This window comes from Arachis hypogaea, chromosome 8 (genome assembly GCF_003086295.3).
Source record: "Arachis hypogaea cultivar Tifrunner chromosome 8, arahy.Tifrunner.gnm2.J5K5, whole genome shotgun sequence".
NCBI lineage: Eukaryota > Viridiplantae > Streptophyta > Magnoliopsida > Fabales > Fabaceae > Arachis > Arachis hypogaea.
Genome location: NC_092043.1, coordinates 42,032,630 through 42,104,718, shown reverse-complemented (window position 1 = coordinate 42,104,718; position 72,089 = coordinate 42,032,630). Strand labels below are relative to the sequence as shown.

The window sequence follows — 72,089 nt, the reverse complement described above, 5'->3', positions numbered from 1 at the left end:
ACCCATCGTAACATTGGCGCCGTTGCCGGGGACCCGAGAGATCAACCAGTGATGGCAGACAGATTCCCTGAGGAAGGACATGTGTAGACAGATTCTGAACAAGAGAATCAGGAAACTGGAAACAATAACCCAGATATTGCCCTCCATCAGGGAATCAGCGACCGTCACAGGGAAGGCACCTCTGGAGTAAAAAATCCAAAGGTAAATTCCTCAGAAGGCCGCGAATCAGAAAAGGATGAACCATCCCATGCAACCGAACTCATGGGATTGGTCCACGTCCACCAAAACCGTTTGGAGCAGTTGGAACAGGAACGGGAGCGACAAAGGGAGATTGAGAAGAACCTAAAAGAGGAGACGGAACGACGGAAAGAGTTAGAAAGAAAACTCTTGAAGTTGGAATCCTCCCTCAAAGGTCGGAACTCCCGCGACGAGCGTGAAGAAACACCCTTAGGAGGGGAGGATCCCTTCAGCGAGGATATAATGAGGGGAAAAGTTCCGAGGAACTTCAAAAGCCCGGACATGGACTCCTATGATGGAACCACGGATCCGAAGCATCACCTAAGCAACTTCAAAAGTCGGATGTACCTGGCTGATGCTTCTGACGCAACACGCTGCAAAGCCTTCCCGACCACTCTGTCAAAGGCAACAATGAAGTGGTTCGAGGGCCTCCCTCCAAGGTCAATCACCAGCTTTGAAGACCTGTCAAGGAAGTTCTTGATGAGGTTCTCTATCCAGAAAGACAAAGTGAAACATGCACCAAGCCTCCTAGGAGTAAAACAGGAGGTCGGAGAGTCTCTACGAGCCTATATGGAAAGGTTCAACAAAGCATGTTTGGAGATTCAAGACCTGCCCACCGAGGCAGTAATAATGGGGTTGGTCAATGGGCTTAGAGAAGGTCCCTTCTCACAGTCCATATCCAAAAGACACCCCATCTCCTTGAGTGATGTGCAGGAAAGAGCTGAAAAGTACATCAACATGGAGGAAAATGCCAAGCTGAGAGACCTAAGTTGGCGACCCGGGCACCCTCCCTCAATAAAAGAGAGGGAGAGGGAGACCAAGAAGAAGGAAGAACTCGGTCTCGACAGACCAAGGAAGTACCACTCTTATACTCCTCTAAAAGTTTCAATAGTGGATGTGTACAGAGAAATTTCAACACTGAAAGGCTGCCATCCCCCAGACCCATCAAAAATAAAAAGGGGGAAGCCGCAGCGATTACTGTGAGTACCATAAAATATATGGTCACTCCACGAACGATTGTTACGACCTTAAAAATGTGATAGAAAAGCTGGCTAGAGAAGGTCGGCTTGACAGATATCTCATAGAAAGGTCGGACAATCATGGAAAGAGGAAGCGAGATGATATCGACAGAAGAGACCCACCACCGCCGACTCCTGAGAGACATATCCATATGATCTCAGGGGGGTTCGCTGGAGGGGGACTCAGAAAATTCTCTCGCAAAAGACACCTCAAAAGAGTCTACCAGGTTGGGGAAGAGTCACCCGACCTCCCTACCATTTCATTCACAAAAGAAGATGGGTAAGGAATAATCCCTGGACACGATGATCCAGTAGTAATAACTATGATCCTGGCAAATGCCCATCTCCACAGAACCCTAGTGGACCAAGGAAGCTCGGCGGACATCCTTTTTAAGCCCGCTTTTGACAAGCTAGGGTTGGATGAGAAAGAATTAAGAGCCTACCCCGACACCCTATACGGATTGGGGGACACGCCAATAAAACCACTGGGATTTTTGCCCCTCCACACCACTTTTGGAAAAGGGGAAAAATCAAAGACTCTGAGCATAGACTTCATAGTCATTGATGTCGGGTCAGCATATAAGGCTTTAATCGGCAGAGCTACCCTTAATCGACTCGGAGCAGTGGTATCCACTCCCCACCTCTGCATAAAATTCCCGACCTCAGCGGGAATAGCAACGGTAAGGGGAGATCAGAAATTGGCAAGGAAATGCTACAATGAAAGCCTAAATCTGAGGGGAAAGGGCAGAGAAGTTCACACAATAGAGCTCGGAGGTGCAAGGGCCAGAGAAGAGCTGCGACCACAACCGGGAGGAAAGACGGAGGAGATACAGGTCGGCAAAGAGGAAGGAAAAAATACCCACATAGGAGCCAACCTAGGGGAAACCCTAAAACAAGGGTTGACCAAGCTCCTAAGAGATAACTCCGATCTCTTTGCCTGGAAGGCCTTCGACATGCCCGGGATAAATCCCGAGCTCATGTCACACAAGCTCTCGGTCTACCCGGGATCCCGACCTATTCAACAGAGAAGACGCAAGCTCGGCCCTGAATGAGCTCTCGTAGTGGAAGAACAGGTACAGGCACTTTTAGAAGCTGGCTTCATCAGAGAAGTCAAGTACCCAACATGGCTAGCTAATGTAGTGCTAGTTAAGAAACAAAATGGTAAATGGAGAATGTGCGTTGACTATACTGACCTAAATAAGGCATGTCCCAAGGACCCTTATCCACTGCCAAGCATTGATACCCTAGTAGACTCTAGCTCGGGGTATCAATACTTATCATTCATGGATGCCTATTCGGGATATAATCAAATCCCAATGTATGAGCCAGACCAAGAGAAGACATCATTCATCACACCCAGAGCTAATTTCTGCTACGTGGTCATGCCATTCGGATTGAAGAATGCGGGAGCCACATATCAAAGGTTGATGAATAAAGTGTTTTCTTCTCACCTCGGGGATCTAATGGAAGTATATGTCGACGACATGCTGGTAAAGACCAAGAAAGAAGTCGACCTCTTGTCCGACCTTTCACAAGTCTTTGACACCATAAGGCTGCACGGGATGAGACTAAATCCCGCAAAGTGCGCCTTCGCAGTGGAGGCAGGAAAATTTCTAGGATTTATGCTAACACAAAGAGGGATCGAAGCCAATCCCGATAAGTGTAGAGCCATCCTAGAGATGAAAAGCCCGACTTGTTTGAGGGAAGTCCAGCAGCTGAATGGCCGACTTGCAGCCCTCTCCAGATTTTTGGCAGGATCGGCACTAAAATCCCTTCCTCTGTTCTCCTTATTGAGAAAGGGATGTCAGTTTGAATGGACTCCTGAATGCGAGGAGGCGTTCCAGGAGTTCAAAAAGTTTTTAAGCCAACCTCCTATTCTGACTCGACCAGTATCTGGAAAAGACCTCGTCCTGTACTTAGCTGTAGCGGACAAAGCTGTTTCATCAGCCCTGATAAGAGAAGACGAGGTCGGACAACATCCAGTTTATTTCATCAGTAAAGTCCTACAGGGCCCTGAGCTGAGGTACCACAAACTAGAGAAGTTCACCTACTCCTTAATAATAGCCTCGTGAAGGCTACGACCTTACTTTCAGGCCCACACAATAAGAGTCTGTACGAACCAACCCATGAAGCAAATCCTCCAAAAGACGGATGTTGCAGGGAGAATGGTTCAATGGGCAATAGAGCTCTCCGATTTCGACTTAAGATATGAAACTCGGACAGCGATTAAAGCCCAATGCCTCGCCGACTTCGTTGCAGAATACGCAGGGGATCAGGAGGAAAAACCAACTACATGGGAACTCTATGTAGACGGATCCTCCAATAAAACAGGAAGCGGCACAGGCATAATATTGGTAGATGAAAGAGGAACCCAGATAGAGGTTTCCCTAAAATTTGAATTTCCAGCTTCAAATAATCATGCAGAATATGAAGCCTTGATTGTTGGATTAAAGTTGGCAGAAGAAGTCGGTGCTACAAAGGTGATGATATACAGCGACTCACAGGTGGTGACCTCCCAGATAAGTGGAGAGTATCAGGCAAATGACCCGAATATGAAGAGGTACTTGGAGAAAACTCTGGAGCACCTTGGGCGCTTTGCAGAAACCGAGGTCAAACACATAACTCGGGATCTAAATAGCAGAGCGGACACTGACAAACCCCATTTTGAAGGTTTTTTCTTGTGCTAATTTCAAGGGTTTTGTCAATGATTCCACACACTTTCTGTATGAAAATACAAGGATTTGCATTCCTTTCCTAGTTTTGCACCATGGAAGAAAACATACTTATTTTGCACTAAAATAGATACATTTCTAATCCTCTCTCGATGCCATTCGATGTCGTGACCCGTGTGTTAAGTGGTTCCAGAATACAGGGCAGGAGTGGACCGGAAGAGAGAAGGAAGATGGGAGCAAAGAAAGGGAGCAAGAGAATCAAGCCTTGGAAATCTCAGCATGGGCGCGTGCGCGCACTTGACGCGTCCGCGTGGATAGAATAACTAGAAGCCGAAGCCGAAAGTCAAGCCACGAGTCGGCTTGCGTAGCGGCTAAGCCATGATCCTATTGGGCGCGCACGCGTACGTCTCGCCTCCGCGTACACTCCAAAAATGCATCTATGGCGCGCGCGCGTACCTTGCGCGTACGCGCCGATGTTCGAATGTGATTTTTTTAGAAGTCACGTGACTCAGGCGTGGAGTTGGTTGGAGATCCTAATTTTTGGGGAGTGTATTGGCGGGAAAAGTTTAAGAGGACCAGGGGGGCAAGGGTCAAAGACACTTAGTTCATTTTCTAGTTTTTAGATATTTTTGGGAGAGAGAGTTTCAATCTTGTGGGAAGAGAGAGAGGACTCAAGTTCTTACTAGGGTTCTTCTTCATCAAAATTCTGAATTTTCACCAACTCTTTGGTGAGATCCACTGCAATTTTCACTTCACTTTGTTCAAGTAATAGGTTTCTTCTCCAATTTCAAGTTGTAGTTGTAATTGCTAAATTTCCTTGGATCTAGGATTCAACTTTATGATTTTGGATTTCATTAATACTTTGAGATTTTGATCCTCATTGTTGCTCTTTGACAATTGTTGTTAATCCCTTGTATTACAATACCTTTAATTCTACTTTTCCTCTCATTTTACTATGACTTTCTTTCTTGCTCATCACATGTTTGATAAAATGTCAACACTAGTTATGGAGTAGAAATTCCTCACTTGGCATAGGGTTGGATCATTAGAAGAAGTTGAATAGTTGTGTCAATTGTTGATTTGGAATTAGGGATTGCTAATTGACTTGGAGTGCACTAAAGCTAGATTCCCATGAGGTGAAGCTAGGACTTGTGACTCAAGTTGATTATCTTCATTTGACTTTCCTCTACACCTAGGGGATGACTAAATGAGGCATGGCCTAATTGCTATCTTCATTGAAAGAACTATAAGGATATGTATTCAATTGCAAACTCTAAGCCAAGTCCTTTAATGATTGATTGCTTGTTCCCTACTACGTTGCTAAAACTTTCAAAGAACCTTAACAAATCTCTCTACTCAATAAGATGCACATTTTGGCAATTCCAAGGGAAGACGACTCGGGACTAATACTCTCGATTATAGATTGTAGATTTGTTTGATGATGGATTTTGCGTCGGTTTAGACTATACTACGATTGATTACTTGATAATTTCTATACCGGCAAAAAATTCATTCGTCAAACACCCTATCCAAGTTAGCAAGTACCAAACCAGGAGGGAACAACAGAAGCCTGATCCAAGAAACCCTCCAGGAACCCTCAGTAGTAAAAACAGAAGACAAACAAGAAGTACTTGAGATAGTCGGTTTAAACCTCGGATGGATGAATCCCTTGGTCGAATACATGAAATTCGACATCCTCCCTAAAGAGGAGAAAGAGGCAAAAAAGATCCGAAGGGAAGCACAACACTACACCTTGGTGAAAAATATTCTCTACAGAAGGGGGATATCAACACCACCATTAAAATGTGTACCGACCTCGAGAACTGCCGAGGTATTAGAGGAAGTACATAGTGGGATCTGCGGAAACCATCTCGGAGCAAGGTCACTAGCCAGGAAAGTAATCCGAGCTGGATTCTACTGGCCAACCTTGCAGAAAGATGCCACAAAATTTGTGAAAAAGTGTCAACCATGTCAGATGCACGCAAATTTCCACGTGGCTCCACCAGAAGAGCTCATCAGTATCACTTCTCCATGGCCCTTTGCAAAATGGGGATTGGATTTGTTAGGTCCTTTTCCCCAAGCGCCAGGACAAGTCAGATACCTGATCGTAGGAATAGATTACTTCACAAAGTGGATAGAAGCAGAACCATTGGCCACCATCACTGCTCAAAGAAGTCGGAGGTTTCTCTACAGAAATATCATCACAAGATATGGGATACCTTATTCCATTACTACAGATAATGGAACCCAGTTCACCGACTCTACCTTTAAAAGCCTAGCAGCCAGTATGAAAATCAAGCACCAGTTCACCTCGGTGGAACACCCGCAAGCCAATGGACAAGCCGAGGCAGCCAACAAAATCATACTGGCAGGGCTAAAGAAAAGGTTACAAGATGCAAAATGAGCCTGGGCAGAAGAGCTCCCACAAGTGCTATGGGCTTACAGGACGACCCCCCAATCCGCCACGGGAGAAACACCCTTCCGACTAGTTTATGGCATAGAAGCCATGATACCAATAGAAGTCAACGAACAAAGCCCAAGAGTGATTCTCCATGATGAGATCGGAAACACACAGGGGCACAAAGAAGAGCTCGACCTACTTCCCGAAGTCCAAGAAGAAGCCCAGATAAGAGAAGCGGCGTTGAAGCAAAGGATGACTACAAGATACAACAAAAAAGTCATTCGAAGAGCATTCACCCCAAGTGACTTGGTCTTGATCAGAAACGACATTGGAGTCAACAAATCAGGGGAAGGAAAGCTCGCCGCAAATTGGAAGGGACCATACAAAGTCAATGAGGTCTTAGGAAAAGGTTATTATAAAGTAGCCGACCTAAATGGCGCCGAGTTACCGAGGTCGTGGCATGCTTGTAATATGAAAAGGTACTACAGTTAAAAGCAAACTCTACTCCCTGATGTACTCTTTTCCCAACTTCACGATTTTTTCCCAAAATCAAAGGGTTTTTTCTGGAGGTGGGTTTTTAACGAGGCATCATAGTAGGGGCTAAGGGAAATAGATTGTCAAAAACCCTTAGTAGCAATAAAGTACCTTCCCCAATTAATAAAGATCTTTTGCATCTTACAAAAGTCTCTTATAAATTCCTTTTCTGTTTTCTCTTTCTCTCTACGAAACGCGCTGATTTAAGCTCGACAAAACGTAAAAATCCCAGGAACCGACCTAGATGGTCGTCAGGATAAAACGACGAGGTACAAGTCGGTGTAAAGAGGTTATATAAGTTGATCGTAAAAAATTCGGAAACAATCCGACTCATAAGTCGGAATGAAAACCCGAGTAGAGAATCTCGGAAACACTTCGAATGAAGAACCGAGTAGGAGAAAAACGCATCGCAAAAATAACCTAAGTCATAAGAACTCAATAAAATAAAGTTGAGTATAGGAAATAACAAAAAGAGATTGAAAAAACCTAGGAAAAAGTTTAAAGGCTGTCCAAAAGTCCTTAAACAAAAAGGCTCAGAAAAACAGACAAGCCAAAGGGAAAGGTTTTCAGAAAAAGATCAAGGGAACTTTGAAAAATCAAAATCAGGAAAGCATACACGCATAAGGTAACTTAAACGCTTATCCAAAAAAGGGTATTTATTTTGTTAATTTAAAACCCATATTAAAGGGGTATTTTTAAATATTTTGTTTACGGCCTTGAAAGGCCAAAATAAATTGTTCAACAAATACCACCAACCAAAAGCAAATAAAAGAGTTTAAAAATGGGGGACCCACAGGCCGGGCCCCCAAATAGCCCACAAATCATTTTTTAGGAAGAGGAGTAGACAGATCACCACCACCGGAGTCAGGAGGAGCGCCACCAGGACCGCGAAGAGGGGCATCCATAGGAGATGAAGAGGAAATAGGAGGAACTGCTGAAGAACTCGGAACATCCTTTCCACGAGGAGGAGACTCGATGATCCTCTGCCCTCGAGTATTCAACTCCGATTCAGAAACGATCACAGGGACAGGGGGATCAACTATGGCTCCATCAATAACAACTTTGTCAGGATGTAAAGGAGAAAGATCCAAGTCGGGAGCAATAACTCTGACTTGCTCCAGGAAGATCCTCCAAGACTCTTCGGCGCCATCAGCAATAGAGTCCTCCAACTCGTCATATGCCTTCCGAGAATTCAGCAGATCATTCTTCACAGACACAAGGTCATTAAATAAACTTTGATAGCTGGCCTGCGCTGTTTTCCTCAAATCCATCTCCATGTTGCATTGGGCTTGTAAAACCTTCCCCTTCTCCCGGAGGACATCTCTCTCCTCCCTCAACTTGGCGACTTCTTCCTTCAACTCCCTCTCATGATCTTGGTATGAGCGAAGCCTTCCTTCCAGCTCCTCGACCCTCGAGGTCATCCCTAAAGAGCTGAGAGGAGCCTTCTCAAAAATATCCAAAAGTTTGCTGCAAACCCCCGCCGCCTTGAGACTCTCCTCAACCATAGTGGTAAGGTGGCTCTGAACAGACACATCATCCATGCTTATACGAGCATGGGGGTAGATGTTCTTTCGGACGAATGCAAGAGCATCCGCCTTAACCTCACCAGAAGAGCCAGACTCTAAGGTCTTGCGCTTCTTCTTTTCTGGCTCAGGGGAGGGTCAGACGACGGGGGGCGGTTGAGAGGAAGCCGAAGAAGAAATCACAATGGGCTTGGAGAGAGTCCCAACGTTCCGAGGAGGAGGAGGAGGAGAGATAACCCTGGTACCACCAGTCCTGGTGCGAGACTTTGCTTTGGCCTCTTGGACTCTCTGGTAAGATTCCTGAGCATTCGTCTTCGCCATTTCTGAAAAATAAAGCAATAGCTAATGAATTAAACAAGTCAGAAAGTTCAGTTAACAAATCAGAAATCTAACAAACAAATGAAAGCTACCTAGCTGTGCTTGGATAAAGGTCGGAGACCCTTGGAGAAACTTTTTTGTGTCCAAATATGGGGCCCTCCCCCACACTTCTCGGAGGAACCCCACAATAGCGGCCTCTACTTCATCCAGGTCATCCAGACCATATTTCTCACAAGGGGAGGCCTCCAGCCAGTATAAAGGAAAGCGAGGAAAAGAATTATCATCCAGGAAAAAGGGGTGGTGACCCTCTACAACTTGCACTTTGAAAAAATAATTTTTTAAGTGGTGGAAGGATTCGTCAAAAAGGGTGAAGATTCTCCGGCCTTGTATGGCTCGGAAGGAAACCCATTGTTGTTTATTGTTTAGCCCACTGAAGGGCTTGGTCATATGGAAAAGATGGAAAAAGATTTTCAGAGAGGTCGGGAACTCCAAAGCATGGCTAATAAATTGATAAATTTTTAAAAACCCTAAGAGTTGGGGTGAAGCTGGGTAGGGACAACCTGGCAGTGTTGTAAAACAGACATCTCAAAATCTGAAAAAGGTAGAAAAATGCCCAAACGGGTGATCATGCATTCATACATAAAGAAGAAATGAGGGGCCGTTCCGTTGGCCCTCCCATGGCAAACTCGGTCCTCTGGACTTGGGATAAGCAATTCATACTTAGACTCGTCCTCGTCCAAGGTACAGAGCTGGTGGTGAGTACGAAGATGAGTAATGAACTCAACATCAACCAACGGCTCCTCCCCTAGAACAGTAACATCAACCCAATCTACGGAGGCCATTTTCTTTTCTTAAAGAAGATGAGAAAACCTACAAAGGGAAAAAGAAAAGAAAAAATAAAAAACGTGGTCTCTAGAGGGGAGAAAGAGGAACCAAGCAGAAGTCTACGAACCTACTTATCTACAAAATAAAGGCATACGAAAAATATGAAAAGAAACTGACCTTTATCTGAAGATGAAGGTTGCAGGAAGTAAAAGCTTCGAGACGCAGAAGTGTGGCACGAACAAATGAAGAACGAACAGAAAAATTAGAAAAATCGCAGAAAGAAAATAATGAAAGAGAGGGAAAAGTATTTATAAATACTCTAGGGGCATAATGGTAAAAACGGGGCAGTTATTAATAAGAGTGCACCGTTACCAAAGCCATCAATCCCTAGGCGCCTCCCTAACGGACACGACGCTTGAATAGACGTAACTGTCAGAAACAAAAGGTCAAGAAAATCACGTCGGTTTGAAAACCCTCGTCTCCTCCAAGAAAGTCGGCTACGAACCCGAGTAAAATACTCGAACCCAAGTCTTAAAGAGATCTTGGGCTCGAGTAGGGGCACTGTTCATACCCTGGCCCAATAATAAAGGCCCAGGTCCAAATGAAAGGCCTAGTCCAAAGGATTGAGCCTTGCTGAGCACCGACCTTCGTACTGAGAAGTCGGTCTTGACTACGATTCGCTCTAAAGAAGTCGGGACGGAAAATAGTTGGCAGATCAACATCAATCCAAACAAGTAACTGCCCCTAAAATCTCTCTAACCACTTCCAGGAGTCATATCTTAACCTCCCTAAGATAAAGGGACGGTTATCACCCTAAAAGGGTGGCACTACTTCAGCGGTGGTTATTGGCTCACCACTATAAATACACTGACACTCTTCAGGTATCTCTAAGTTCCAATACATTCTAGACCTGCTCACACCCTTGCTAACTTAGGCATCGGAGTGTCTTTGCAGGTACCACCCCCCATTCACTCACGTACACAAGTCGGAAGGAGGTTTAGGCGCACAAACTGCTCGGAAGCCACCCTCCGCTAACGATCGGACCGGCCAATACAGTCCGGTCCATTAATCTCCGGTTACCCATCGTAACAACATTCTTTTAAAATAAAATTAAAATTAAGCCTAAGGATGATGGACCACTTCGTTGTGACATGGGAGGTAAACAAATAGAGAGGAAGGAACACATAAGAGATATGATAAGCGATAACATAGTAATGGATGCCAGGCCACAGCATCCCAAGCTTCAGTGAGATACACAACAAAAAAGTACATATTTTAATGCTGAATAGAATATACATTAAATGTTGGGAACTTGAATGACCTGTAATGAAGAAATTTAGTAACTGCCAAACCAATAGAAAAAGCTTAAACAATACCTTACAATACTAATTGGGCTAACTGCTTGAGTAGCGGAAAAAATGGTCTTCATATTCATATTCATTTTAGTATACATTGAATTATGTTGATCTAAATTTTAATGAATTAAAAATAGTCCATATCAGTAATAAATACAAGTCTATTTTTTCTAATAAACGAGTAATTGGACTCGTCAATAAACTAATTTAACCGACATTATCTATAGAAATTATTTTAACATTAAAATTTAGAGTAAAAAATGTTTTTTTATTCTTAATATTTATAATTTTTTTTAAAATATTTCTAACGTTTAGTTTTTTTATTTTTGTTTTTAACATTTTTTATCCATGTTAAAATTATTCTTAAGTGTTAATTCTATGTAAAATATTAAGAATAAAATTAAAAACTTTTAAGATAGTTTTGACACAAATAAAAAATATTAAAAATAAAATTAAATGAATTGAAAATGTTAAAAGATAAAATTAAATAAAATTAAATATTAAAAATATTTTAAAAAATCATAAACATGAAAAACAAAAAATAAACTTAAATCTAAAATGTATTATTATTAAAATGAGTTAAGTTTAGTCTTTGAAATTGACCAATTTTAATTATGTATATTATATTTCTAAAATTGATAAAAATATATTACGTTAGTTTTAATAGTGAAATAAGTCACTTAATAAGAAAAGGAACTGAAAAATTAATATAGTGTATTTTTATGACTAAATTTTTAAAATGGTTGTTCAGATTTATTGTTTTTATTATTCTAGTCTTTTAAATTTAAAATTATCTAGATTGGTCTCGAAGATTTAATTTTGGATACCATTATATTTTTTTAGTATAAACTAAGTGATGAATTGACTCTAATTTATTATATTGAACAATAATTAAACAACGTTGTTTTATTTTGATATTTAAACACAACTAAAATGAGAAGAAAAAGAAGAATTTATATAAGGTATAAATTATTATATCTTTTTTCATGCTCTAAAATTATTTTATTTTTGCTCTTTTTAAAAGTTAAAACGAAAATATACTATTTAATTATGTGTTTAATATGACAAGTCAGAATTAGTTCAACATCTTATTTGTTGACTCAATATTAAAAAAATACAGAAATCTATATATATAGTACTTAAAATTAGACCAATATAAAAAAATTTAAATCTAAAAAACTAAAGAATAAAAATCGTAAATTTCAAAAATCAGTATAAAAGTTTAGTCGTTTGTCCATATTAAAGATATAATTGGTACAGTTAAAATCTTTAAAACTATTTTAAAGTGTGCTGCCAACATGAGAGAATATGACAAACAGCTTTAGTGTTTAATCAATACAATTCACACTTGAATATAGAAGATTAAGGTGAACCTTAACAAGAAAAATAATGTCTTTTGGGGTTTCCCTTCATTGTTCATGATAAGGGATAACACTCGGACACAACTTGGTATCATGCCCATGGAGGATCAGAAAGAGAAACCATAGTGAAACAGAAAATAGCTACACAGTTTTTCTGCTGAAGATGGCAAAACCAGTTTCCAATTCCAATTCCCACTCACACCTAATTCCATTACTCATTTTGATCCTGTTCTTTTCCACCACCTTCCATCTCTCAGAGCAGTTACAATTTTCTCAGACCCAAACACTTCAAAACTTCCAGAACCTTCTCGGCTACCCCCAAGAACTTTTAACCCTCAACACCAACACAGACTTCTGCAACATTGAACCAACCCCACACTTCACACTCGTTTGCTATGAAGAAAATCTCACACAGCTGCATGTTGTTGGCAACGGTTTCAGTCCCAACGCATTGCCACAGAACTTCTCGTCACAAACACTATTCGCCACACTCGCCACACTCTCAAGCTTAAAAGTCCTCACTCTCGTTTCTCTTGGTCTCTGGGGTCCAATACCTCCAACCATTTCTCAGTTATCTTCTCTTGAAATACTCAACATAAGTTCAAACCATTTCAGTGGTGTTGTTCCGTCACAGATTTCACTTCTCAAGAACCTTCAATCACTGGTTCTTGATAACAACCTTTTACAAGGCGTTATTCCAAGCGAAATAGGGACTCTTCAAGGCTTGGCTGTGCTTAGTATGAAGAACAATTCGCTCAGTGGAACCGTTCCAGATTCAGTTAGAACATTACAAACTCTGCGAGTTTTGGATTTGTCAAATAACAAAATCTCAGGGGATTTACCTAGCCTTCGCCATCTGTCGAACCTTCAAGATCTTAACCTGGAGAACAACAAATTCGGGCCTCATTTTCCATCTCTTCCAACTAAATTGGTTTCGCTTGTTCTAAAGAATAACAGCTTTAAGCTTGGTCTTCCTTCGGGTTTATCCACTTTCTACCAGCTTCAGAAACTCGACGTTTCGCTTAATGGTTTCGTTGGGCCGTTCTTGCCTGCATTGTTATCTCTTCCTTCTCTTAGTTACCTTGATGCTTCCTCAAACAAGTTCACCGGAATGCTGTTCAAGAACGACACGTGTAATGATGAGCTCGTTTTCGTGAACTTGTCTTCGAATCTGTTGAGAGGGGAACTTCCCACATGTTTGAAACCAGTGGCCAATAAGCCGGTCGCTCTATACGCCGGGAATTGTTTATCGAACGACGACGGCCGGAATCAGAACCCTGCCAGCTTCTGCAGCAACGAGGCTATTGCTGTTAAAATCATGCCTCCTCAAGAGAATCACAAGAGGACAACCGGAAAAACGGTTCTCGTGTCCAGTATGGGAGGGATAGTTGGTGGAGCATTGATTGTTGGAGTGGTTATTTTGGTAGTTAGCCGGGTTCATAAGAAGGGTAGTGTTGTAAAAACACCTGTGAAACCGACCTTGGAGATTGTTATCAGCCAGGCGAAAAAGGAAGAGGAAGACGAAGACAAAGAGGAAGAAGAAAAGGAAAAGGAAAAGGAAGGCATGGTAGCTGCTTCTTCAAGATCCTTGTCCATATCCGTGTTGCAGCGGATTATGAAAAGGGTGCCGGATAAGGGCGCTGTGGAGTCGTTTACAAGGTCCATGAAGGAGCATGTCATGAACAGAATGCATAACAAAAATGGTGTGAGGACAAGTACAAGGTCTATAATAGAACATGCATCTTCAGTCAACACAGCAAAGCTGCTCACAGATGCAAGTAAATCCACAAATCCTTTCAGTTCTTTCTTGCTGTATAAGTTTAACACTCTACAAAATAGGATTATTAATTATTGTTATATTTTTTATTTTTTATTTTTTAACTTTTGGTTGATTAGAGAAGGAGTAAACCACAATTTTAGCCCCACGAAAAGCAATGAATCTGACAATTTGGCTCTCAAAAGAAAGCTCTTGCTCCCTAGAGATAAAAAATGTTTGACAAAATCCCAAAAATGCCTCTGTTTTTTGCCTAAATTTTGGGAAATTTTATCGAACATTATCGTCTTTTGAAGATCAAATGAGTATTTATTTGTTTTAAGGGTTAAATTGTTAGTGGGATAATCTTTCGGGAGCTTAGTGTTTTTATTCTTAGAGAAGAATAAAAGGGTCTTTTGAGAGAGTGTTTGTCTATCAGGTTGTAGTTGCTGAAGAAGATTCAAATAAGTGACAAACATTGTGCTGAAATGCATATAACATATCTAATAAACAAGAAAATTATGAAATTTCATTAAGAATTTCGTATTGTATTGTTCCTTGTTAACAGGGTATATATCAGAAACAATGAAGATGGGAGCCAGCTTTCCAGCTTACAGAACCTTTGCTTTGGATGAACTGAAGGAAGCTACAAATAATTTTGATGCATCAAGTTTCGTTAGTGAGGGTCCACATGGCCAGGTATGCAATTATATGTTATTACATATGAGAACATCATATATTCCGGAATTCTTTCTCGATGTTTCTTTTCTGCTGTTACGGGATAAATTTCTCTATTTAAAATACTAGTTTTGTTGATCAAGTTTGTGACATCAAACAAAATTTTAATTAACTTCGAATATGATGCTCAGATATACAAGGGGGTGCTCTCCGATGGAATGCCTATTACAATCAGAGGATTGAAAATGCGAAAGAGACATAGCCCTCAAAATTACATGCACCACATTGAGTTGATTTCGAAACTTCGGCATTCACACTTGATCAGTGCTCTTGGTCATTCATTTGAATGCAATCAGGATGATTCAAGCGTCAGCACTATATTCCTCATATTTGAGTTTGTTCCAAACAAGAGTTTAAGGAGTTGTGTGTCTGGTAAGTTTATTTTTCAATCACAATTTCCCTTCTACTGTCCTTGTGTACCTGAATTCAAGCTAAGAAACGCTGACATACCAACCTACTAAGGTGTGTCCGACAATACATCTGAGTATTTAATCGATGATTATTGTTATTATTATTATAACTGTTATTATTCATTCAAATTTATTAGTTGTCTATGTGTTGCTATTTTCAAATATTTGGTGTCTCTGTATCCGAATCCGTTTCTGTATCTCGTCAAGATTAATAGTCTGAGTTTCACAGAAGTAAAGTACTTTTGAAACTCGTGTAACATGAATTAGTGTCAGCAGGATCTCCTAGTGAAAAGCTTTCTTGGACGCAGAGGATACTAGCCGCGATTGGAGTGGTAAAAGGCATTCAATTCTTGCACACAGGGATAGTGCCTGGACTATATTCCAATAATCTGAAGATAACTGATGTTCTTTTGGATAACAATCTTAATGTTAAAATAAGCAGTTATAATCTGCCACTCTCTGCAGAAACTAGAAGACTGGTAAGTGGATGAAATCTGTTTATATGCTTCTAATCGGAAGTATTTACTCTTTGCTCGTTCTGATTTTCTAAGAAAAACTGTTTGCTTCTGAACTTTCAGGTCAGCAATGGACCTTACCCTGGATTAAAAGGAAACTTCCAAGAAAGGTAAAAGAAAATATTAGTTCTGATATCCTTATAGCATAATCCTTCTGTCTACAAAGAAAATATTAGTAATTCCTCTAAACTGTCTAATTGCTAAGTAGAATACTGAAACTTGTCTTGTGTTATATGGTAAATTGAAACAGCAGTTATTGTGAACAAGAAGTAGTAGGATCATTTGATATTTCAGTAATTCAGTCTTACATAAGGGACCCCTTGATGATTGTCTAATGCCTATAAATGTTTTAGATTTTTTTTCTTGCCAACATAGTTGAGGGTGAACTCTGAATAAGTGATTTCCTTTTGCAGGATAATGGATGCAGACAAGAATGATGTCTATGATATTGGGGTAATCTTGCTTGAAACCATTTTGGGTCGACCATTGATGTTCCACAATGAAGTTGGCACTCTCAAAGATCTTGTGAGTCAATAATAAATTACATATAATTTTGTCAGTAATCATTGAACAATAAGAAACATAGTGCAACTTAGTTATTACTCATTCTTCAGTTTATTACTTACTCTCACGCTTATATTTATATATTGATCCAATAATGTATCAAAGGTTAACAGTGAGAGATAAAAAGGAAATGGGAAGTGTAGAACGTACAATAGGACTAACAAACACTAAGGTAAACTACCATTTTCACTCCCAAAATATTTCAACTCAGACAAAATAGCCTCTAAAATCAAAGAGGCACCCGTTGACTGTGGTCCTCCAAAGATCAAGAAAACTTAAGAAACATCACTAAACCTGGTATATATAGCAATTAACAGTAGCATTTTCTGTCATGAAAATACTCTCAAAAGTTTAAGTTTATAGAAAAGGCACATGAATGGTTATATCTCTAACACACCTTTCTCAAGTAAGAGCTTCTTTTTGGGGTTTGTTTGAATTTTTGCATAGGCCTTCTTTTTTTTTTTTTTTATTTAGGTCATAGAAGCTCTCATCTTTTCACTAAACTTCACATATGTAGTAATTAAACAGTAGATTCTTAATTCAGGGCCGTTTCTTCTAACTTGAATCTATCTAGTGCCAAAATGAGAGTTTATCCATACCATATAATTCTGACATGACACGTGGTTTTTATGCAGTTACAAGTAAGCATAAAAACTGATGATATGGCAAGGAGGAGTATTGTTGACCCAGCAGTTCACAAGGAATGCTCAAATGAATCATTAATGACAATGATGGAGATTTGTGTAAGGTGCCTCTCCAATGATCCTACTGAAAGGCCTTCTGTGGATGATGTTCTCTGGAATCTGCATTTCGCTGTGCAAGTTCAGAATTCTTGGAGGAGAGATTCTAATGATCAGAGAGGCTCACCTGCATCATCATCCTCCCATGAGACAAGAGTTGTATGAATATGAAGTCCTCCATGGAACTTATAGAGGAATGTGTTTGCTACCATGTATGTACAAAAGTTTGATCATATACAGATTGGATGAGCTTGATTATCAGTTTTTAAATTATTGTCAGTTCAACTTTCATTGTCAGATTTCACTCAACTCATGATCCTAAGATCTTTTTCTGCCTCCTTTTATTCATTTATTCTACCATTTTTGTTTTGTTACCGGATCATTCTCTCAATGCAGAAAGCCAAGTCAAATTTGATTTGGGTTTATCTTTTTTGGGGATTTCAACCGTTTTATGAACACATTCTAAGTAGATATATAGAATAACAAGTCAACAAACTCTTACTTCTCTTACCCCAAAAGGGAATAACCCAACCTACTTGAGGAACTTTCGATCTATTAGTTTATGCAATGTTTATAAGGTTATTTCCAAGGTTTTGGTTAATAAATTGAGACCATTTCAATTTGGGACCATTGGTCCTGTTAGAAACAAGAGAGTAATATAAAGAATGTATTATTGAGTGTGTCGAGGATGGTACAATGTACAAGGATATATATAGGTGCTAGAAGAAGTGAAAAACAAAACAATGAAAGTACAAAATTTTACAACAAATATACAGATATACTATATAAATATAAATGATATTAACTGATCTAAATTGATCTTAATTATCTTAATTATACTCTAACATCCCCCTCAAACTCAAGTGGGAGCTAAAGATACTATCTTGAGTTTGGATACTAGAGTCCAAAAACGAGTAGGATGATGAGTTTTTGTGAAGATATTAGCAGTCTGATCCAGAATCCCAACAGCTATGAGACAAACATCATCAATAAAGAGACGTTACCGGACAAAATGACAATCAATCTCCATGTGTTTGGTGCGTTCATGAAAGACATCATTATAAGCAATCTGAATAGTACTTGTCACAATAAACATCTATTAGGGACGATTGAGGGGCACCCAAGTCATCGAGAAGCTAACAAATCGAGACAATCTCAGCAGTGGTGTCAGCAAGAGTATAGTATTCAGCTTCAATGCTTGATCGAGCAGTGAACGTTTGTTTCTTGGCTCGCTAGGAAATGAGAGAGTCACCAAGAAACATACAATAACCAGTAGTAGAACGACGATAAGTGGGATCACCAGCCCAATCAGTATCTGAGTACGCCTGAAGGGATAAGGATGAGTGGATAGAAAAATGAAGACCATGAAATAAAGTACATTTGATGTAACGAAGAATGTGAAGAACGGAAGCATAGTGAGTAGTACAGGGAGCTAACAAAAATTGGCTAAGAACATGAACTAGATAGGCGATGTCTGGTCATGTGACAGTCAGGCAGACAAGACCTCTAACTAACTATTGATAAAGAGTAGGATTATCCAAAATAGTGTCATCCATAGGAGTAAATCGAATATTAGACTCAAGAGGAGTAGACTCAGTGCGACTATCTGTAATTCTTGTTCGAGCAAGAAAATCAGAAGCATACTTAGCTTGAGAGAGATAGATGCCGTCATTTGAGGAAACGACTTCAAGGCCAATGAAATAACTGAGAGAACTAAAATCTTTCATCTCAAAAGTGTGGTGAAGGGATGCTTTAAGATCAGAGATACCATCAACATTGTCTCCAGTAATGATCATGTCATCAACATATAAAAGTAGAAGAACAAATTCACGTTCATTTTTACGAATAAAGAGAGCATTCTCATGAGGACTACAAGTGTAACTAAGATTGCATAGGGTGGTGCTGAACTTTTCAAACCATTCACGAGGAGCTTCCTTAAGATCATAAAGTGCTTTACGAAGGAGACAAACTTTGCTAGAAGGACAAGGATATCCTGAGGATGGTTTCATATAGACCTTCTTTTTCAAATCCCCATTAAGAAATGCATTCTTTATATCCATTTGACTAAAAGACCATTTTCTGGCTACAACAATGGCAAGAACAGCGCAAACAGATGTGAGACGAGAAACAGGAGTAAAAGTCTCTTCATAATCAATATCATACTCTTGCGTACATCCTTGAGCAACCAATCGTGCCTTATAATGGTCAATAGAACCATCAGAGTGAGTCTTAATCTTGTATACCCATCTACTATCCACAATTTCATTATCAGAAGGATCTTCCAAGTCCCAAATGTGTGCTTTTTCAAGTGCCTAAAGATTTCTTCCTGCATTGCTTGCTGCCAATTTGGATTTGTGGAGGCCTCTCAGAAAGACTTAGGTTCATGATGATGAAAAATAGTAGAAAAAAATGATAATCAAGAAGATGAGGAGGTAGATTTCTTACCCTAGAAGAACGAATGGAGGGAGGAGGCAGGACAGGAGGAGCAGGAACATTGTCCGGTCTGGAATCATCGAAAAATGGAGATGAAGAGGGTGAAAGAGTAGGAGGCTCAAGAGGTTGACTTGAGATAGAACCTATAAAATCATCACTAAAAAAGAGATCAACATGGGAGTTAGTGAAAAATGGTGACTGAGTAGAAGGAATGGACTCAAATGAGAAGAACGTAGAAAACATGTGATGCTCCCAAAATATAACATGATGAGCTATACGAATACATCTAGAAAGAGGATCCCAACAATGATAACCCTTGTGTTTAGTGCCATAACCAAGGAAACAACACATGCGAGCCCGAGGTTCAAGTTTATTATGTTCATGAGGTTGAAGAAGAACAAAACAGACACAACAAAAAACTTGAAGAGAATTATAATCTGGAGAAGTATGATAAAGAACTCAAAGGGAGTAATGTTACTAAGGACAGAAGAAGGGAGTTTATTGATAACATGGGTAGCAGTAAGAACAACCTCACCCCAAGTATGCTCAGGACACGAAGAAGAAATAAGTATTATAAAATAGAGTCAAGAATGTGACAGTGTTTACGTTCAACCCGTTCATTTTGTTAAGACGTACTAGGACAAGAAAATTCAGACAAAGTACCCTATTCATCAATAAAAGTTAAAAGTTTAGAGTCACGGTATTCCATAGCATTATTGCGTTAAAAAATTTTAATGACCTTGGAAAATTGAGTTTTAATTATAGTGGCAAAGTTAATATAAATTTGAGGTAGCTCATGGCGATTAGACATCAAATAAACCCAAGTAAAGCGGGAATAATCATCAATAAAAACTACAAAGTATCGAGCCCCTCCCAGGGAAGTGGTGGAAGTGGGCCCCAAACATAAGAGTGGATAAGATCAAAAGGAGATCAATTAAGAGATGAATTATTGTGAAAAGATAAAGCAGGTTGTTTTGCAGTTTGACAAGAAATACAATCAAAAGATCAATTGTTAACCTGACCCAAAACACCCTTAGACACAAGCTGTGGGCAAGACGATGATGCCACAAATGTAGGTCGCATACAAAACCTGGGCCAGCTTCAAATGATCAAACCGCATCCCAACTCTTGATATTTCGTCTTCAGCAAGGCAACTATGATCCGGTAACTGCGAATCAGTTCAAAACAGACATCATTCAATGAACATGAGGATTAATGGTCAATTCAAACATGCGGTTCACAAAAAAATAGCAATATACTAGAATCCAAACCCCATAAACAAGATCTGTGTCATCACTTCCAAACTCAGTAATGTCCGTACATTCTATGGCCTATAATCAAACATACCCAAACAAACACAGACAAACAAACTAATTAGATACTGTACTATTAAACAAATTTCAACTAAAAATATTTTATTAATACTTTTTCTAAGAATATTATTAAAAATTTATTATTATACATAAATTAAAAGAAATCATAACAATGAGACGTGTGCTCATAAAAAGTTCCACTTAACTAGTTAGGCTTATATTAATTATTTATATAGAGCATGCATAGGTCCACCACATCTGACATACACAACCTAAAACCACGTCCTCTTCTATGTTTTGAAAAGTCAAAAATCTCATTATTAGCTACTGTATTTTTCTTACATATGTAGCCATATTGGTTTGTGCATGCATGGCATGGGAGCATAGGGATGGGGATTCTAAACATTCTAATGGCAATCATGTGCAATATTTTCTCAGTTAACACTAAACATATACTGAACCAATTTCAGTATAACATATTAAAAAGGTAACATAATAGTTTATCGGATCAAGTAAATAAATGTTCATCATCATCTTCTTTAGAACTTGATCTATGATTTATTACCCTTTAACTAATTACTATATTGATGGACAAGAACACCATAAAAAAATTTTTTGAATGAACATCATCAAAGTTTAAGAATGTTAGGATTAGAATAACCATCTCATTCACATGAAAATAAATATACGTCCCAATGCATCAACATACATTGCTTACCTTGTTAGACTTTTCACTTTCCACATCGCAAGAATTGAGAAGATTGTCACTTGAATGCGTGATATTGTCAACAAAATTGGACTCCATTAAAGTGGCTGGGAGAGGTCACGTACGTATGAAACGGCAGCCGCAACTCTCCCCTATATTTGGGCGGATCAGTCGGAGACAAAGAGGCGGTGACGGTGGACGCGGTGGGCTGCATGTGCGCGGGTTTGTGGACTGGGGGAAAAAATTCAGGGGACGGCGGGCTGCTCAGAGGTTGGCGTCGAGGGAGGCGAGGTCAGCTGTGGATGTGCTGCAATGGCTGACGTCCAGCCGGGGGAGGGGAACGGTCCAGCGAGAGGAAGAGAAAATCAGAGGCTAGTTGCAGAGCCTTAATTCACCGATGAAGCATGCGCGGTTAGAGGTGATGAAACGTGTAACTGCACAATGTGAAAACCTTGATTTTTTTAAATTTGAAATTTATTTATTATTAGAAATTAATTACTCATGCCACTAATTAAATTTAGGATTATTTTTTTTAACTCCATTGTTCATGTAACACTCTGTTACCCTAAACTTTACCTCTAGTCATAAATCAAAAGATAACAAAGTGCCACGATAGTTCTAAAGTTCATACATTACTAAATATAGGAAGAAGTAATAATACTAGGAGCCCGATGAAGGAATAAAGTTTAAAATCGCATAAAGCGGATTTACAAAATGCGAAGCGTACACATACGATAACTAAGAGCGTAAGACATAAGATACAATATGAAACCTAATAATAATAGTCAAGATAGATATATATACAAGCAGAGACGGATCCAGAAATCTAAGAGTGGAGGGGCCAAAAATTAAAATATTGTATAATCAAATATAATGCTATATATTTGATAATAGATATAACTATAATTAATTTTTTTAATTTAAAAAATTAATAAATACTTGTCAAATAAAAGAATTATCTCATTTTTTATAATTTTTTCATAATTTTTTTATGATTTATATCTAATAAAATATAAAATTATATATTTTTAAATATTTTGTTAATTAATTTACTTTATTAAGTATTTATGTGACGGTAAGCTATATTTTTATGTTTTATATCATTAAAAAATATGACATAAAATAATATAAGTTAATTGCACTAACAATTTGTTACGTGAATTTAAAATATATTAAAGTATTTTTATATAATAATAGGGTAAAAATTAATTAAAAAAGAATAAAAAAACAACTAAATAAAATTAGAAAAAAATATTATTATAAATAATATTAAAATATTTTTATATGATTATAAATGTTAAAATTAATCTTAAGAAAAAAAATATAAAAAATTCGAATTAAATAAAAAATACAAATAATATAAATATATGTAGAAAAATTTAAACCTTATTACATAAAGAATAATAACTGTTTTTTTTTTACCAAAAATAGAGAGACTTGAACCCGCGACTTCTTAATTGAGTATGGAGAGATTATATCATTTAAACTATAGCTCATTAACAAGAATAATAACTCTTTTTACAATTACTACATTATTAATTTTTATTCTATACAAGATATCTATTATAATAGTATATGTGTTTTTAAAATTTGTTGGGGGGAGGGGGAAGGCCACTACTTGCCTCCCTTGAATCCGTCCCTGTATACAAGAATGATAACCATAGAGTACTAGCCGCAGCCTACAGAGTTTAGGCCGACTAGTCATAATACAGACAAAATAGAGTTTTGAAGTTAAAACAGATTATACAACTTATCTCTCAAAATAAGCCTCTAGGACAAGAGAGTATAATAACAAAAGTGAGAGAGCTACATCATCATAACCAAAATACAAGATAACAAAAGATCCTCCACTCTGTCACCATTCGCAAACTCACCAAGGTGGGATGCGACCTACATCTGAAGGATGCGACCTACATCTGAAAAACAACAACATATGGTATGAGAACCGGAGGTTCTAAGTATGGTAACAATACCCAATATGTAAGATATAAGGTTTCAGGATTCCAGAGGCAATACTAGAACTTCACATCGAAAACATATATTCAAGCTTAATGAAAATAAATAATTTAAACCATAAACCATAAAGAGGGTTATCTAATCTTAGGGGATTTCTAACTAAAACTAGTCACACCGTTGTATCCCACAGCCTTCACCAACCCAACCTCCTCGCAATCCCATCGTCGCTGCCTACTTGACTTGCTCAGCACCAAACAATCACAGATATATGCAAACAAGTAAAATACAGGTAATATTCATGTATAGCAAGTAATTCAAGAAGCAAGTAGACATATTATACATTTAGGCAAACTGCAAGTAATCAAAGCAAACAAACACATAAGTGATGCACATGATAAATGTCTGTCCTATTGGCTCGTGATATCACTTGTCGATCCATGAATGCCAACCCGACACATCCTTTCGGATGTTGCCTTTTTCTGCCACGTCCCAGGATATAGCGCCTGGCACGCTTTTGTATCGTTCCCAGTTGCATGCTCTAAGGATATAGTGCCTAGCACACTCTTGCGGCAGAGAAGAAAAACAACAACATATATTTCATCATAAGTCGTTCTAGGGATATAGTGCCCGGCACACTATCATTCCAAGGATATAGTGTTTGGCACACTGTCCACATCCAACAAGTCTATCAACCTCAAATCATCATCGGTCATCACCATTTCTCATTTCAATCCACTTTTAATTCTCAAGTCTCAACATTCCAAGGATATAGTGTCTGACACACTCTCCTTCAATATCCATCAAGTTCATCATAACCTTCATCAGTTCTTAATTCCACAAGTTACCATCCACTCACAAGTTCTCAAGCCATTGCCAATACAACACTTCGCTAGTTCACCCACAACTTTAGAAACCTAAGTCTTTGTCTTCTAAACTCATACAGAAAATTACCAATTTAGCCCACTAACCCATCTCTATTAGTCTTAAGGTATAATTACTAGTTATCAATCTTAAAACAGTATATAAAGAAGTTTGAAAAGTTAGAGAACTCTTGAAAAATGAAGAAAAATCATTTTTCAACAAAACAGGAGCTATGAGTACGCACACCCCTACCATGCGTACGTATAAGGTTAAAAAAGTACGTCTGCGTACGCATACAATAATATTGGACCATTTCGCGTACGCATACCTGGGCCGCGTAGGCGGGAGTGCTGGACAGAGGCCACCATTTCGCGTACGCATACACACCTTAGTTTGCAGAAAAATGTCAAGTTGCAGAATTTTCAATTTTAAATACCAAACTTTAAATGTTCATAACTTCTTCTGCAAAAATCCAATTTTCATCAAACTTTATATCAATTTAAAGATCTTTAATTGAACTTTAATTTAAGACAAATTTAAACCAATTTAAAAAATTGAGGCTCAAGTTATGATCCATCAAAGTTTTCCCAAAAACTAGTTTTTACCAAAATTAGCTAGGTTCTCAAACTTCCAAAATTCACAACCAAACCAAACCAAGGCATACCCAATTCATCACAAAGCACTACCACATACTACACTTTACCATTTCATAGCTTTTCAAACAACTCAATATGCATTTCACTCAATCTTTTCTACCATAAATTCTCATAATTATCATTACTCAATTTCAATCTCAATAATTAATACTATTCACCAATAACAACATCATAATTCATCAATATCCTTCACCAATCATCATAGTCACAAACAACAACAATACTCATCATATTATCATCATAATTCATATATCACACATTCCAACACTCCATATCATCCTCTTCATCATCAAACATAAATTCACATATAATTAATCATACACCAACATCATTCAATCCTATCTTATGGTCAACTAGTCTAAGTGTCCAGAAATATTACATATTACAAAAAGAAAACCGAAACCATACCTTAGTCGATTCCCACGCAACTCAAAACACCAAGCTCAAGCTCAAAGCTCCAAAACCATCAAGCTCACTCCAATAAACATCAAACCTCAATCTAATATCATATAACATACCAACATCAAACTTAGGATTCAAAAAAATAACTAAAAACAAGGGTTTAGTGAGACCTTACCTTACCCAACGAGATTAGGGACAAAACCCAACATTCAATGTTAGATCACCCCTAAACAAACAAAATCACAAAATCTACTCAAAAACCAAATGTAAAATCGCAGATTTCATTAGGGCATAAACTGGAGCATGAGTTTTGAGTTCTTACCAGATTTTCTTAGATAAAAATGAAGAGCTCGACGAGAGCTTCGCGTGGCTGTAAACGGCTCGTCAATCAGAACTCCGTAGCTCAAGTTATGGCCAAAAGAAGGAGGAGATGAATAGTAAAAAGGTTTCCTTCTTCTCTTCACAAGTTCAGCGCCCTTTCTTTGTTTCTTGGTGAAAATGAGCTATTAGTTAAGGTATTTATATGTTGGACCTAGACCCAACTTAGTCCCGGTCCAACCCGCTAAGTGTTCTTGTTTCGTTTGGCCCCTTTGGGCCAAAACTTTTAAAATTAATATCCAATTTTCAATTCTAAATTATTTTTGTCCTTTTAAAACAATAAATTCAATTTTTAAAATTTTATTTTTCTCAATATGTGATCGCAATCAGACTAGACCGGTACTGCCAGGCTAAGCACTGATACGCATTTTTACAAAAAAAATTCGTAAAAGATACTTTTCCCACTCAAAAATTCATTGAATTCAAAATATCATTTTTATATTTTCGAACCTATTCCAGACAGTATAAAATTATTATTTTATTAAAACAATTATTCCCGTTATTACAATTTACATTGTTCAGCAAGGTTATTTACCTATACTTTTTCTATTTTTTTAGAAACTGTCTTTTGCATCTCTCAAGGTTATCTTTATTAGCGTCAAAATCTTTGGAGTGTCAATTTAATTGTTTACTCTAAAGAAAAGTCATAAAATAAATATAAACTTTTTTTTCTAACTTTTTCAATGAAGTTTTAATGCTCCAAAGTCCAAACGTATACGGAGCATTGTATCCCTTGCCAAAATAGAGCGTCAGGAAGTAGATTGTTTACTTTTGCAGTGGCAAAAAATAAATAAATGAAACAAGCTCTTAAAAGGTTACCAGGGAAAAAGCCGAACAGAAAGGGGAATAGTGGCAAAAAATAAATAACAGAAAAAGAAAAATAAATAAATGGCATAAGTCCCCTCTCCCCGTCTAGAAATATCGGGTTATAAAAAAAAAAAAAACAATTCTTACACGGTTGCCCGAGGATTATAGGTCCAGTAAATGCTAAATACCCACTGATGTATTCCAGAAGATCATAAACGACCAGAATATTATCTACAGTTAGAAATTGCCTGGCACCATTTTAATTCTGTTCATTCTTCAAGAATATACCTGTTCCTTCTTGCCCCAAATGCTAGTCTCTGTATGGCAACACAAAAATAGAAGCATTCGGTTATGTTCCTGGTACCTTGTAAAATTTGAAGGTATCCTACCCTTAAGAGTGCATTGGATTGACTTCCAGTTCCAGGCCACAAATTTTTTTAGGTGTTTGCATTGATTTTTTTATATATAAAAAAATTATGTAATTAAAAAACAGATTTATTCCAAACACCCTTTAGTCAATTTTCTAATATTTTTATTCCAAACTTAACATGAGGTACCGATACTCTTGTGAAATCAAGGGTACCATGGTATAAAAATACCGAGAATTTTGATTAAATGCATGCAAGTAGTGATCATTATCGCTTTCTTAACTGAAAATATTTGGGAATACGCTTTCAAACCAGTGAGGAACCGGATGTATGTTGGCTTCATTGATCCATTGGTAGGTATAGATCTAATGTTTGGAACTAAGTATTCAGCAACCTGCAAAACCATTTGATAAAAAGTAAAATGAAGAATTGACAGTGAATGAATTTGAGAAAAGAGAAAAGCAAAAAATGTAACTGAGATACAAAAGCCATACACATTAATGATAAATCTATCTATATTCATCATATTAGAAAGTATATGGCTAAATAGTAACTATTCTACTATGAAGCACATACAGGATTACAGATACTGAAACTTAATGACACTCAGCTGTACATTGGAAAATAAAAAATAAATTAAAAAAACCTCCCTAAATACTCTTTACTTATTTCATTCATGTGTATGAATTTCTACATAGATAACTAAATAAGTGTTCCAGTGATGAACCTAATCATGAGGGGTTTATTTAAAATATTTTCACATCCATATCATTCTTTTTGCGTGAATTAGTTCGCATTAATTCTCAGGGCTTATTATTCACAAATATGAAAATCTTACCACTTCGGCCGGTTCAGCCAAGACATTGATGAAAAACTTTGCCTGTAAAGAACAAATGTCAGTGCGTCAAACGAGCTAAAAACATAAAATAGATGACTTAGTTTCATATGTACCTGCTTTGTATTAGCACCAGACATGAGAAGATCCGTTGTGACCATTCCTGGCTATAGTACCAAACAAGGGAAAACAAAATTAAGAGTAAACCATAACTGTTCACGTGGAATACTTAGCAGTAGTAGCATTGTGAGTTGGTGAGGTAACATAAACACTGGAGCCATGATGCATAATTTTGTAGAGCCCTACTACATGAATCGAGAGACAAACTGATAGAGAAGCTAGCACAACAAAACGGACTTTGGAGATATGACTTTTGTATGTGCATACGTAAGACAAAATATTGGAATGTAAGTTTAGCACAAACATGCACAACAGGGAAGCATATAGCCGACACCCTTTTAGTAGGACAAGCCTTACACATCGAATTTGTTGATTTTTCTCATCAATTGATTATTAGGTCAACGATAACAACGGCCCCAAATTGGAAGAATTTAGATAAATAAATTTTCTTTCAAACATACAAGTACTCATACTCATGCAGCCATCCCCACTATTTAACAAAGGATTTATAAACACAACTTACGGAAAGGTTATGCACCATTACATTTTTTACATCTTGCATCTGCAATTCTGCCTGTGAAACATGAAGCCATCCACAACTGTAATTCTTATTTTATGAAATATATTGAGAGAAGCAAAAGACTACAACGAATGAAGAAACCTTTTTATAATGGAGAATTTTAACTTTGCAACTTACACCTACAACAAAATTTTCTTAACTTTTTTGTGTTATAATTATTGTCAAACTGATTTCTCCTTTTCTCTACTAGTACAAAAAATTTGTAATATAATTTCTCATATTTTTTAGAACTTATGGCAATTAAAAAAGACAAGGAAAAACAAATGATCTAGCAACTTGACATGATTGCGAATAAGAATTATAAATAGTAAGAACTTTAAAGCATATAATACGCTTCCTAAGTATCACCAGAACAAGCATGGATAAGAAGTGACAATATATGTAGAAAGTCTCAACTTGTAAAGATTTTGTCAGATGCACCACACTTCTCTTGGTTGCTCCATATGCAGCAAACCTAAGAAAAGAGGAGAAAATTGAGAATTTTCATCATGGCATGCATAAAAGCACTAGTAACTTTGTAAGAACGTTCACTGCAACAACAATAGTAGAATTCAGGATGCAATTATTGGATTTCACAGACTAAAGTCTTTTAATTTACACCACCCACAATTTGCTAGCCTTTGGTTTTGGAAGTGGTGGTATAGATTTTAAAAGATTAACATAATGAAAAAAGAATAAATCACCATAACTACCCATAAAAGATGAAAATCCCAACAAAACTATCCATGAAATATCAGCTAACTTTATACCCATAAAAGATGGGGTCCATTTGACAAAAGTACCGAAATGTTAAATTTCTGTTGACTCCGTTAAGAGACTACTTAAACTCCAAAATTACTCTTTCCATCGTCTTCGACCTCTCCAAATTCTCACCTCCATGGACATTGTCATTTCCCTTGGACCCCAACCACCACTACCACCCTCCCTTCCCCTGTTTCTTTTCCTTTCTACAATTCAAACCAGACCCCGCCAGCACCTGCAACCCTTTGTCGTTGTTGCCGTCGCTCTTCTCATAGTCGGAACTCGCCACAGAATCACTGCCCTAAACCCACCATATGCCCTCTTGAAATCTCCAAAAATCACAAATCAGCCATCATCCTCACAAATCATAAACAACTACAATGGATCTTCATTCTATTCACTCACATGAGACCCATATGACCACCCCCCTACCTAATCAACTAACCTTCCTGAGCTTGGGTATCTTGCAGGGCGATGGAATGGACGACCGCAATGGAGCCAGAGAGGTACTAAGGTTGAGGGATAGGGTGACCTAGCCAAGGGAAGGGTTGCAGACGGTGGTTGGGTTGCAATTGCTTGGGGAGCATTGTTCAACATTTTGGAATGGAGAGGGAAGGGAAGAACAATTGCAAGGAAGGGAAGAGGAATATCATTAGCAATTTAACATTGTGGCTGAGAAGAACCCCAAGAATCTCATTTACCACAACATATTCTTCCATCCCCCTCTTGGAAAACAAAACAACAACAATAAAAGAAGATGAAGAAAGAGGTCGAAGATGATGATAGGGGTAGTTTGGTAATTTAATGTACTACACTGGCTAGTCTCTTAACGGAGTCAACACAAATTTAACATTTAAATACTTTTGTCTAGAATCTAGATACTAGATAGGGGTGGCAACATGCACTCTACCTGCCGCAACGGGTAGGGTACGGGTCGGGTCGAGTACGGGTTGAACCTCAACCCGACCCGACTAACTCACATCCTATATATGTATATGTTATATACTTATATAAAAATATGTTTCAAATAGATGTTGAACCAATGACCTCTCACTAAATGCAAAAGATCCTTAGTCATCGAAAGAAGATCATTAATTGATAATTTAATACTTTTTTTTTACATAAAAGTAAGTTCTATTTTAAATTATCATTAAGTTATATAATAATATTACATCTTTTTTATAACCCGCGGTAGAATCGGGTACCCGTGGGTTAAGAACGGATAGGGTTAAGGTTGAGTTTATATAAAAATCTCAACCCGCGGGTAGGGTTAGGGTTGGTTTCGAACCCAACCTTACCCTACCCTACCTATTGCCACCCCTATTACTAGGTGACTTTAATTCTTTCATGGGTTGCTTTGTCACTATTTTCATTTTTCATGGATAGAAAATGATAGTTTATCATGAAGAAATAACTCATGGTTTATTGCTTTCCTTAAATATTCAATTTAGAACTAAATTAGTATCCCAATACTGACTGCCTTATAGCTTAGAAAGTTATTTTGAGTTGTTAATAATCCCAATATTGAGTGCCTTATAGCTTAGCAACCTATTTTATGAGTTGTTAATAATCACATCATAGTACACTCGAAAACTTTCAGAAAAAAGGACCACCATATAAAGTCAATCATTCATATTCATAGAAACCATAGAAAGCCATCCCTCACAAGTTTGTTTATCCAAAAAACATCAACATATCGAAAAAAATGATAGACTGATTCTTCCCATCAGCATAAGCATTTGAAAGTTGTTTCATGACATAGTATTAAAGAGGTCTAGAATCAATTCTTATTACCAAAAAAAGGATAAAGAAATATCAGCATAAGACAAACAAAAAGAGAAAGAAAAAAAGGGTGTATACAAAATTTAATGCAAACCCCCAAGAAAAAGAGGCTCTTGCATGAGAGTGTGATAGATATATCTGCCTCCTCCAGTCAACTTGAACTTTTGGGATAAGTGATTTCATGACATAGACGTAAATAATGAATCATAATGAGCATTTCTAGTCACTAATTACCACGTCTTGGAAACAAGACATGTGTGTGTTCCTAATGAGCATTTATGGTGAACTAGAGCATCCATGCTTAAGCACATAAGAACCCAAGTATTTTATAGTTGTTGCAAGTGCACTTCTGGCTTCTCTTTTATCTCTCAAAATGGCATAAAAGCGATATATTTGCAACTTGAGTTTCATTGTTCCATTGTTAAGTTTGCCATAACCCCCACCCCAGCCCGCCCCGCCCCACCCCACCCCATCCCGCAATGGCCACAGTGTGACTCCACACGGCCCATCACCTAGGAACATATGCTGTGTTTTGCATATATAGTTTCATTTTCACTTTTCTTTTCTCTCTATTAACATATATAAGGACCAATAATCTCAAGTGGAGACAACCACAAATGGAACACTTCAATAAAGTTAAAAGGTACCTTGGAGTTGGTCTACCATCTGAGCCTGCACCATCAATATTGAAAATATGGCCTCCGCGAGGCTGGCTTGCCATCATCTTTATTGCCTAAATAGAAACTGAAGATCTATGCATAATAATGCACCAATATAACTCATAGTCCCTCTTAGATGAGAAATAGTTTACCTCTCGGCAACATATCATCAAACCGAGTGTGTTTGTTGTAACCACCTCACTGCATTCAAAAAATAAGAATTTAAAGAATATAAACTATCATGTCCCCTAATAAAAGATGAAAATGTTGATAAAACTACCTATGAAAGAATGAAACTCAGTTTGTACCCATAAAAAATGAGCTCAGTTTCACAAAAATACTCATTAATTTGCATTGACTCTATTAAAAAACTAATTGTAATATGTTAAATTCTCAAACTACCCTTCTATCATCTTCAATATATTTCTTCTTCATCTTCTTTAACCCCACCATTATTATCACTATCATTACCCGGAAAAAAAAAAAAAAAAAAAAACATAAGAAAGAAATCAACATCAATAACAATTTATCTTTTTCTTTCGCTAATTAACAAATTAACAGGCTCAGTTTTTCTTTTAATAAATGAATAGGTTACCATGATTCTAGCTGTTTTAATGAGCTTCAAACAATGAACATGTTTATAGGATTCTCATGTAATCAATCATACGTAAGTTCAAACATAAATTCTAGGTTGAGCAAATCATCTGGCATATAGAACTCATGTAAATCAAATCACAAGTACAAACACTAATTCCATTCCAGAAAATTAAACCATCTAGCATGTAGAACAACACTAGAGCACAAAAAGGATGACCCAGGTACAGTATTAGCTCAGATGAAGATTATTGAAACACCCATCATAAAGCGACCTACAGATACCCACAGGCTTAATCACTTTCCAACTCTTGCTGCCTTCTGTTGATATTATATTCAGTAAAGTTTCTTTATGTATCAATTAGGATAAATTAGAATCAATTACAAATGATTATGTTCTTCTTTATTAGGTATTGTAATTATGAGTAATGATTAGTCAATGTATATAAATATACAAGCTGAAGAGTTCAGACCTCAAGCTTTCACATTATATTCACTGTCTAAACAGAGTATCAGAGCATAGGTTCTATCAAGGTCTTTTTAGTTTGCAGCCACCACAGTCTGGCAAAGACCCATTCACACTGCTCTTTTTCTGGGAAAATGAAGTCTATAAAGTCAAGTTCAGAAGGTTCAAGTCACTCACCAGGCAAAAACCCACCGTGAGAGCTCTCCACGTGCCATCTCTAAGTCCACGCGCCACCATCTGGAGCAACGATACCGACGAAACCATAGCCGTTCAACTCGTCGGGGTTCCGGGTTCCGTTGCCCTCACCAGTTGTCGCAGAACTAGGAAGTGCCAACATGTTGAACAACGTTGCTCGAGACGGAATCAGAGCTCTGGAAGGTGGCACATGGACTTCACATGCCGGTGGACTGTCCCGGCAAAGACGACATGTGGTGGACTCTTCGGTGGTGGGTTTTTGCCAAGTAACTGATCTGAGCCTTCTGGATCTGAACTTGGACTATATAGAGTTTGTTTTCTCAGATAAAGAGCAGCGGTTTATGGGTCTCCTCCGGATAGTGTTGGCTGGACATAAAAGGGACCTTAACAGAACCTATGCTCTAAATATCATGTTTACATAGTGATTATAATGTGAAAGCTTGAGGTCCTGAATTCCTCAGCTTATAGATTACATTAACTAATCATTACAATACCTATTAAAGAAGAACCTAATCATTCCTAATTGATACAAGAAGAAACTTTACATAATTCAGTAATTTATTCAAATTTAAAAGAACAACAGCTTTAAAAACGGAACACCTAGGATTAAAGGTGTAATTGTGTAAATAGCTCACATAAGATCTTCATCTGAGGCCTCAGCAAGCGGCTTATAGCTATATGCATTTGATCCAGCATTATTAATCTGCACAGTTCACAATAAAGGATCACGAAGAATTAGAATTTAGTATTAACATTGACATTCAGCAGAAATGGGGGAAATGTGTATCAATAGTAATCGTCAAATTGTAATCAGCAGAAGGATATTTGATAGAGAAGGGAAATGGAAAGGGGAGGGGGAAGGGGTTTGAAGAAGTAGCTATGCATATAATCAAGACTTTTCCGTAGATGGATCAATGAGTTTATCCATTTCTATGAAAATTTGACATTGTTTTAGATTAGGCCTCAAGTGTCTATCATAGCATCCTCTTTCATAAGAGCTTAGGAAAAGGCAGCATATATTAAAAGTTTACAATAAAGCATCATATGGGCAGAGTTGTACAACAGAGCACACTAATTAACAAAGAACTAAACATGTTTCCATGTAGCTGGTGGTAATCTAAGAGGTCCAAGGTTCAGGTTCCACTGAAAGGAGGTAATTGGTAAATAATGGTATGGCTTATGTTTAATAAACAAATATATGGATATAAAATGTAGAATCTGATTTGATTTTCAATATAAATATTGATATTATTGTTTTACATATAGCTCATTTTTAATGATTAATAATTATATTATATTATACATTTATAATATATGAAAAAGTTAATGTATATACGAAGTTTCAGAATGCCTCACTATACATTTAGTTAAAAGATTGCATGTATAGTACAAATTTTATTTTGAGATTAGAATGGTAACATATTACCAGCCAGGCCCATAGTAGATCTTTCATTTCCAAATTTTACTTAGTCATGATTGTTCTTGTGCGAAAAAGAAAATGAGAGGCAGTTTACCATAAAAATAACCGAGTAGAACATTTCATAATACTTTTAGCACATATTTTAATAAAATACACGGTATTGCACTACAACAATATTGAAAACCATATTGTGTTTAAAATAAGAAGCTTACTAATTTGTTTAGATAGTTCTTTTAACAACTAGAACTAATAAAATCGAATCCAAAAACTTGTCTAATTGAATATGCAAAACAAACAATTACAAAATGAAAAAGAATCAGGCATTAATACCCATATGTCAATGTATCCCAGCTTTTCTTGAGAAAATGAAACTAAGTTCTTGACATCTTCTGCATTTCTGACATCGCATTTAGATCCCTGAAAGAAACATAAATTGATGCTGAGAACAAATCAGACATCTATAATTTTTCACAGATGTTCTACTACTAAAAAGGAAGTTCAAGAGGAGGTACCCACACATGCTGTTCCCCAAATTCTACTTTCAGGCTCTTCACAGCAGTCTCAACCCTTTCATCTGCTAAATGAAAACCAAGAAATAAAGGAAGGTAAGACACAGAAATAAGATAAATAGAATTTTACAGTCACAGCTGATAATCAGCAGTAAGCTAAACTAAAATTCAAATCAGAGCAGAAATACCAAGGGCATGGACTAAGAATAAAAGAAATGAAACATATAACTGTAAGTCATTATCTGAATGAAAATGAACATGAAAAATTAATGTAATAAAATTACTGGATTATTCTGCTCCTCTAATGGCAAGAACTAAGTGGAACTTAACACTAATTATCATGCACCATCTTCCCCAAAAGGTTAAGCTATCAGAAAAAGGCACAAAAATAATATTATATCTTTACATGCCTCCTCATGCAAGCTTGTGCTGAAACATGAAAGTAATCTTATTTTATTAAGAATAGCAGCCAGTAAGTATTGAAATTTAGGTCACTTAGTCCTACACGATAGAGGTCGTGTTGTGAACCATCTCTTAAAGCTTAAGGTCTTCTTTTGGTAAAAGCTTAAGTCTTGAGTAAAAGACATGAATGATTTTATATCAACAATAAAATCATTTTCCAACACCAAAACAGGATCAAGACTACATAAACTAATAAACAGCATATGACTAAAGCTCCTCAAAAGAATAGTCAAGAATAAAAGACAAATAAATCCAATAATTCTAAAAAAATAAAACAACTATTCAAATGTTGTTCAATTTTTTTTTTACTGCATCCACAAAACAATGATAAGAAAAGTTCAAATAAACTATTAGGAAACCAAGGATTACTAAGGTGCAATGCTGGAAGAAACAGAAAAGGCAATAGTAGAAATCAGGTAGGATATAACCACATAAAAGAGGACATGGAGAGTGGTCAGGCAGGAAAGAATGTGAATCTCATATATATATGCTTTTGTATGGAAATTATCACTTTTCAGTCATTGGTTATTACTGGATTTCTATCAGGACCAAACATTTTCGCAATTATGAACAAAAAAAATGAAGGAATGAAAAAACATGATTGTAGCTGATTAAATCATGTAAAGTTAACATAAGTAGTATCGTAGTAAGGGTATTGAGTCAAGTATTGAATCATGGAATAAGCTAACTGCAAAGTTGATACATATTAAAACACCAAGAGTTTCGCCGCACATGATCTTGAGCAAATTATGACATTGTCTCCAGCTTTAAGAAACTCCTTTGCCAATGCATACCCTATTCCTGAATCATATGAATATATATACACAGTTAGAACATTTTATTTTTTTTGTGTTTTTTTGGGGGAGGGGGGGGATCTAACCCATGCCCTACATTATTGATTTCAAAACATTTGATACATGAATCAAGAAAGGAAAGATTCCCTTAAACAAGAAATTATTAATTTCAAAGCATTAGATAGAATACAAATTTAAAAGCAAAACCCAAAGAAAATTTATTATGCTGTGTTTTTGTTTTTGTTTGTTTAGAATCACAAGCTACTTAATCAAAGCTTCTGTAGACCCATTTGAGAGTCGTTAGCTCAAGCACTGGTGCTTGATTTGAAGCTCAAATAGTTTAAAACATAGTTATGTTTCAGTGAGAAATTTAAGAAGGAAGTTATTCATTCTCTTCAAGCTATAATCAAGATTTGCAAGGATCTTCTTGAAAGAGACAAAATTGAAAATTCCCTCTCTACCAAACAGACTAACAATACAACAAACAAGAAGCAGCAAAAGGTGTTGGGTTCTCACCTAAAAGCTCCGAAGCCATGTTTAGAAGTACATTCTAAACTCTATTTCATAACTTCCTTCACCTCTATAAAGTTTTCTCCTTCCTTTGGCAAGAAAATTGATAGTAAGCATAGCTCATTCTAATACTAAAGAAGCTCGCAGTGTTTATTCTTCCCAAATTCTTTATCCTTACACGAAAGTTAAGAACCAACACTACAACTTGAAACCCAAAAGGCTAAAACTCCTCCCAATTTCTGAATAGCAAGATGGTAAGGTGATAGTAAAGTGCTACTACTATGTTATCCAAGAATCATACAGTTAGTACTTTAAAATGAGAAATAGGCTCCTAATTATGAATGAGTTCTTTTACTAAAGAAAGAAATCGACCCTTTTGGCCAACATTATTTTCAGAATTTAGTTTTGATATACATGTGTATTCAATTACACTAGGTAAAAAATCTTTATTGGCCAAATGTTGGCCAAAAATAATAAATTTTGTTCATGTAGCATTGTCCTTTACTAAATTAAGTATCAAAACACAAATTCAAACATCAGCAATCAAATTACACATGCACTTTAGAAAGCAAGTAAACAGCAACATTTGAACCGTTTCAAAGTTGGTCGATAGATATGTAGGTGTTTATATCTCACTAAGACTCAAACCATTAATTTTGTCATCAACAATTTAAATGGGTTAATGGTCAGTTTGGTTCAGAAAGTAATAGAAAAGAGGCAAAAACTGACCTTTGGTTGAGCCAGTTATCAAAACGTTGTAAGGAGGAACCATTGGTTCTCTATTGAGCGAGGCCGCTGCACTGAAGGCACGAGAGGTTGGATTTTTGAGAGCGCAGCGGAGGGTGCCACGTGACATGCAGGTGTTTTGGCGGGAAGCAACGGTTGGGTAACTGAAACCGTTAACTGAGAAGGGAGAGAACCGAAGTGGGTTATTATGGCGATGTGAAGAAAGGGTTGGAGATGGGAAGTTGAAGGATGAGGAAACGGTAGTGGAAGCCATTGAGGATGGGGGAATCGGAAATGGAAAAGAAAACGGATAGTACTGTCTCTATTGCTCGAGTCTTCACATAGGCCCTGTCGCACTCGCACAGCTTTCCCGTTATCGCCACGCGCTTACCTTGACAGTACCATCACATCACGTTTTAATTTCACTAGAGTAAAATGTGACCTTGAATAGTTTATCTTTTATATTTATTTTTGGTTTCACCTATAAAGTCATTAGTGAGAGATTATAGTTTATTTTCTAGAGTGAAATTCAAATTTTAGAAAATTCAAATTCCATCACGTATAGGCCAAAAATTTTAATATGTGTATTTGTAATTTTTAAAGTTAACAGTGCCTTTAAAAGTATTTAAAGATAAATTGAACAAACTATCATTTCTACCTACGAAAGTTAAAAATACTGACATACTTACCCATAGAAAAAAGAAATTATCATTTGTACTTATGAAATATGAGTTTCATATAATAAAATTATCCAAACACTAAAAAATCACATAAAATTTCCAAATTACCCTTATCATCATATACATCACCCAGCCCTCATTCTCTCCTTCCCTATCTCGTTCTCGCCTGAGCCAAACTCTAAGTTCAAAGGCACCACCATTTTATTTCCTTTATCACTACCATCACCATCACCACCGCTATACCTCCATCATCATCTTCTTCACATAAAGCAATAACAATAACAACAAGAACAATAGAAAAAGTAAAAAGAAAAAACGGTTCTTCCTCCCTTACTGAAAGCGTTGACGATGATGGTGAAAGTGACACTCACTGGCGCCGTCGCCCTCTCCTCCTTCTCCGATCTCTTGTGCGCTCTCTTTCTTCCAGACAAGCGACAACGACAGTGGCAGAATCAATCAATGGCGGCGACAGACGAGATGGAGCCGGCAACAGCAGGGCGCGACGGCGGCAACAGCTCCCCCTTCCTTGGTTCTGGCTCGCATCTCCCTCTCCCTCTTCTTCTCTTCTTCTTCCTCGAGTGGGGTGTGTGTGTAATGTCTCCGTGTGTGATTTTTGAAGGAAAAAGGGGTGGTGACTGCTTGAAGAGGGTTAGGTTTAGAAAGGTGGTTGGGTGAATGGGGTGGTGGTGAAATTTAAGATTAGAAAGAGAACGGGGGTGGCTGGGTGGAGAGGATTAGGGTTAGAAAGGTGGTTGGGTGAAGGGGGTGGTGGTGGGATTTGAGATTAAAAAGGAAAAGGGGGTGGTGGCTGGGTGAAGAGGGTTAGGGTTAGAAAGGTGGTTGGGTGAAGGGGGTGGTGTGGTGGTGTGGTGGTGAAAATAAGGGTAATTTAGAAATTTTAAGTAATTTTTTAGTGTTTGGATAATTTTGTTGTGCGAAATCCATATTTTATGGGTACAAATGGTAATTTTTTTTTATGGGTAGATATGTCAGCGTTTTTAACTTTCGTGGGTAAAAATGATAGTTTACTCAGATAAATTTTTAAAAGTTGATTTATACTTATTAAAATTTAAAAAATTAATATAATTTTATTTATTAATTAATATTTAAATTTAATTTTTATATTAATATTTATTATAATATTTTTAAATTTTAAAAATTATTTCTAAATATATTTGTTGTTTGTATTTATTAAAAATCATTTTAATTTAATTTAACGAATATAGATACTATAATTTTTAAAAAGTTATCATTTAAACATTAATTTTTATAAGTTACTTTTAAAAAATAAAAATTTTACCAAATTAAACCTAATAATCATAAACAAATCACTATTTCTAACCATAAAAAATTTGAATGCTGAAAAAAGTAATTACAAAAAAAATTAAACTTATATTGTATTTATAAAAGATAATTTTTCTTTGACAATATTATCCAATTATTACATTTAAAATTGACTCTATTAAATTATTTTAAAATTTCCAACTTATCTTTTTTCTCATCTTTTCTATCTCATTTTTTAACCTCTTCATGCTTAGTTTTTAGCAATGGACTACCAAACATCATTAGTCTGTACAACTAACTAGAACAATTCCTACACCCAAAAAATGAATAATAACTTGGTAGAAATGATAAAATTCACATATACAAAAAGTTCAATTGTTCAAATTGTTAATTTACATAAACCACTATAATTTTAAAGGATATTTTTTTTTTCAAATTATTTTCACTAATAAAACACTTCAAATATTATAAACGGAAAATAGAAATCTCAATAATATAATTAGAGTAGTGATGACTAAACATTGTTGTTGTTCTTGAATTCTCTAACTTCAAATCCTATATATTAGAAACTTGAGTTTTGTTCTTATAAAAAAAACTAACTTAGTAACCCAATCCCAATTCTAATCATAAGTAACAATAATAATTCAACAAAATTTTAACATAAATCTAATCAAATTCAACCAATAATCAATTAAACTAACATTCACTTATCACATTAACATTTAATCGATGTAAAATTACCAAATCTTACTTCTAGCTCACTGTCCTCACAACCGAAGTACTGGAGAAACTTTCTAACCGAAAAATCTGAAAAGAAAACATCAAAAATCGGCTATTTCACCTTTAGGCTCACTTGGTCAAACATGAATAGAGGGACAACAGCTTTACCGTTGACTTCTCCCAAACAAAAATGGCGTCAATATGAAGAGAAAGAAGATACGAACACTTTAATCATTTTAGATTTTTTACGAGAGTTACGGATCTTAAGGAATCGAACGCCGAATGTAAAACTCTAGTTAATTAATAAATAATTAACTAATAAATTAATTACGGGTCAAATAAATTAGGAAATTAAATTTTATAATTTAGAGAAGTAAAAATAGTTAGAATACGTATTAAAACACTGATTTTGAATATGTTAGCCCAAAATCAAGCCGAAGGGCTAAATCGGTTGGACCATACCCATATTAAACCCAAGGCCCAACATATATAAGCTCAACATGAGGCTTTTCAGCCTCATTCTCATCGCACTAAGAAAGAGACACGGTGAGTGGGGGAGAAGAGAAACCAAACCTAATTCACTATTCACTTTAACATTCAATCTCCCATAACTTTCAATCTGGAGTTCCGATCGTTGTACCGTTTACAGCCACGCGTTCATCTCATTGAGCTCTTTAATTCTATCCGAACAAAATAGTAAGAAACTTTGATTTTCATGCCTGGTTATTCCTCTCACTCAAATTTACATTTTTGGCTTGAATATTGATTGATTTTGGTAATTTTGGCGGTTTAGGTGCAATCTAATATTGGGTTATTATTGGATTTTGCACCAATCATCATTGGGTAAGGTAAGAAACCATTACCCCCTTTTGAATCTTACAATTTTATGAGATTAGGATTTTGAAATATGTGAATGTGTATGAATTAAATGAAATTAGGTTGAATATATGTGAAGTTGATGTCAATTGGTGAAGTGGAGTATTTGAATTGGAACTTTGGTAGTTGGAAGCTGGGCAAGTGGACTTTGGAGACTTGAAAACTTGTGGAAGCGAGTTCTTGAGGTGTTTTCTGGCTTGGCAGAAAATCGTTCAAGGTATGGTTTTGCTTTTCTGTAGTTAATCTTTAATGTTGCGTAAAAACTTAGGCTAATTGTGTGTAGGATAAGTTGAATTATGTGAATTGTTAATGTTTAATGATTAATGGTGACATATGTTTAGTTTGGTGGAAAATTATACATGGAATTGTTGAATAATTAAAGGGTTTAGATGTTGATATTTTATGGGATGATTGAGAGATATGAAAAAGTGGTTAGAGGTTATTGATATTGAAAATTGTGGTGGTTTGATTGAGTATGAATTGAAAACTTTGGTAAAACTAGAAGTTGTGTTTTAGGTAAAAACTGAATTTTTAACTAACTTTGATGGGGGCATAACTTGGCTTCTAGACTTCCAAATTTTGTGAAACTTGTTTTGAATGAAAATTAATCCGTGAAGTATATAACATTTGAAGAATGGACGAAAAATTATTTTTAACAAAAAAGTTATGTGCGTTTAAAGTTTGGGTTTCAAAACAAAATTTTGGAAAAAACCAAAAATTTTGGTATGTATGCCCACACACACTATTGTGCACACGCACAAACCAGAGCGTTTAGTGAGACTCATACGTATGCACGAGGGGTGTGTGCACGCACACTCTGAAAGTTTTACAAGTTATGCGTACATACACTTTGATGTGTACGTACAGGCTGGAAAACTCGTCTGATGCGTGCGTACACACAGCAATTATGCGTAGCACGAGCCCTATTTTTCACATAAAATTTTGATTTTAACTTTTTGATGGTCCTTGCAAGCTTGTAAATTTCTGTAACCCCTATTTTAGGTCCGATAGCTAGTTTTTAGGCCATGAAAAGAGTGTGAACACATTGAGTGAGTTAAATTGACATTGAAGGAGATTGATTGAGAATTGAAGAATTGAATTAAATGATGAGTCAATACCGTTGAATGATTTTGATAATAAGAAATTAGGAGAATTGATTTATATTGGGTATGATGAAAAGGATTATGATGTTGAGAGATGAGAATGAATGATTATGATTACGGATGGAGTTGATTGAGAAATAATAAATTAAGGTTAACGATTGAGACACCTGGGTAGTACGCAAGGGTTGTGGCTTGTCTCACTTGTTCCGAGTTGAGTATATTGAGTTGTGATCTTTATTATGCTTGAGCTTGAGTATGTTAAATATGAGTTTGATGAGGATATTAGTTGTGTATAATATGTTCCACTTTTGATGTGTCATATTCTATCTGTTTGTAAAGTGTGTCGAGCACTATAGTCCAAAAGTGTGGCGGACACTATATCCTAAGACTGTACACACACTATAATGTGTAGCACAGTCTGAAAAATTCATCTGGTGCGTGCACACGTACAGCAATTATGGATACGCATGAGTCCTGTTTTTCATATAAAACTCTAATTTTAACTATTTGACCGTCTCATCAAACTTGTAAACTTCCGTAACCCCTGTTTAAGATCTGATAGCTAGTTTTTAGGCCCTGGAAAGAGTGTGAATACATTGAGAGAGTTAAATTGACATTGAAGGAGATTGATTAAGAAGTGAAGAATTGAATTAAATGATGAGTCAATACTGTTGAATGATTTTGATAATGAGAATTGATTTTTATTGGGTTTGATGAAAAGGACTATGATGTTGAGAGATGAGGATGAATGATTATGATTATGGATGGAGTTAATTGAGTGATAATGAATTATAGTTAACGATTGAAACATTTGGACAGTATGCAAGAGTTGTGGTTTGTTCCACTTTCTCTGGGTTGAGTATATTGAGTTCTGATTTTGCTTCTGATCTTGAATATGCTTGATCTTAAGTATGTTAAAGATGAGTTTGATGAGGATAATGGTTGTGTACAATCTGTTCTGCTTTTGATGCGTCATATTCTCTCTATTTGTAAAGTGTGACGGGCACATCGCCCAAGAGTGTGGCGGACATTATATCCCAAGTATGTGGCAGGCACTATATCCCAAGAGTGTGGGAGCACTTTATGTAAGACCCCTGGTGCGGAATTTTTCAATCCACAAACTAACCGACAAGTGCACCGGGTCGTACCAAGTAATACCTCAGGTGAGTGAGGGTCGATCCCACGAGAATTGATGGACTGAGCAACTATGGTCGAATAAATCACTTAGTCAGGCCAGCAGAAAGTGGTGTGTTGAGATCCAAAAGCATTAAACAGTGATTCAAAGGGTAAGAAAGCAAACAATGGAATTTGGTGTGAAATCTATGAGAGAAAGTAGTTAAGGTTTCAGAGTTTTTTACTCATCCGAATGAAGTTTTCTTACCAACTAGTTTAATAATGCAAGATTTATTCCATGGCAAACTGTCAATGAATAAACCCTAATGTCTTAGTGATTCAGTCTCCGCTAACCTAGTTAACCGCCAATGTCTTGGTCACTTAATTTTGATTAGAGGGTTAAGTTCAATTCTAGTTTATAGCAACAAAAACCCTAATTACCCAGAAATAAAAGGATGATATGTCACGTAGCCCGTTAAGTCAAAGTAATTAGCAATTTAAGAGTAATTTACTTTCAAGCTATTGTTCAAGTGAGATAACTCTTCCAAGAATCACAAGAACGCATATAGAATAAGGGTTATTCTTCTTATCTACCCAGATTTATAAATTGAAGAAGGAAAGTAATCATTGAAACTGAATCAATACATTAATTAAAGTAAAACAGTAATAGTCTTAATTCATAGAAATAAATAGTACTCCTAACCTTAACCAATGAGGTTTAGTGGCTCATGTTTCAGAGAGAAAACTAGGATTCAAAAAAAGTTAAAGTGCGGAAGTGAGAAGGTCCCCTGAATGGTGAATCTTTTTCCTTTTATATATAACCTAATTTGATTTGAAACTAAAATAAGATAATAAATTCTAAACCTAAAAGATTTTGTTTGTAATTAAAAATAACTAAAATAAAAGATAAACCAATAATTAAAAGCTAAATCCAACTAAAGATGCTCGATTTGAAAGGTGTGATCCGAATCCTTGGTGCTAAATTCTAGAACCAGCGTTTAGTGCCCTTATGGGCAGAAAGCTTCCCTGTCGCTTCTGAGTTCTTGGCGCTAAATGCCAGGCTTGGCGTTTAGTGCCCCAATGGGCAGAAGGATTCCATGCGCTCAGGGTTACTGGCGCTAAACGCCCAGGTCCGCGTTTAGCGCCAGCTTGGTAGCTTGAATTCTTCTTCTCTTTATGCACACGAATTCTGCCAAACCAATCCGAACTTTGCCTTAAAAATACCAAAATAACTCAAAGTAGAATCGAAGGAGGATTTTAACACTAAAATATACTTAAACTTAATACATTTTAACTTAAAATAAACAGAAAATAAGGGAAAGATGCTCACGCATCACAACACCAAACTTGAACTGTTGCTTGTTCTCAAGCAACTAAAAATAATATAGGACTGAAAAGAGAAAATGTAAGACTTGAGTGTTCATTTAAGCTCTTGTCCAATTACTGAGTGGGGTTAAAGACACTATGATTCTGAATAGGCTCAACATCTCACTATCCTTTGAAATTCAGAGATATTGATATCCTCAAGAACTAGAACTCAGATGATATTATAGATTATCTTCTTCCTTAAGCTCTGATTGATCCTTGAACACAGTTTTTTCTTTTCTTTTCTTTGGTGCTTTACACCTTGAGCCTAACCGTGACTCTAAATGTTTTGTCTCAAGCTTAGCTTGACACAAAAACACCACAATCACATAATTGGGAAGCTCTTTGAAGTTAGATTTTTGTTTTAATTTCTCCAAGCCAGTGGTGCTCAAAGCCTTTGGCATACTCTATAATCGCACTTGGTCTTGACTCTTAGTGCCCTGTCTCAAGGGTTATTTGACACATTCACACCACAAGCATATGGTTAGGAAAACAACTCTTTGAGCTTTTAATCATATTTGACCTTTATAACCTTTGATGCTCAGAGCCTTGGACTTTGCTTTTTATTTTTCTTTTAGCTGTTTGTTTTGCTTCAAGGATAAATGTTTACTCAATTTTTAGAGAATCCATAATATTTTTCTAAGTTCCTATGCCTCAGAAATTAATATTCTTAACTTTAATATCAAATATGTACTGTTCAGTTCATATACTCAGACTTATAGATAATACCACCACATTGAGGTAACCAGAGTAACCCATAATATATAACTCAAGCCTCATGCATTTTACTACTTCTTTTATTTTTCTTTTAATTTTTCAAGCTCAATGAGCAATACATGAGACAATTTTCAAAATAAACATAAGACATCAAAATAAATAACTAAACTAGAAAGCAATAAAGTACTACTAATGATCATACAAAGCTTTCAAACAGATACAGAAAATAAGATAAAATACTGAAGAACAAAAAATAAAATAAGCAGAAGATAAGGAAACTCAAATACCTGAGTCATGGTGGCTGCTGCTCCCTCCTGGGGATCCTCTCCGGTGCATCAGCTCATCCAAGTCTCTCATCTGACTCTGCTGCTCCTATACTAGCTGATGAAGGAGACCAGAGTGATCCCGATGCTCCAGCCTCAACTGGTCCACCGAAGATGTCAGCTCCCCAACAGATGTAGTCAACTGATTCCAGTAGTCACGAGAAGGGAAATAAAATCTCTGAGGCATCTCTGGCTACTCCTGCTGAGGAGAGGGGACTGGCTCTTGAGGCAGTGCATGTCCAAGCTCCCTAGCATACTCCATACTCTTCCTAGTGATAGGTCTATCAACATCAATAGGGGTATCTTCATCAATACGGACTCGGACATCCTCACATAGGCAGAAGATGAGGTGGAAAAACCAATCTAGCAGAGGTGAAGGCCTTTGCAACAATGCTATACAGCTCCTGAGGGATCACAAGATGTACCTCCACCTCATCACCGAGCATGATGCAGTAAATCATCGCTGCTCGGTCAATGGTAACCTCGGACCGGTTACTTGTAGCAATGATGGAGGCGCTGAATAAACTCCAACCGTCCCCGAGCCACCGACTTCAGGTCATGCCTTCCTAGCTGGTATGACTGACCTCTAGCATCCCTCTTCCACTGTGCTCCAGGGAGGCAGATATCAGTAAGGACCTGGTCTAGTCTCTAGTCAATGTTGACCCTCTGAGTGTAAGAATAAAAGTTGTCTCTGGATGGTGGTAGCTGTAGTATCTCCTTCACCCTCTCCGAACTAAACTGTGCTCCAGGGAGGCAGATATCAGTAAGGACCTAGTCTAGTCTCTAGTCAATATTGACCCTCTGAGTGTAAGAATGAGGGTTGTCTCTGGATGGTGGTAGCTGTAGTATCTCCCTCACCCTCTCTGGACTAAACTCCAAGATCCTCCCTTCAATCATAGTGTATCAGTTCTTCGGGTCCGAATTCACACATGTGACATGCTTGTAAGTTACCCAAGCATTGGCGTAGAACTCCCTGACCATTAGCACACCCACATCAGTCATGGGGTTGCATAGAACTTGCCATCCTCTCCTCAGAATCTGTTTCTGGATTTCCAGGTACTCACCCGGCTGTAGATCAAAATGGACCTCTAAGATCACTTTTTTCTCACTATTTTATTAAAGTGATCCTCGTGATTCTTGGAGAAGAATCGGGTGAAGTCATATGGGCCGGATGTAGGAGCCTTCTCCTTTCTCTTCTTTGAAGAGGATTCACCAGTTTTGGATGCCATGTATAAAGATGATGAGAATGTAAAAATAAAGTGTCCCAATACCAAACTTAAAGTTTTTGCTCATCCCTAAGTAAAAAGAATAAAAATAATAGGGACAAAGAAGCAGCGGGAATGTAGAAAGAAAGCGGATGGATGAAGGGAATAGAAGGAGGAACCGAAACTTAAAAATAGTGGAGAGAAAGATAGGAGTATGGCTTTGGTTAAGAAAGGGAAAGTATGGTGAAAGTAAAAAGGTAAAATGAAAGAAACAAAAAGGGGGAGGCCACGGTTGTGAAGGGATCAAGAAGAAAGGAATGGATACAAGTAAGTTAGAGGAAATGGTGTGGTAAAAAGAGTGAAAAGTTAGGGTATATATAGGGAGCAGGTGGGGGTAGGTTACAGTTAAAATGGGGGGTTGGTGAAATGAAATTAAATAAGGAAGTGGGGAGGGGTGGTTGACCGTGGGTAATGAAGAGAGAGAGAGAGAGAGAGAGAGAGAGAGAGAGAGAGAGAGAGGGTGATGGAAGGTGATTGGGTGAAAGAAATACGGGGAAGATGGATTTGGAAAGATTGATGGGAGATGATAGGTTGATAGGAGGTGTTGTATATGGGATGAATGTGGATGAAAAAATGGTTAATGGGGAGAGAAGGTGTTGAGTTGAATGGTCAAAGGGAAAGGGGGAAGGGAAGTGACCGTGGGTTACAGTGAAGCCTTCTTTAAAAATTTTGAAACTCGCGCTGCTAGCGCTAAACGCCAGCTCCAGCGTTTAGCGCCCCGACGTGGCACTATTCATGCCCTCTAAGGCGTTAAACACCACCCTTGGTGTTTAACGCCAGACTTGGATCTCTTTCATTTTTTTTTAAAGATGAGGTCTAGCGCTAACTGGGATTTTGCGCCCGATGAGGTGTGGGTAAGTCTTGAGATTTGAGCCCCCTTATGGGCGTTAAATGCATACTTAGCATTTAACGCTAGTTTTTTCATCCCTTCCAAGGCGATAAATGCCCTCCTGGCGTTTCATGCCAACACTCTTATTGCCATTTCAGGCGCTAAATGCCTAGCCTGGCGTTTAGTGCCAGAGCACTTCGACTGGAATACTCTCCAAGGTGCTCTATTCTCCTCAAGGTTCCTCTTGTTCCTGTTCTAAGCACTTTGCATGGCCACAAATAAAATTATACCAAGAAAAATTATAAATAAAAAATAAATGAGAATTAAACTGAAAGAAGAACCAAAGGAAACTAAGAGTTGGGTTGCTTCTCAACAAGCGCTTCTTTACTGTCACTATCTTGACGGTCAGCTCTGCTAGAAAGGAGGGTGGTCAAAAGGGCTTAAATCCTCACCCCTCACTGTGAACTTTTTTCCTATGTTCTCATGGATTAACTCTATATGCTCAATAGAGAGAATCCCGTTCACTGTGTGAGGCATGATTAGGCTTCTAGTGGATACCACTTTCATTCCTGGTGAGAAATCTTCAATAGGGATCTTCTTGTTCCTCCATCCTTTGGGTACCTTCTTCTTGGGACCTCCTCCCTCCTTAGTGGATGATGAACAGCCAACACCAAATTTAGGTTTAATGTTAGGTTGAATTGTATTAGTTCCCACCAAAGGAGGTTTGAGCTATGAACTCTGCTCTACTTCAGTCAGGGATACTTGGAGACTTGGATTAGAGCCTCCTTCATCAAAGTGATGTAAGGGTCTAAAGGCCTTGAATACTAAGTAATCTTCATGCATCCTCAAAACCAATTCACCTTGCTCCATATCAATCAGAGTTCTCCTAGTTGCCAGGAATGATCTTCCTAGGATGATAGAGTCATTCTCATCCTCTCCCATGTCAAGGATTACAAAATCTGCAGGGAAGAAAAGTTCTCCAACTTTGACCAAGACATTCTACACTATTTCATGTGCCAGTTTCAGAGATTTGTCTGCCATTCGAAGTGCTATCCTTGTTGGTTGTGTCTCTTGAATTTCCAGCTTCTTCATCAAAGATAAGGGCATTAAATTAATGCTTGCACCAAGATCACATAGGACTTTGTCAAAGGTGATACTCCCAATAATGCATGGAATCTAAAAGCTCCCTGGATCTGACATCTTACTTGGCAACTTGCTCTGAATTATTACACTATGTTCTTTGGTCAAGACCACTGTCTCATCTCCCTTAAATGTCTTCTTCTTAGAGAGCAAGCTTTTTATGAACTTAATGTAGGAAGGCATTTTCTCCAGAACCTCAGCAAAAATAATATTGATTTACAACTTCTAAAAACCTCCAAGAACTGTGAGAATTGCTAATCCTTTGTCTCCTTTTGGAGCTTTTGAGTGTGTATTATGGTGTTCTCAGTCTCTTTTGTTTTCTCTAATTCCTCAGCAACCTTTACTTCCTCCTCTGCCACTGGCTCACCCATTAATGTAATGGCCTTACACTCTTTCCTTGGGTTAATCACTGTGTCACTAGGAAGAGTGTTAGGAGGTCTCTTAGGTATTTTCTTACTCAATTGATCCACTTGTATCTCCAAGTTTCGAAGTGAAGCTTTGGTTTTCTGCATAAAATTTTATTGGTTCTTGGAGAGTTATGCAACTATAGAGGCTAAGTTAGGAGTATTCTGAGACTGAGGGGGTGCTTGTTGTGACCGAGAGACTTGAAATTGATGGTTGTTGAAATTATTCTGATTGAAACCACCTTGAGAATTATTGAAACCAGCGTTTAGCGCCCTTATGGGCAAAAAGCTTCCCCGTCGCTTTTGGTTCTTGGCACTAAACGCTAGGCTTGGCATTTAGTGCCCCAATGGGCAGAAGGCTTCCATGCGTTCAGGGTTGCTGGTGCTAAACGCCCAGGTTCGCGTTTAGCACCAGCTTGGTAGCTTTCAATTCTTATTCTCTTCTTGTATACGAACTCTGCCAAACCGATCTGAACTTCACCTGAAATAATAAAAATACCAAAACAACTCAAAGTAGCATCTAAGGAGGATTTTAACACTAAAATGTACTTAAACTTAAAAAATTCTAACTTAAAATGAATAGAAAATAAGGGAAAGATGCTCATGCATCAACCTCGAAATTTTAGAAATTTGATTATGATAATTATTTATGATTTTAAAGAAAAAATCCATTTGATTATCTTCCATTTCTATTGAATTAGTATTTATTGGAAAATGTTTTGCAAGTTGATAATAAAATGATATCTCAAAAATAATTATTTTATATTTATTTTGGTTTTAAATTATTACTATACCCTTTAACTTTTATTTAAATTACTATGCTACCCTTATCCCTTTTTAATTCAAAAACCCTTACCCTAATTACACAATACACTCACCCCTTTTTTCCCTTCACGTCGCCACCCCCTTCCCATACCCCCTCTTCGCACACAAACTCCACATAAACACACACACACAACCACAGGAGAATAGAGAACCAAGGGAGGAAAAGGAAAAAAAGAGAAGGAGCTACCGTCGACTAACCCGTCGCTACTGTCCAGCTCGCCGCTGCTGTCAACTTTAACCCACGGAGGAAGAGAGAGAAAGTTCGCGGATGAAGAGTTTAAGGAGTTTTTCTGTGCGCTTGATTATGTTTATATTATTGCATATATATAGTTATAGTTTTTCCTTACCTTTATTATTATGTGTGTAAGGAGGATAAGAGTTGTAATGATATGTTTTGTATATAAATTTATAAGTTACTTGTATAAGAATTTTTATATATATGTATATGCATATTTATTTTCAAATAAAAAGAACTTTTGGTTTTTCAAAGAAAACAGCGATCCGATTCCGAGTCAAAGGCTCATATTTTATTATTAAATGTATGGAAGTTGTCGTAATATTCTCACTATTAGAGTGGCATAGCTGGAAGCGTGATATTCTGTTAGTGAGGGTGTTACACTTGACTCTAGGAAATGTGATGAGCACTATATTCCAAGAATGTGACGGACACTATATCCCAAGAGTGTGGGAACACTTTATCTCAAAAAATACAGCGGGCACTATATCCCAAATGTGTGACTGGCACTATACCCCAAGAGTGTGGATGCATGTAAGGGAGATGATATCCAGGTTAACTATCGAGTGTGTTAGATTCTGGCAAAATAATCGATACGTGAGCTCATGGCCAGTAGGACAGACATGCATTATGTGCATTTGTATGATTTGTTTGAGTATGCATTTTTTTTGGCTTGTCTACTTGCTTATCTGTAACTAATTGCTTATTTTATCTATTTGCCGTATCTATTTCTATATTTGTGTTTTCTTTGTTTGTCTTGTTTGTGTTTGTTTTTTGACAAATTCCTCATGCTAGTGGAGGAGATGCTGAGGGATGTTTCACGTGGTGAATTAAAGGTTTGCAGAGGATAGGAGGTGAAAGGTTAGATTAGATTCCTTATATATAGTTATCCTATTTTGGTTTAGTGAAAACTCTAGGATTTTAATATGGGTTATTGGAGTTTTAGAATGCCTCTGGCTTTTTGGAACATTATTTATTATCTATGTGGGCCTCTTTACCATGTTGAGAAGTCTCGATTCTCATTCCATATATATTCTGTTATTTTTTAGATGCAGGACGTAAGACACCTTATTAAGCATTGTTGGAGACTCTTCTGCAAGCGAAGAACAATTTTTTTGGACATATTTATGTTTTGTACTTAGTATATATATGTATAGATACTCTCCACTGATGTATAACTTGTATTTTGTCCCTTCTAAACGTTGACTCATAGAAAAAAAAATTTATAGTTATGTTTTTGGTTTATTGTGGGTTTGTATAGATATATATTCTAGCCGGCCTTGGTTTCGCAGGTCGAGTCTAGAGCTTGATTATACTTACCTGTTGGAACTCTATATATATTTATCTTTTAGTTTTCTGTATATGCTTTGTCTTTTCGTTTTTCATGAGCGATGCAACCTCAATTTTGTTTTGATCATAATCTTTTCTTTCAAGGCTCCTAACTATATTATCCTTGTTATATATGTATGTATTTTACTTTTAGAGGTCGTAATACTCCACAACCTCTGATTTACGAACTTAAGTATAAAGCTCTGTGTGGTAGGGTGTTACATCGACCGGGTTGGCCATGGTGACTCTCTCTCTCTCTCTATGTGTGTGTCTGTGTGACTCTCTTTCTCTTTATGTGTGTGTAAGAGAGAGAAAGAGAGTACACAAAGAGAGAGAGAATGACAGAGAGAGAGAATGAGAAGTGATAATGATGTTTAAGTGATTTAGTGACACTCACATATACAAAGTTCAGTCAAAAAGAGAAAATGAGAAGTGATGATGATGATTTAAGTGATTTAGTGACACGTAGGGGAGGTTGGGTGTCACTTTATAAAACTGCTGAGTCAGTGATTCAAGTTATAAATATCTTAAACGGATAATTACTAAGGTAAATATATTAAAACATAAGTAATAATATATATGTGGAGAAATATATGTGAGTTACTAATATAAATAATATTAGTAACTTAATGATAAAATGTATATGATAGAGCATTAGCAACTCTAAACTCATGAAAGAATGCATATATTTACTTATATCGGTGGATATCGAACTTGATAAGGATAATAATAAAAGTAATATTATTATCCAAACTTGCAGTAGGTGGGTGCTTCCGTGATTTTCAGACATGGTACGAGCACTCAACTTGAGATTGGGTGGAGCAGCTACTTGGTTCCAGGCCTCCTCATGGTCAGCAGCAATGTGCGCAGAATAAAGAATCTTTCTCCATCAAGCTGACATGGCTTCGGGACCGGGTCTGGCATATGCCCGATACCGCTAAGCTAGAAGCACAAACAAAGAGTCATCCGATTGCGGCTAGCGTTGGATCGGTTACAGTTAATGAGGTAAGCAGAATTCTTTTATTTTGTTACAACTAAATAAATTACGTATCCGGTGTAAGTAACTATTGCCGATGATTATATTACATCTTATGTTGTAGTTTATGTGGATGTCGTACGACGACCTTGCACTGCAAGCCCTGTGCCCAAATTGGCGGAAGGAGGAGGCCGAGTAGGGATATGGATGTCTATTGTTTCCCTCGTCTATTTCAACATTGTTGAGTTTCACCGTGTTGATTGGGTGAAATGTCAATTTGGTGGCGAACAGCCAGTGCCTAGGGCCCTGGTCAATGTCAACGGGTTCCTGACCACCACAGAACGGGGCAAGGATGTTTGGTGATCTACTCTTCATGAGCAGTGGTATGATGGCTGGAGGGTTCGATTTCAGGATGGCCATTAGATCTCTATTCAGCCGTTCACAGACTACAGCCTACATAGGAGTACTGGGCCTGGTTCTGGCAGGCTTGCCGCGTTAGACATCTGTCAGGCCAGGAGGTGCTTGATGACCCTAGACTGTTAGGTTTACCGAGTGACATCTAACGTACTGCCAGTCAGCCTAGGGACGTTCTTCACCTTCTCTGGGACGTCCCTGATCATCGCCGGTGAGCTAGGGAGGTTTGAGCGGACACCTAGAGGGCAACATGGAGATTTGGTGCGCGAAATTAGATCTCGCACAACTTTACCGACAAGTGTACCGGGTCATCTAAATAATTCCTCAGGTAAGTGAGGGTCGATCCCACGAGGATTGTCAGACTGAGCAAGCAATAGTTATACTGCTGGACTTAGTTAGGCAGACAGTAAAAGATGGTTGTTATTGAAAATGCATAGAATAAGATAATAAAGAAAGCAATAAAGAATTGGTGTAAAATCAATATAAGAAAAACAGTTAAGGTCTCGAAGATGTTTATCTTTCTGAATTAAAACTTTTTACTAACTATTTTAACAATGAAAGATTCATTCTATGCCAAACTGTAAGTGATTAAACCGTAATTCCTTAGCAATTTAATCTCCTCTGATCCTCATCAAATGCCATGGTCAGTGGTCATTCAATTCGAATGAGAGGATAAAGTTCAGAAAACTAGTTTATACCACAAAGGCCCTAACAGGTTGTGGATTAGCCGTCTAGGAGGTGTGTTCTCAAGCTGTAGTTCAGGCGACATTGGTCAGAGTATCACTAGAACTCATGTAGAAAAATGGTCATACTTCTATTTCACCCAGTTTCATTAGATTAAAAACGAAACACACCTTAGAATCGAATCAAACATATATTAAAATAGAAAAATAATAATATTAATTAATAGAAATAAACAGAATCCCTAACCATAACTAGGAGGTTTAGTTACTCATAGCTTTACAAAAAAAAAAAAACCAGGTTTCTGAAAAGATGCTGAGGGAAGAAGATCTCCCAAATCTAAGTGATCTCCTCCTTTAAATACTAATCTAAAAATAAATGCTAAATTTAAAATATATTATTTTAAAATAAAAATTACAAAGATAAGATAAGATAAGATAAACCTAATAGGTGCTAAATCCACTTTGGAGGCCCAATAGCATGCGAAACGAGCTGCTTGCTGGCGTTCAGCGCTAGGATTGGGTGTTGAACGCCAGAAAAGGGGAGTGCTTTCTGGTTCCTTGCTCCCTTGTTGGTGTTGAACGCCAGGTTAGGCGTTCAGCACCCAGGGAGGCTGTCAGCATTTTTCTTTCTTACTCCATCCTTCTTTAAATTGCTCCGAATTTCACCTAAAACCATAAAAATATAAAAAAACTCAAAATAGCATCCAAATGTGAATTTTACACTAAAATATAATAAAACTTGGTAAAATCTAACTAAAAACAATATGAAAATGACTAAAAAAAGGGTAATATAAAAATAACTAAAAAAAGTGTATAAGATGCTCACGCATCACAACATTAAAAATATTCTATTATAAATTAGACTGAAATTAAACTCTTATAATTTTCTTTTCTAAGATTAAAAGTGAAACTATAATCTACGACCTTTAAATGAGTATAAAAAAAGGGGTTAATGTTCAAATTCGTTCCTGAAAGATCACGCGATCTTCATTTTCGTCTCCAAATAGTTTTTTAATCAAATTAGTCCCTGAAAAATAAACTGTTAGTCAAATTAGTCATTCCGTCAATTGGATGATGACGTGTCACGTTAAGTGCCACGTGGCATGATGACGTGACACGCCACGTGGCAGGTCAGTAACACGTGGCATGCCACGTGTCACTTGACATATAAAAAGTTTTCTATTAATTAAAATAGTCTTTAAAAGTCCATACGTAAGTCATTTTCATCCTTGAAATTTTAAAAATTAATCAAACTAGTCCTTATATATATATATATATTTTTTTATTTTTTCTTCATAAAATTATCTCTCTCTTTTAATTCTTCTCAAAATCTCTCTTATTCTTTTCTATTCTAAAACCTTTTTTGTTACATTACTACATTTTGCTGGAATATATATATATATATACTCAAAATTAAAATATATGTATTTATTAACTTAAACAAAATTTTATGCTCAAAATCAAAATTATGTATATTAACCTAATCAAAGTTATACCACTATTTTTTTTTACTACATCTTTTTTTTTTCATTACGGTATTACTTATATATAGGAGGTAATGGTAGTGATACTAGAGTCAAAATTCAAGAAGATCCACAAATTTTGCTTCAATTTCAAACTTTACAAAATATTGAACATTTGTTGGTTAATTATTATTATTATAAATAAATTGCTTCTTAAGCGTAATACGTGCAAACATCATAATAAATTTTTGTGTGTTTCATATGTTTGAGATAGATTATATATATTTTTTTAATTTCACAAATGAGATAAAATGAAATAGGAAACATTATACCTATGCATAACACAGGCTACTCCGCACTAGTACATTATATAAATAGCTATACTTCGTATTAAAATAAAATTCCTTGTGTTTTAAATGAAATATTTAAAAAATTATATTAGAATATTAAAATTCAAAAAATGATTCCATAAACTAGTTTTTCAATTATTGAGTTTTACTATATAAATTAAATAATAATAAAAATTATAATTTTAAAAAATTTAAAAGATTTAAAATAATTACTATATTATTTAGTAAAATTTAAAATATTAAATTTTTAAATATATAATCAACAATAACTTGATTAACTCATTTAAATAAAAAAAATTACATAAAAATTACAATTTGAAATTGTAAAATTTTAAAATACAAATGACAAAATAATTTTATAAAAATTTAATTATTTTTATTATTTTATGTAAAGAGAATTTTATTTATTAAGGTTTAAAAAATATTATTAAAATTAGTAGTATAAAAAAATATTATAAATTTAATATTATAAAAAAACTATATAAGGACTAGTTTGACTAATTTTTAAAATTTGAAGGATGAAAATGACTTACGTTTGGATTTTCAAGGACTATTTTGACTAATAGAAAACTTTTTTATATATCAAGTGACACATGCCACGTGTCGCAGACCTGTCACGTGACGTGCCACATGTTACTGACCTGCCACGTGGCGTGTCACGTTATCATGCCACGTGGCACTTAACGTGACACGTCATCATTCAATTGACAAAAGAATTAATTTGACTAACAATTTATCTTTCAGGGACTAATTTGATTAAAAAAATATTCAGGGACAAAAATAAAAATCGCGTGATCTTTCAGAAACGAATTTGAACATCAACCCATACAAAAATATGCCGCTTGAACTATAGCTCTTTTGGCTGCTATATCAGCTTTCTTAATAACATGTTAATTAACTCTGAAATCTAAATTTATTTAAATTATATATTAATTGGAGGTTTGATTGTTTTATCTCGCTAGGTGGGTTCTCTACGGAACACTTCAATCACACTCGCTACACTCATTTCTATTTTCAGTGTTTAACCGTTGGAATAGAAAGCAGCATTGTTATCGCGTTTAAGCTTGCATTCTTTATTTCTTTATAAAATATTTATATATTTATTATTATTTTTTTTATGGCTCCCTGAAAATGTTAAAAAATGGAAAATCAAAATCACATGTACACACTTACAGCCCTACCAACTACAGAGTTCCAAATGCCATGTTCCTCTCCCACCGCCGCGATGCAGCGCTCCGCTTCACCTCCTCCGCCGCCACTACTGCTACCGACGCCGACATTGGGCCGCCAGGGGTTGTCTCCAGAGTTTCTTCCGTCACCGCCGGACCTAACTCTTCCTCCGCATCCCACTTGCTTCAAGCCTCTTCTTGGCCTGCTGCCATCGCTGCCGCTGCCGCTGCCGCAAATGGTGGCTCCCCCGCGCTCGAACTGAAACGCTCTTCTGAATGTAATTACCCTCTTCTTGAGCTTCTTCAAGATTCTCTCTTACTTTGATTTCACTTTTTTTCCCTTTGTTCTGATGAGATGTTTCGGAGCCTTCTATTTGCTTTGTGAATTGAACTTCTTTCTGTTTTTTGATTAATTAGGGTTACAAGAGTAACAATGCGATTTACAAAATTATTATTTACTTTACACACTTACCCTGTTTTGGTGGCTTGACCCTGTTATTGAGGATGATTGGAGTTTATTAATAAGGGATAGGACTAGAAAAAGGGAAGGAAAGTATTTCAAAAGTGCACATTTAATTAAAAAAGGAGAAAGTAGCTTGTGAGTGATTGAAATCCCATGAAATACTAAAATCTTGCTTTAGAATATGATTGAGATGGGTTACGGTTAGCATCTTTGTGGGGTCTGATTTGTGGGTTTTGAGTAGCGTCACAACTGATAATGAATTGATTGCTGATGAGTTTACCATATTAGCTTTGTTTTACTTGTAATTCTCAAGGTAAATGTTGGTAGTTTGCAGGTTCCTAGCAAGCTTACTAAATGTTTATGTTGAAGATGTATAGTGAATAGCAACAAGGATGCAAATAACAACATCCTACTGTCTTTTCATTGATCTTGGCAGTTAACACCAGTTTTATGTAATAATTCTTGAATGTTCCTTTGTACCATCAGAATATACTAGTTAGGAAGCATAGCTTGCTTGTCAAATTTAATTGTTTGTAACTATGTCTAACTCAAGTAGCACGGGCTTAGGTGGAATTTATATAGATTTAGGAATTTCACACAATGCCAGGGCCAGTATAGCAAATGAGCCAATATATATATATATATATATATATATATATATATATATATATATATATATATAGAAAACATGTGCAGTGTATGTTTGATGGCTGATTTGAGCAGCAACGACGATAATTGCTACAAAAAAAATATTTGACATTTTGACCTAAAAGAGTGCATAGTTTTACTATTTCACATATAACATATTTTCTTAATATGATATGTTTGTGTAATTTGTATTGCTATTATTTTGATATATACTCTTATAAGTGTATAATTTAAAGCTTCTATACTGTTTCATTGAACAATAGGTATCTCCTTTTTCTAACACACGATATATTCTTTCTATCCCTAAATTATTTTCTTAGTCAAACTTATAAGATAACATCATATATTTGCTTTTTTTTATTCTATATACTTGTCTATTATCTACTATAGCACTCTACTATCCAACCATTTTGGGTATCCCAAACACAGTTGGGCAAAGCGAAGCTTGGTATTCTACAAACTCACTAGCTAAGCGCCCTAGATATGAAAGTGGAAGCAATTTGCCTATATATCCCCAGAGACCAGGAGAGAAGGATTGTGCCCACTATATGCTTACAAGAACCTGTAAATTTGGAGATAGCTGCAAGTTTGACCATCCTATTTGGGTTCCTGACGGTGGAATACCAGATTGGAAAGAGGTGACTGTTTTTGTATTTATTATTATTATTATTATTATTATTATTATTATTATTATTATTATTATAGTATTGTATACTACATTTACTATTGGTTATATTGCAAACTGACATGTATCTCGCTATTCCCAGACTTATTTAACGAAAATTATAGACTTGAGCATATATGGAACAATATAGCTGTATACTATATACTCGTTTGAACAAGTATGTATTACTTTATACTGACTAACCAAAACAAGCATGTTTCTTAATGTTTATGTGTGTGTGTGTATATATTTATATAAACCCCTGATTTCTATGTAAGTCAGTGCCCAACATTGTATACAGAGATATTTTGTACTAAATAAAACTAATTGTGCTAAACATTCATATGAGATTGTTGGTGATGGTATTGGAACTTCCGTAGCCAACTAGTCAGGACTTCATTGTTCTGGTCCCACTCTGCAGAAGGGAAATTGGGATTATATGTTCTGTTTGATTTAAGTTCAAATGGAACTGATGTAATGAGGTATGTTAGCTATAGGAAACCAATTGTGGGCCTCTAGAAATTGTCCTTGATAGTTGATAGAGAACATTGGAATTGGATACTATTTCAAACTTAAAAGAGAACACAAGGAGCAAGTTTGTCAATATTGGTCATGAGCAACAAATCCAATTGGTTGCACGATGTAACCTTCTACAGATACTTTGCATGTCTTTAATGTTAAATGTTGAGATTGAGGGTTTTTGGTAGGAGAGGAAGAGATAGACTGAAATTATATCATTATATTACTCTGAATAAATTGTGTAATATGTTGTGTATTACAAGAGAGAAATACTAGTCCCTATTTATGATAATAGAAAACTCTAATACTTATAAGGACATACTCAGACAATAATGATAAATATCAAAATCATCCTAAGAGATATTATATGATGTATGCTAAGGTATGATATAGATATTATAGATTATACTCCTTATTTAAAACTTTAAGAATGTACACACTGGCAGTGCCTGATGATTGGTTAGGAGAGAACGAGATGGATAGAGGCGATATTAGGTTTGAGGCAAAGGTAACACCATGTTCCATCCTATACATTTGTGTGGAGCCTTTGGAAGCTAATCAGACAGTTGTTAAGCAGCAATGAACCACTTTGCAAGCGCTGTTAGAGAGCTAGCCTCAACTGCACAATCATGGCTCATTGTTACCTAGAATGGGAAAAAGCCATTGCAGTCCTGGGAATAGGATTAAAGTCAAAGGAAGTAACCAAAAGCTATGTTGTAACACGATAGTCAAAATCACTTGAGTTATTATTCAGTTCATCTGATCTGATGCCAGGCCTTGCCTGCTCAATGAAAATCACATGAAACACACTTGTTTCTGGAATTGCATGTTAAAGCTTGGATTGAGCTGCAACAACAGGAATCTTGATTCTTCTGCAATTCCAACGACACAGATGTTGGAGAAATAGCAAGCCTAAGAGCCATCATACTGGAGAAACCAAAGTCTAAAACAGTGATGTTGGGCATGGTCAGATTATTTTGGTGGAAGTTCTGAGATGCTGGTGCTCGAAGTGCTGCATGGAAGGATAGATGCTGCAAAGCAGCACTCATCTAGCAAAGATGATTACCACCAGTCTAATGACATCGAGCTTGTAGTGGTGTGATGTGGCACCACAATGTGGATGGGGTTGATTGTTGAAACATATTGAAGATTTGTAACTTTGAGTTGAACAGTGGCAGAGAGAGAAACAAAAAACTTGACTAACATAACTGGTTTTTGTCTTGCTAATATTTTAATACAAATTGGAAAGTCAAAATACATAGTGAATAACAACAACAACAGAGCTTTATCCAACTTGTTGGAGTTAGCTATATAGACCAAATGACACCATTGCACTCTACCATATATCATGTCTATAGTGAGTGTGTTTTTGTTGTAATCTCTCTTGGTAACTTCATCTTGAGTTTTCTTAGGTATTTCTTTGCCCGTAACCACTGGTCCATCTTCTATCGAATCTATCCTCTTAATGGGATTCCACTCATAAAAAATTGATGCCACTCAATCTTATTTTTTTGTGGATTTCCTTAATTACCCTTGATTTCATAAAGTTATTGCTAGTATTTACTATTTTTAGATTCAACGCTTGTGAATTTCATAGCAAGTTTAATTATTTGAAAAATAATAAAAATTTAATTGAAAATATTTAGCAACTTGAATCAGTTGAACATGCGAAGTTCTTAATATTCCCAAGGGTATTGATACCCTTGAATTTTATAGGCATATGGGAGAAATCCCCTTCTTTTCTATACTAAGTTATGTGATAATTATATATTTTTGTGAACTGTTTAGTTATTTTGAGGAATATATTTCAGAAGATATTTTATCGCTTCTTACTTTGGATGCTTCATGCTTGACTGAAATTTGAAGCTTACTTCATTTTGTACTGTGATGATTTTCATCTTTATCCCTGAATCTGGCTTTCTTGATCTAAAATATCATCCCTTTCTTGCATCACTGGGACCCGTATATAACTACCTATTGAATCCAGTCATGTTATGAATAACTTTTATTCTTAATAAGTTTGCTGTGTTTGGTAAGCTATTTCTTTTAAATTGTAATATATATTGGACAAACTTCTGATACTTTCGGAGGGATGCGATGCCTAAAACGATCAAAGTGATCCTTTTTATGATAATGCGGATTTATCTTTATAGTATATTTTGTTTTAGTAGCCTCTTTTGGTGTGGCATAAAATTTCTTTAATGGGATTGTCCACATGGGGAAAGACTGGATGTTCCTTTTCTGTTTTGAACTCCTATTCTTTTATGTTATTGTTGTTTATGGCAGATATCTAATTTCCATAGTTGTTATTTTTATTTTTATTTGTATTCCTTTGATTTTATACTAAGCTGTCCGTAAGTTTCTATATTAGCATACAGCATCCCCTGAAGTTCAGGATAGGTGAGAAATATTGTATTTCGAATATCCATGGCCTGCCTATTTTCCATGCTAACGTTACTCTGTTTCAATTGTTTATTCTGCTGGAGTAAATACGGCATTTTGTGTTTTTTGTTGTTCTTGTCTTTTTATATTTATCTCTTCCCGCACTAGCTTTCAGTTGCAAAAGTTGAAATATGATCACCTTTCAAATTTATATTTCTCCAATACAAAGTAGAATTACTAATTTTTTATGCTACACATAATTGATTAACTTCTGATTTAGATTTCAAACACTGTTTCGAGTGAAACACTTCCCGAGAGAATAGGAGAACCAGACTGTCCAGTAAGTAGAATTTGCAATTACTCTTTTTCTTCTTTTTTTTCCTTCTGATATGTTGGATACTTTCTGATTAATTGAGTTCCAATATGTTGCAGTACTTTATTAAAACTCAGAGATGCAAGTTTGGTTCAAAGTGCAAGTTTAATCATCCAAGATCTTCTGAAAATGGTGATATTTCTGCCTTACCTGAGAGGCCATCAGAGCCCCTCTGTGCGGTAAGTTACTTTTCTTGTATATACATGAGATGAGCTATCATTTAAGATCTCTGGGTCACCTCTTCTTTTATATCCATGTAGTTCTATGTGAAGACTGGGAGATGTAAATTTGGTGCTACGTGTAAATTCCATCACCCGAAAGACATCCAGATTCTGACGTCTGATGAACTGAGTTATAATGCTGAACAAACACAAGAAAATTCCGTAAGGGAGGGAGCAACAGGAGATACACAATCTTTCTTATCTCCACTATTGCATAATAGCAAAGGACTTCCAGTAAGAATGGTATGAATACTCTAATAATTTTTTTGTGTGTGTTTAGTCTTTGTCTAATAAAATGGAAGAATATACCAATTCATCCACTACCATTTTTTGTGGAGTTTTGCTTTTTGTTTGATTATTTTGTTGTTGTATGCTGCTTTGATCCATGTTGAGAAGCATTGTTCCTGTGACACCTAAGAATGATTGTAGCAGAAAGCATGATTTTCAATTTGCCTGCATGAATTGGTTTTCTGGCTGTGTAACTCATACTTTTGCTAGGTTGGAACCTTTGTAAGCTAATTTTCTTTATTTTTATCTTTGATGTTTTATAAAGTAGTGATATTCACATGATGCTGTTTATTATTAGTCTTTATGGTTTTCGAAAGCCTGGTTTTTTACCGTAGAAATGTCTTTTGACAGGGGGAAGTTGATTGCCCATTCTACATGAAAACTGGAAGGTAAGTGTTACTTTATTGTGTATTGATTTCAAATATAAGTATTTGATGGATTTAGAGTCCTTGAATTTACTCATTCATATGAATCAGTTGCAAGTATGGTGCTACATGCCGCTACAACCATCCTGACAGGAATGGTATGTATACAATGTTGGTTGTCATGCTTTTCAGCTTTGACAAACAATAATTTCACCTGGCTTTACTTTTTCTGCAGCAATTTATCCGTCAGTTGCTGCATTTGGTTCTTCTATGGTGACGTCTATGGCTGCTAATCTAAGTATTGGATCTATAAATCCTTCTGTACCTATTTATCAAGCATATGACCCAAGGTTGTCAAATCCAATGGTAATGTGGGGTTTTTGTTTCACTTATTCTCATTGACTAGTTCATATTGCAAAAAATGTAACCTGTGCATTCTTTCGGGAAATGGTTGGGAGCTAGGGATGCTGCTTGTTATTATAAAAAATCAGGACTTCAGTGAGTTATCCAAGAATACAACAATAACAACAACAACAAAGTCTTATCCCACTAGGTGGGGTCAACTACATGGATCAAACGGCGCTATTAAGCTCTATCATGTATCATGTCTACGGAGAAACCGTTTACATGTAGATTTCGTTTGATTACTTTATGAATGGTTTTTCTAGGTCTTCTTCTGACTTTCACTTCTTGTCCATCTTCCATCTCATCCACTTTCATGACTGGATGTTTTGCTGGTCTTCGTTTCACATGTCCAAACAACTTGAGACGTGATTCTACCATTTTTTCTACCATAGGTGCTACTCTAACTCTCTCTCTCTCTTATATCTTCATTTTTTATTCTATCCAATCGTGTATGACTACTCATTCATCTCAACATCCTCATCTCTGCCACACTTAACTTATGTTCATACTCCTCTTTGGCTGCCTAACACTCTGTACCATAAAGAATAGCTGGTCTGATAGTAGTGTAATAGAATTTACCTTTAAGTTTTAAAGGCACTTTTTTGTCATATATAAAACTAGATGTACTCCGTTATTTTGATCAATCTGCTTGGATCCTATGATTTACATTCTGTTCAATCTCTCAATTATCCTATATGATGCACCCAAGATATTTAAAACTTTTTTTTCGTAAGATGTTTTCTCCAATTTTCACCTCTATATTAGGGTTTTCCTTCAGCAGCCGAACTTACATTTCATATATTCTGTCTTGCTACGGCTTATACTCAGACTATACACTTCTAGAGCTTCTTTCCATAAATCCAATTTCTTATTTAGGTCTTCACTTGACTCTCTCATAAGGATGATATCATCAGCAAAAAGCATGTACCATGGCGCACACTCTTTGATATGTTCTGTGAGTACTTCTAAGACTAATGTGAAAAAGTATGGATTTAAGAATGATCCCCGGTGTAATCCTGTTCTAATAGGAAATTCTTCTGTCACACCATCTTGAGTTTTCACACTAGTTGTAATCCCATCATATATGTCTTTAATTGTATGAATATATACAATCTTTATTCTCTTCCTTTTCAAAACCTTCCATAAGACCATTATTACGATACCTCTCCATCATCCTTTTTAACAGGTATGTAACTTCAGTGGTGGATTTGCCTGACATAAAATCAAATTGGTTCTCTGTTACTTGCATCTGTTGTCTTAGCCTCCGTTCTATCACCCTTTCCTATAACTCCATGGTATGGCTTATGAGTTTGATCCCTCTATAGTTTCTACAACTCTGTATATCAGTGAGTTATCCAAGAAAATTAAAAAAAAATAATTTGGTTGGTAATTTTGGATGCTTCTTGATATGAAGTCTTTATAATTTTACTTTCATTGTTAAACAGGAAATTCAGACATGTCTAAAATGACAGGAATGACTTTCACTAACTCATAGGTCTAGGGTTCAGTTCCCGTAATTGATACTTTAATTATAGGTCATCCATAACTGCAATTGTAGGATCCTTGAGGCTCCTGTAGTATGATATTTGTGCAATGTGCATCTTTCAGTTTGGATGAAAATTTTGAATTAAATATTACTGGAATAAATATTTTGAATATTTTTTATTGTCATGATCTTTGCTTTGTTATATTGCTGGATCCATTTATTGTTTTGCTTACATCCTTTATTATACATTGTCCATACCCTTACTCTTCCTTTAAGCATCACTGCTCAAAATATTAAATTCTTAGCACCTTTTGAAAAATTGCCCAAGCTCAAATGTTAACTTTCTGACATAATGTTGATCTTCTGATACATATCATGAATATGGTAGGTTATTCTTCTCGTATGAAGACAAGTAAATTTTGGGTTTGATAAGTTGCCACAGATATTAACCTGAATAAAAGAAGAGAAAAGATCTAGAAATAAGGCTGCGTTTGTTTCTGAGAATAGGACAGGACAAGGCACCGAGAACAAGACATAAGGGACAGAGACACAATTTTGTTTTCTTGTATTCTGTTTGGTGATAAACTTGAACAAATTATGAAAATCCAATTTATTATTTTTTTTTCCATTCAAAAAATTGAGATGAAAGATATAATAAAAAAAAATATAATTATAAAAAATTAACAAGAATAACGAAAGAAAAAATGAAAAATAAGTTATGTCCCTTGTTAGTGTCCCCGTGTCCTTCCTGTAAGGATGAACACAAAATACACTAATTCAGTGTCCCTAGACACATTGTTGTCTCTGTCGATGTCTCCTTTGTCAAATACGATTTTGTGTCTCTGTGTCGCCGTCTTAATGTCCTGCTTCTGTAAACAACGCAGCCTAACAGACAATGAAAGCACCCAAACTAGAACACTATAGCAGCTCTCACATGACAGTATGTCACATACCCACACTCTCCCGCTTACAATTTACAGCTTAACGGTTATTTGCATGTAGAGGGTCCCATTTGATTGTCACACTTCCCTTGGTTTGTATCAGGGTCCTTTAGATTAATATATCATAAAGCTAATTGTTATAGGACTAGACATTTAGCCTCTGTTTGGTGCAAAGGGCATGATCCTTTTATAGTGATTTCCCCCTCAGATACGTTGAGACATTGGAAAACTTGCTTCACATATAATTTTATATTTAAAAATCTTGGGTTTGATTCTGCTTTTGGTAAGAAGACTTCTCTTATGGACTCTCGTTAAGTGCAGAGAAGAAAGGGCAAATAAGGGTATAGACATAAGGAAAGAGCATACTTGTAACCAACTCTGCTGATTTAGTCATTTAGCAATGGGAGTGAAGGATGAGGCTATATGTATGAGACGGTGACTTTGAAAGGTTTCAGGCAAGAATTGGATTAGGTGTTTGGGAGAATCTAAGCTTGTCTAATACTAGAAACATACCTTCCAATTTCATGCTAGCTTTGCATATCTTCTTCCTCAGATCATCCATGTTGGTTTGTCTTGATGGTGTTACCTACATTCAGTTCTTTTTATTTTATGGTGTTCATTTGTGGAAACTATTAGTTTCTTTTTGTATTTATCCTGCACTTGTATTATTTTTATGTTAAAGAATACCTGAAAGCTAATGCATCTCATGGATATGACTTGTTTTCCAGTCTCAACTTGGAGTGGCAGAAATTATGTATCCTCAGCGTCCTGGACAGATTGAATGTGATGTAAGCGCTTACCTTAATTTTCAGTTGAATAGATATCATCTGTCAGTTTGTATATTTGTGGCTTGTGTGTAACTATTAGTGCCTAGTTTGTTTCAACATGTTTAGAGATTGGAAAGCTAAGCTTCACAGAAACATTTTTCCATTTATTTTTGTTGTTGTGTAGAAGGCCTCTTATCCTCATTTTGTATTATTCTTCTCTCCATCTTAATAAAGTTTTCTCATAAGAAACACAAATAAAATAAAAGGTAAAAATTTTACTGCCATTTGCATGTTATTACTTGTTAAAGATTCATGGTTACTCAGTAGAAATGTTGGAGTAACTAGATAAGAGAGAGAAAAATAATATATTGCTGGTGTGTAGATCGTTGTGTTTCACAATAGAAAAGACCAATATATATATATAAAGGAGAGTAATAAATGTATAAAGCACCTATCAACTACTCTGTTTGGATATGACTTTACTGTTTGCACGGGTTCACTTTTTTCCCAGATATTTGAGCTAAATTGCAACAAAAAGGTTTTAAACCTGGTATTTATTGATGGCAGTGGTGCAATTTACTTCTGCACCTTAGCTCTTTCTTTGATAGGCTTGGACAATTGATATACTCAAATACCACTGAGTGGCCACTTTTTCTTATTGAATTGAATTTAATTAATGATTCTGACACTGATGTAATAATTTCCAGTGCGAAAAAAAGTTTGTTCTATTTAACTTGATTTTATTGATAAGAAGTTCATATTATCATAAAGCATATAACATGGATAGAGTACTGTAGAATACGTTAAGGAATTGAAATTGCTGTTTCTTAGCTGCATTGATCATTTTAACATAACTTGCATGTTTTTGAGCCTTATACATCTAATGATTTATGGTTTATATTTCACAATTGACCATATAGTTCTATATGAAAACTGGTGAGTGCAAATTCGGGGAAAGATGCAAGTTCCATCACCCTCTTGACCGATCAGCAACATCAAGCATTAAGCTCACTCCCGCAGGATTACCTAGGAGAGAGGTATAATTTTCCTGGAATACATGGTACAAATTCATCCGTCATTTGCATTTTCCATTAATACCCGAGTACATGAGTTGTTTTATTTATTCTCAAAATGGTGCAAGTTATATTGTTTGCCATAGTTAGTTAAGTTTGGAGGTCGTTTCAATCAACTGGAAGTTATTTAACTTGATACCGAGTTTTGAATTGCACGTGAATAACTCCAACTAAAGCAAATGGCAGCTCCAGAGCATTGTCCTTGTAGAAGAATTATTTGAGTAATATACCAAACATATCCATGAAAGGTTATATCATGACAAAATTATCCATGAAAGAAAAAATTCCAAGATTACTTAAAGAATACTTTTGTACGGACAAAAATTCCCATTTTTCTTTTGAGTGATTTTCTCAATGACATTATTTTCATGGGTAATTTTGTTAGCAACATAATATTTTTTGAGTAATTTTGGTACTTTACTCAGCATTATCCATTTAACATGCCTCAGTAACAATGTGCTTGTTGAAGTGTTTCATAAAACTGTATATTATGTTTGTACTATAAACATATGATGTCCTCACAGGGTGTTAGCATCTGTCCGTATTACATGAAAACTGGCACTTGCAAGTTTGGTGCGACCTGTAAGTTTGACCACCCGCCACCCGGAGAAGTTATCGAGATAGCAAAATCGCAAGGAACATCCGCAACTGATGGAGGGGAAGCAGATTCATGAAAGACTTCTGGTTCTGCTCTGCACCATCAATGAGATCTTGTATGAAGTTTCACTTTGTATTTTATGATTCTCTTTCTGCCTATTGGGTTATCGTTTCCTAGCATGATTCAAACTGCCATGATAGAAACATGCTTTGCTTCTGTAATCAGAAAACAAACACGTTTTGCTTCCTTTTGTTTAGCTTCTCCCCTCATGGTTATAATTTGGTCTCTTAATGGTCCGTTGACCTGGAAATTGCTACAAAACTTTCGCAATTATAACTAGTCTAAAAGCGCGGGTAGTCCAATAAAATTACGCTTACATAGATAATCGTTAAAATCAAATCTACCCTTGCAAAGAGCTTGATAAGATTTCTAAGATCTGTTTTTTCTTTCAAAAGTTTTTAAAACATAATTTAACCCCTTTTCATGCATCTTTGTATCATTTCGTAAATATGATATACACAGACAAATAAACAGGAATATTGAGCATAAATGAACAATTTTTAACTGATATATGTATAATATTAATATATAGGGTAATTCACAAAAATGGTTTGGAGTTCAAAATTATAAAGATGTTCTAAATCAATTTTCTTTACATGCTTGTTCTAAACATCTTTTACTTAAATCGAAGAGTAATAAATCGAATTAATTTGGTTCGATTTTACTGTTGGAGAAGTGTGTAATATGTAAATCACTAATTTGATTTACCATTATACAGTATATAACTAGTAAATCCAATAAACTTGATTTGATTTACTACTTATATAGTTAGTTGTATTTATTTTATATTAATTTTAAAACATAAATGTCAATAAAAAAAATATTCCTCATTTGTAAAATATCAAAAAAATCAAAGCAAATAAGAATAGAAATTTAAATTGTGTTTTAGTTCAAATTTTAGAAAATTTACATTTTTACAAATTTATAAATTCAAAATAGAATCATAAACGATTTATAAAAATTTGTTCAAAATCATCTTTTGATTCATTAACATCTAAATAATCATTATCAAGACTTTTAATATTGAAAAAGTTATTATAAAGTTTGGTGTTGCGATGCATGAGCATCACAAGTATCTTTTCTGTATGATTTGAATAGTGATTTGTTGATTTTCTAGAGGATTTAAGTGAATTATACTCTAGTGGATGCTACTTTGAGTTGTTTTAGCCTTTTGTTAATTTCTGGTAGCGTTCGGGTGAAGATCGGGCATAATTCATGAGAAGAAAAGTAAGAAAGGAGCTCTCACAACCCTCTCTGGCATTGTGGCACTAAACGCCACTCTCCCAACATTTAGCGCCAAACTTAAAGCCCTTACATCTCCCTCTGCCATGTTGGCACTAAACGCCACATCATAGGTGTTTAGTGCCGGACCAAGGAAACTTCTCATTCCTCTTTGCCACTATGGCGCTAAATGCCACATACCCAGTGTTTAGCACCGAGCCTTGGAACATGCGTGTATGGTCTCTGGAAGGGTAGCGCTAAACGCCACCAATCCAGCATTTAGCGCCGGCAGCGATCATAGAGTGATCCTTACGTCCGTCACTCAATCAGCAACAAGAGTTATTTTATTTTATTTTCAAATCACATAGAAAAGAAGAAAAGATATGATTAGGTTTAATTTAAGTTTTGAATATTTTAGGATACACTATAAAAAGGAGATATTAGAAGCCCTGCGCCGGGGAGGGGGTCTCTTTTCTTTGGCTCTTCTCCCACACTTTTTCAGTTTTCACTTTTAGGATTTTTTCTGTACCATGAGCAACTAAACTCCCATTGTTAAGATTAGGAGCACTATTTATTGTAATGGATTAATACTATTGTTCTTCTACTTTGATTAATGCACTGATTTCTATTCAAGAATTAAGTTTCATTCTTCATCCTAAGGATTAGAGTATATTGAAAAATAACCCTAATTTAAATTAAATTCCTTTGAATCTTGAAAAAAGTTAAAATCATTCAAATTATGCTGGACTATTTTTTCGCATAACTCTTGAATTATCTGGATTTAATTTGATATGTGACATATAATCAGATTTCTTTTTGGTTCTTAAGAATTATGTGGCTTATAAACCAGAGATCGTACTTAACCTTTTAGCATAATTAATTGATCAAAAAATTGACAGTTGATTAGGTCAGAAGAAGTTGAATTACCATGGAATTGGGTTCAATTACCTAGGGTTTGCTATGATTTGTATCTTTGCACAATCAAGTAGATAAATATGAAAATCTAAATAACTCTGATATCTTAACTCTCTTCTAATATTTTCTTCTCACACATTTACTATTTGCGTTATTTGATTCACTGTTTTATGCCTTTTGCTATTGAAATTCTATATTCTAATTGTCTGACTAGAATAATCAATTAATTATTAATTGTTTAATTCGTTAATCTTCGTGGAAATTGTTGAGTTTGAAAAATTGAAATGATGATCAAACATTATTCAAATGTAAATTAGAAAATTATTAAAATATCATTAAGTGTTTAAATTATTTTCAATTGGTTGTTTGATGTTGTTGTTAGTGTGCAGAAAAAAATTAATTTTCTATTGGGCCAATTAATAGAAGCCCGTTTCGGTCTCCAAACAAGTTTAAGTCCATTATCTATTGTTTACTTCAAATGGCTAAACCTTGTAAAGGTAGTAAGAAACAAGTGGCCCAAAATCTTGAAGGAACCATTCGGTGATCACAAGGCATCCTCTTCAAGTGACCAAAAGCCTAACACGTGACTTTATGTCTTGGTTACTAGAATTCAAATTTTATTTCAATTAATTATTTCCTTGGTTAAAGTGACATATTTTCCAAGACTCAATTCACTTTAACTTGTTCAAAGCTTCCATCGAAAGTTTTCTCTCTTCTCTCTCCTCTACTTCAGTCATGTCAATCTTTTAAAGAAGAAAATAGAAGAAAAAAATGGAAACCACACCAGAGTTGATTTTGAAGAAAGGCAAAAAGTTTTTTTGCCATATCAAAGCAAGAAAAGGCTACGGTCCAGTAGCTTATTTCTCAGGATCAAAACTCAACAAAAGTTTGTTTTTTTATTTGTGCATCACCGAGTATCAAGAAGAAAACGTCCAAGGTCTCATGCATGGAAGAGGAAATTATGGAGAATGTGAAGCCATCTTGAGTCAGAAGCTTATCAAAGGTTAGAATCAATTCTTAGGGCCAAAGTCAAGATCGATGGCCAAAATTGAAGAAAATAAATGAAAAAAGTTGAGAGAGATACATGCAAACAGATTCGATTTCTCTCTTTCTCTTCTCTTTTCAAACCGCCACTACTCTAAAGTTGGAGAAGAAGTTGTTGGGTTGGTTGAACCGATTTCAACCTTGGAAGCTTCACTCTTCTATATTAAGGGTGAACGGCCAAGGGTTGAAATCAGGGAGAGTAAGTAAAAAAAGCACAAAGTTTTCATAACTACCCAAAAACTTCCTAAGTTCTTGTCCTTCAATGATGTTCATTTAGTTTTCTTTTTCTTAATTTTGTCTGTCTAAGTCTCATGGTAAAAGGTAAACATGGTGATGTTTGTAAGAAAAAGCCAGTGAGAGGTAAAAGGCAGTGATCAAAATTAGAGAAAAAGCCATAAGATGTCTCAGAGTTTCTTTGTATATCTTTCTGTTGTGAGTCATGATCCTGTGGGGATTCCCTTACAAGTTGGGTTAGCACTTTGCTATTGAAAGTTTGAGTCCAAGTCAAATTCAGATTGGGGTTAGAATCTGGATTTGTCCCAGATAGAATTTGGTAGATCCTAGGGAAGAATTGGTGTTTGTAATCCTGAAAAAAGATAGAAAAATTCTATCATTGTTGTGATGGAGACTAGATGTAGGCTACATTGCACCTAGTAGCTGAATCAGGATATATCTGGTATCATTTCTTCTTCTTTACTTCTTTTCTGTTTCTGGTACTCAGAAGACAAAATGAAAAATGTCTCTTAACTTGTTACGAGACAAAATTAAAAATCTCTCTCAACTTGTTACGAGACAAAAGTGAAAATATCTCCTGAAGTCAGTTGAAAAAGTAAAAGTAATATTCTGCGAAAAAGGAAGCTAAGATTCAACCTCCCGTTCTCTTAGCCATTGATTACCATCAATTGGTATCAGAGCTTAGTCTCAAAGAGATCAAGTTTTGCAGTTTGGAAAAAAGATCCTGATGAAAAACAACAATGTTCTAATATGGTGACCTATACTCTGACAGAAGGGTAATCAAACAACATACCTCCATTCTTTTAGTGGGAGTGCAATTATCTTTAACTTACCATTTTGCAATTTCTCCTCAACCTTGAAGAAAAATTAAAAAATCCTATCCATCAGTTAATAGTTTGACCTATTTTTACTCAATAGTAA

General features: G+C 36.1%; 3 protein-coding genes and 1 long non-coding RNA gene across 11 annotated transcripts; 2 read left to right on the top strand and 2 right to left on the bottom strand.

The window, feature by feature from the left end:
* The first annotated feature begins 12,131 nt into the window (after nt 1-12,131).
* On the top strand, nt 12,132-17,339 carry LOC112707552 (probable inactive leucine-rich repeat receptor-like protein kinase At3g03770). Its single transcript, XM_025759316.3, has 7 exons — nt 12,132-14,023; nt 14,567-14,697; nt 14,868-15,108; nt 15,423-15,625; nt 15,725-15,771; nt 16,075-16,186; nt 16,861-17,339. Exons 1-7 carry the CDS (start codon nt 12,409-12,411, stop codon nt 17,128-17,130), a joined length of 2,619 nt encoding a protein of 872 aa, XP_025615101.1. The 5' UTR covers nt 12,132-12,408; the 3' UTR covers nt 17,131-17,339.
* A 5,574-nt stretch (nt 17,340-22,913) lies between these two features.
* On the bottom strand, nt 22,914-25,607 carry LOC140174860 (uncharacterized). The gene is made up of 3 exons (XR_011864864.1): nt 25,468-25,607; nt 25,299-25,389; nt 22,914-23,333 (listed from the first exon to the last, which is right to left on the bottom strand). It is a non-coding gene; the product is annotated as an uncharacterized lncRNA (long non-coding RNA).
* A 927-nt stretch (nt 25,608-26,534) lies between these two features.
* On the bottom strand, nt 26,535-37,667 carry LOC112707553 (chlorophyll(ide) b reductase NOL, chloroplastic). Of its 6 annotated transcripts, none has more exons than XM_025759317.3 (13): nt 37,242-37,667; nt 35,941-36,009; nt 34,750-34,814; nt 34,568-34,654; nt 33,453-33,520; nt 31,715-31,763; nt 31,551-31,636; nt 28,777-28,834; nt 28,324-28,374; nt 27,797-27,847; nt 27,684-27,725; nt 27,129-27,239; nt 26,535-26,794 (listed from the first exon to the last, which is right to left on the bottom strand). In XM_025759317.3, exons 1-13 carry the CDS (start codon nt 37,510-37,512, stop codon nt 26,747-26,749), a joined length of 1,056 nt encoding a protein of 351 aa, XP_025615102.1. In that variant the 5' UTR covers nt 37,513-37,667; the 3' UTR covers nt 26,535-26,746. The 6 variants fall into 6 exon arrangements, with proteins under 6 accessions (XP_025615102.1, XP_025615104.1, XP_025615103.1 ...); XM_025759319.3 differs by having other exon boundaries at nt 28,345-28,374; nt 37,242-37,592; XM_025759318.3 differs by having other exon boundaries at nt 34,750-34,811; nt 37,242-37,583.
* An 18,625-nt stretch (nt 37,668-56,292) lies between these two features.
* On the top strand, nt 56,293-67,940 carry LOC112707551 (zinc finger CCCH domain-containing protein 37). 3 transcript variants are annotated; one of them, XM_025759314.3, is made up of 11 exons: nt 56,293-56,779; nt 58,042-58,250; nt 61,458-61,517; nt 61,610-61,729; nt 61,811-62,014; nt 62,411-62,448; nt 62,536-62,582; nt 62,660-62,790; nt 65,985-66,044; nt 66,944-67,060; nt 67,621-67,940. In XM_025759314.3, the coding sequence occupies exons 1-11, from the start codon at nt 56,464-56,466 to the stop codon at nt 67,768-67,770; spliced, it is 1,452 nt and encodes a 483-aa protein (XP_025615099.1). In that variant the 5' UTR covers nt 56,293-56,463; the 3' UTR covers nt 67,771-67,940. The 3 variants fall into 3 exon arrangements, 2 of the variants coding, with proteins under 2 accessions (XP_025615099.1, XP_025615097.1); XM_025759312.3 differs by having other exon boundaries at nt 56,321-56,779; nt 58,003-58,250; XR_011864863.1 differs by having other exon boundaries at nt 56,323-56,779; nt 58,003-58,250; nt 62,660-63,221.
* Nucleotides 67,941-72,089: the final 4,149 nt, after the last annotated feature.

Coding starts and splice junctions, on each gene's coding strand:
- LOC112707553 (XM_025759317.3), bottom strand. CDS start 37,512: ATGGCTTCCACTACCGTTTCCTCATCCTTCAACTTCCCATCTCCAACC. Junction 27,240..27,683: donor TGGCTGAACCGGCCGAAGTG/GTAAGATTTTCA, acceptor ATGGTTTTGCAG/GTTGCTGAATACTTAGTTCC. Junction 26,795..27,128: donor CGTATTCCCAAATATTTTCA/GTTAAGAAAGCG, acceptor GTTGCCATACAG/AGACTAGCATTTGGGGCAAG.
- LOC112707551 (XM_025759312.3), top strand. CDS start 56,464: ATGTTAAAAAATGGAAAATCAAAATCACATGTACACACTTACAGCCCT. Junction 62,015..62,410: donor AAGGACTTCCAGTAAGAATG/GTATGAATACTC, acceptor GTCTTTTGACAG/GGGGAAGTTGATTGCCCATT. Junction 62,791..65,984: donor CAAGGTTGTCAAATCCAATG/GTAATGTGGGGT, acceptor CTTGTTTTCCAG/TCTCAACTTGGAGTGGCAGA.
- LOC112707552 (XM_025759316.3), top strand. CDS start 12,409: ATGGCAAAACCAGTTTCCAATTCCAATTCCCACTCACACCTAATTCCA. Junction 15,109..15,422: donor TTTAAGGAGTTGTGTGTCTG/GTAAGTTTATTT, acceptor TAGTGTCAGCAG/GATCTCCTAGTGAAAAGCTT. Junction 15,626..15,724: donor CTGCAGAAACTAGAAGACTG/GTAAGTGGATGA, acceptor CTGAACTTTCAG/GTCAGCAATGGACCTTACCC.